At 29.1% G+C, this 60,948-nt stretch overlaps 3 protein-coding genes across 3 annotated transcripts; all 3 read left to right on the top strand.

Moving 5' to 3' along the window:
* The first annotated feature begins 464 nt into the window (after positions 1 to 464).
* LOC107164148 (UDP-xylose synthase) lies at positions 465 to 5,762 on the top strand. Its single transcript, XM_089219380.1, has 8 exons — positions 465 to 892; positions 1,586 to 1,845; positions 1,943 to 2,228; positions 3,120 to 3,233; positions 3,558 to 3,745; positions 3,822 to 3,954; positions 4,361 to 4,494; positions 5,395 to 5,762. The coding sequence occupies exons 1-8, from the start codon at positions 796 to 798 to the stop codon at positions 5,470 to 5,472; spliced, it is 1,290 nt and encodes a 429-aa protein (XP_089075506.1). The 5' UTR covers positions 465 to 795; the 3' UTR covers positions 5,473 to 5,762.
* Positions 5,763 to 6,426: 664 nt separating this feature from the next.
* Positions 6,427 to 7,668, top strand: LOC107164342 (carbonyl reductase [NADPH] 1-like). Its single transcript, XM_015512143.2, has one exon. The coding sequence runs from the start codon at positions 6,637 to 6,639 to the stop codon at positions 7,477 to 7,479; it is 843 nt and encodes a 280-aa protein (XP_015367629.2). The 5' UTR covers positions 6,427 to 6,636; the 3' UTR covers positions 7,480 to 7,668.
* Positions 7,669 to 13,714: 6,046 nt separating this feature from the next.
* LOC107171902 (uncharacterized) lies at positions 13,715 to 40,557 on the top strand. Its single transcript, XM_089219379.1, has 7 exons — positions 13,715 to 13,767; positions 17,531 to 17,786; positions 30,701 to 30,927; positions 31,564 to 31,736; positions 32,925 to 33,108; positions 36,350 to 36,535; positions 40,125 to 40,557. The coding sequence occupies exons 1-7, from the start codon at positions 13,749 to 13,751 to the stop codon at positions 40,328 to 40,330; spliced, it is 1,251 nt and encodes a 416-aa protein (XP_089075505.1). The 5' UTR covers positions 13,715 to 13,748; the 3' UTR covers positions 40,331 to 40,557.
* Positions 40,558 to 60,948: the final 20,391 nt, after the last annotated feature.

Here is a 60,948-nt window from a genome sequence, read left to right as displayed (position 1 = left end):
TGGAAACTATAGAAGAATAAAACTTATGAGTCATACTATATAATATGAAGATTTGGGAAAAAGTAATTGATTTAAGAATAAGAGATGAGGCATCTGTTTCAAAACATCAGTTTGGTTTTATGCCCGGCAAGTCGACAATGGAGCCGATATTTTCTGTAAAACAAGTGAGGAAAAGTATAGAGAGAAAAAAAAGGAAATTACGTATGATTTTTATTGATCTAGAGAAGGTCTACGACAGAGTTCCAAGAGAGGTTTTTAAACGGGCATTGATGAAGAAAAGGTTGTGAAGGGCGTATGTAGTTCGTGGTAGAATCAAATTAAATTCTGTGGTAGAATACTAGATAAGAGATATCATCAGGGCTATCTCCGACCGGTTATCAGTTATCATTTCACCCGCTAGACATATGTTTTGCATGTTGTCGGTTTGACTGTGATAATGATAATAAAATTAATAAATTAATAATTAATAATAAAAAATTAAATCGGTCTCAACATAATTATTATTAATATTAATTATATAGCACATTACCTCAAAACTATTTTATCAAACAAGTGTGAACGCATTAAAGTATATCTAATAACCGTTGGTGGCTTAAAATTTATGATGGCTTGACAGTTGACGGATAACAAATGAAAAATGTAAATGATAATTAATTATTATAATAAATAATTTATCGTCGGCCGTCGACGTTCATTCTGACACACCGTCCCCCCTCGCCATTTATTTGCGTATGGTAACGATAACGAATTTTAGCAGTAAAAATTTTGACTACCAATAATGATTGTTATATCATTATGTTCCTATCGGACCCGTCCAAGTACAGACATCAAATGTTGATCCGCATAAATGTTTTCCTGGCATTGGTAATAGGCAGTAGCCTGCTTTTGTTGGGTAAGTCTATGATTCATAATATTATGAATCTGTATCGAATTTTTGAGTGACAATAATAATTAAAATTATGAAAAATGTTCTGTGGTCGTTTCTGCTTTTTTACTGTTCCGCTATCGTAATCAAAGACTTGGATCCACTCTTTTGTTCTTTGGAAAGCAAACTAGCTTTTGAAGTGAAAATTATAATTTTGTTTTTTTGTTAGATTTAGGTACTTATCAGCTTATTTTATATCTATTGTGTCATTGTTGTAAAACTTTTGTATATTAGTCCTATTTCTTAGGTATTGAATGCAGATGAAATTAGTTTTATCTATTTAAACTAATATAAACAGTTAATATTTACTTATACAAATGTAATATTAAACTTATCATAAAATGTTCAATTATTTTTTGTTTTTTAGCTTAAAGTTTTTTAAGACTAAAATAATATATTTTTATTCTGTTAATTGCAGTTTTTATCTTTTATTATGATACATTTATCAACATATAAATCAAAATTTATATAGAAAAATGTAACAAAATATAATTTTTCCATTTTCTTATTTGTGGATTAATTATACAGCATAGGTATGGTGAGGTACTGGTTTTTATAAAAAACACATTATTAAATATTTAGTTTAAATGAAAGTTAAAATATTTGAATTCAAACCATACTTATTATTAATTATTATTTATATTTTAATTATTATTTCAGGAATTATCTATTGTTTTATATCAAATAATAATATATCCAAACATGAATTTCAAGTATCAAACAAAAAGGAGTTTCAGATTTTTGGAACTGCTGAATCTGAAGACAATATAGATCTTATTAATAAGCTAAAAAGGGACCTCGCTACCGCAAATGAAAAAATAGAACAACTTGAAAACAAGATGCAAGGGTTTGAAGAACGTATCAAAAAGCCTTATCCAAATGTCAAATATTTAAACTACCGTTCAAAAAAACGTATTCTAGTAAGATAAAAATATTATTATGATTGATACATAAATATTATCGTGATTTTTAAAAGAATTTACCATTTTTAAATTGTATTATTTTATTATTTTCCAGGTTACTGGTGGTGCTGGTTTTGTTGGATCCCATTTGGTTGATAAATTGATGAAAGCGGGTCATGACATTACTGTTGTAGACAATTTTTTCACGGGGGTTAAAGCAAATGTTGAACAGTGGATTGGTCATGCTAACTTTGAGTTAATTCATCAAGACATAGTCAATCCCCTTTTTGTTGAAGTAGATGAGATTTATCATTTAGCTTCACCTGCATCACCTCCACATTACATGTTCAACCCAGTAAAAACAATTAAGACTAATACAATAGGAACAATTAATATGTTAGGTTTGTAAAAAAAAAATCCATTGTTTAAAAGTATCTAGAATAAAAAGAGAAACAAATGTTAAATAATTTATAAATTCTAATACAATTAAAAAAAATACAACATAATTAGATATTTCTTGGTTATATTGTGCATTAATTAAAAATAATCAAAGTTTTAAAATGTAGACTTAAGTTTTAGTGATTATATAGAAAATGTTAATGGAATATTAGTATACTACATCCGCAAGTGTAATCTCTGTTTTACAAATTTACAACATACAAATTTGTGTTCAGTCATTACAATTTTGTATTTTTGGCTTTAATATTTTAGTGAACTATTCTACTATCAATTTTAAGGTAAGAACATTTGTTCTCGCGTTAATTTTGTTCAACATTTTAATTTTTAAGCTTAAGGTTATTATATTTCAAAATTTCAATATTTTAAATACTAATGACTCACTTAGAAATTAAAATATTATAATAGCCAAAATGTTCCTTCCTTTAAACTTTATAATTGATTAATTTAATCAAATTTAAAGCCGTTTACACAAAATTAAAACTTCTGAACTCAAATTTTCTGGGTTGTTAGTTTGTAAGATAAGAGAACACATGTATATTTTCACAAATGGTCCAAATATAACTGCTACTAATAATTGTAGCACAATCAATAATTATTTTTAATAATACTGTTTCTCTTAGAATATACTCTTATATTCATCATGCATAATATATTAATCTAGGTCATCAAATATGTATGTGAGATATTTTATTTTTTTAAATCCTAAAGATTTTTTTTTTGTAGCTTACTATTTATACATCTTAGCGATTTTAATTTTTTATGAACTAGTATAAATAAGATAATACTAAAAAAATATACTGTTCTGAATTATCCAAAGTCTAATTATTTTCCAGGACTGGCAAAACGAGTAGGTGCTAAAGTCTTGATTGCAAGCACTTCTGAAGTCTATGGTGATCCTGAAGTACACCCACAACCTGAAACATATTGGGGGCATGTCAATCCAATTGGTTTGTATTCAATATTGTTTAGTAATTTTTATTATATGATTGTTACTTGATGATAGCAGTTAGCATATTTATTTGAAAGAATCTTATGGCAAATTAGATTTGATAAATATTAGTATTTTTAAATATATAAGCGTAATCCAAAAATATTAAATGCATATTTCTATTTTCCCATATTGTGTAGCTTTTCACACAATTGTGTATATTTTTAAAATATAGATCTCATTATTTGTTTAATTTTTTAACTGACTAATAATTTCAAATATTGTTTTTAACGCATTACATTCTAAGCTTAAGTATAACTATAATTATTTTTGTGTGATTTAGGTCCACGTGCTTGTTATGATGAAGGTAAAAGAGTTTCAGAAACATTGAGTTATGCATATGCAAAACATGAAAAAGTATCTGTTCGTGTTGCCAGAATATTTAATACACATGGGCCTCGAATGCATATGAATGACGGACGGGTAGTTTCCAACTTTATATTACAAGCACTTCGAGATGAGCCGATTACGGTTAGAAATACATTATAATATAATATGCTCTAATTAATTGTAAATTATTTTTCCAATTTTTTAAACTTTTGTTTAGGTATATGGTACAGGTAATCAAACACGTTCATTTCAGTATGTGTCTGATCTAGTGAATGGATTGATTGCCTTAATGGATTCCAATTATACCCAACCAGTCAATCTCGGAAACCCAACTGAACATACCATTAACGGTAAGTTTTACTATTGATTCAATATCATTGTAGATTACCATTTAGTATTATTATTTTTAATGTTAAGTAAAAAAATATAAAATTAATACAGTTTTACAATACCTAATTGTATTACATATCTAAATTATGTTTTAATAGACTCATCAATTAAGCTTCAATATTAATGATTTTTAATCTTTGCAATATACAATTAAGTATAAGTATAAATAATTTAATGCATGTTTCCATTTTATATTAATTTAAGTCTATTTAAAAAAAAAAATGGAAACTATGTATATTGAGTCTTAATATTAACAATTGATTCTTAATTGTAACTTAAAAACAATTTTTTTTTTATCAAATAGTACAATTTTCCTATTGATTGTTGTTAGTTAATAAATAATATTATATTGTTTATGTATTACAGAATTTGCAGTAATAATTAAAGGGTTGGTTGGTGGAAAAAGTAAAGTAATCACAACACCTGCTGTAGAAGATGACCCACAAAGAAGAAAACCAGATATTACAAGAGCAATGACTTACCTAAATTGGAAGCCTAAAGTATTTAATATAGTTTTGTAGTTAATTCTAAAAAATATATATTAAATATGCAGGATGTAACAGAAAGACCTGACCAAAAAAAAAAATCATGTTAATTCAGTGTATGACAAATTTTTTTTATATTATTTGATAAGTAAATAATTTAAGAAATATACTCATATCAGCAAATTCTCAAAAACTATATTTAAAAAAAGTTATTACATTCCAAATTAATTTAGCCAAAAAAAATATTGAATTTAAAAATATTCTAAAAAATTTAATGCTTGACTTAGCTAAATCTTTTTACCATCAAAATTTTTCTTATAATCAGATTCCCAAATAGGCTATTTTGAATTTATCCAATATTTTTTTTATTAAATTTAGATTTTTTATTTTTAATACTAAAAAACAAAAAAAAAATTTATTATACATGTAGCGCTAGGGTCACTTGATGAACAAAAAAAAAGAAAGAAATAAATAAAAAATATTAATTTGAACAAAAGTTATTCCAAAAGTTAGTTCTATCTGTTACACCTTACACCTTGTATACAAAATTCTATACATTCATATTATAGTGAATTATATTGTACATTAATCTTAATGCATAATATAACTGTTACTTTTGTATATGATATAAACTAAAATCTGGTTTGTCTTAATAACTATTCCAATGAACTAACTATTTTTCTGTAATTTATATTAATAAATTAAGTAATTACTAATTTGAATTTTATAATGGTAAAAGGTAATCCTCAATCTTGAATTTATGATCTTTACATTAATTATGAATGTCAAATGAGCATTGTGTACCTATTATAGTATGTATTTTAATCTTTTGATCTGATTTATGGCCTTTATCTAAATTATTTTCAAAAAATTAATTTTATCCGTTATAATTTACATTATTTTTATTTTTTACAGGTGGGCTTAAAAGAAGGTTTAAAAATGACTATTAATTACTTTAAACAAGAAATAAAGAAATCACAAAAAAATGTTTGATGTATAATATTATTATATTATTTATGAGTTATTAAATTTTATTTCAACTTATGTGAAAAATAATATTTTTACTATTTATATTATGATCAATTTATTTTAAATTTGTTAACTATTGAATCTAAATTGATTCTATAAAAATGTACTACACTTTTTATGTAAATGTGACTATTGTTTTTATTTATATTTATATTTATTATTTTTTTGTAAACTTCTGTGATCTCTATAATCTTATATATATATTGTCTTATTGTGTTATATAGTTATTTTCCTTTGTTGCGTTTGTTAATTAAACCTGTTAAATAAAATGGATATATATTTTTTTAAATTAAAAAATTATTAATATATTGTCAACTAAATTACCTATATAACACCATATTAATTTAGGTTGTCTATAATTTTAATCTCTTAAATGTATATGATGTATACTTTAAGGTTAGTGTTGGTATTAGTAGAGTCCACTCTGACTAACCTAACCTAACCACCCTGACAATATTTTTTTCATTTTTGTCTGAATGTGAAAATGGTTCCAATAACATATTAAAATATTATAGTGTCGTACCTATTTTGGTTTTTGATAAAAAAAAATACGAGAATATTAACGACTATATAACAATATAACATATTATATAATAGATATACAGAATATTATACAGACACTATAATACTATACTTTTTGCCTTTTGATTATTATATAACATACATTTATACTTATACAGTTGGTCATAAAAAATATTATATAATATCGAATATTAACTATTTGATGATGATAGCCATTGACCCGCATAAATAATAAAATATTAAAATAATTAATTTTATGGTACGCTCCTGGCAGGTACAATAAGTACATTATTTTTTATCTTATTCGTATAGGTAGATTGCTGTTTTATAAATACGACTGACGTCATGAGTTAACCAGTAATCACACTATCATATATCAGTAATCACACTTTCACAGTATATTTAAACGTTATATTATGTTATTTAAGATAAACGTTTAATGATTCAAATTTCAAAACGAAAACATCGAGAACGTCATTCATAATATTATTACATTGGTATTCGACTGTTGTATTGACTATTGGTCGTGCGAGTGATTATTACGCCGATCACCGACAGATTCGCACTCGCGGAAGCCGGCCGACAGAAAGACCAATCTACGCAGACATGGCGTCGGCGACTAGAAAATTGGCAATAGTGACGGGCGCCAACAAGGGCATCGGGTACGCCATCGTGAAGGCCCTGTGTGAGCGGTTCGACGGCGATGTTTACCTGACAGCCCGTGACGTCGGTAGGGGCCAGGCCGCGGTCGAGGAGCTGAATAAGCTGGGCCTGAAGCCCAAGTTCCATCAGCTAGACGTGGCCGACACCGGTAGCGTGGCCGCGTTCGCCGCGTTCGTGGCCGAGAATTACGCGGGCATCGACGTGCTGGTCAACAACGCTGCGATTGCCTTCAAGGAGTCCGCGACCGAGCCGTTCAGCGTACAGGCCGAAGAAACGATTCGGATCAATTACTTTGCACTGCGGAGCGTATGCGACGCGCTGTTCCCTTTGCTAGTTGCCGGTGCTCGTGTGGTAAATTTGTCCAGCTCTGCCGGCCGACTGTCAATAATTCCGAGCGAAGAGCTCAGACGAACACTGTCCTCGCCTCAGTTGACCACTGACGAGCTGGACTCTCTGATGCGCCAATTCGTGGAGAAAGCCAAGAGCGGCAATCACGAACAGTTCGGTTGGCCATCGTCAGCGTACGCCGTGTCCAAGGTCGGTGTTAGCGCACTGTCATTTATACAACAGAGGGAATTCGATGTAGACCCCAGGACAGACATCGTGATCAACAGCGTCCACCCTGGCTACGTGGACACGGACATGACCAGTCACAAAGGGCCGTTAACCATCGAAGAGGGGGCTGATGCTCCGGTCTACTTGTCTCTGTTGCCTGCAGGTGAACAAAATTTTAAAGGCCGCTACGTCTGGAATGACAGATCCATTAAGGACTGGAACAATTCTTAAATCACATGTAAACATCTAAACATGAGAGGAGGTATACTTTTTGATTGCATTATCCATTGATGTTTTGTTAATATTCCAAAAGTAACTATTTTCTACACATATTTACAATCCATACATATATTTTGTAAACTTATTTTTTTTTAATTATGTTCTCAAGATAAAATATTTTTTGATTGCTACTACCATGAATTGTATTTTAGTATTTTTATATTTTAGTGTTCTATAAACTTCAGTTTTAAGTAACATGCATCATACTTGATATTATTGATATTATATACTTATATATATATAATAAATATAATAATATATATATATATATAAAATATATATTATATACTAGTTACTTATTTAATTGAATTGAATTTATAGGGTTGCATGAACTTTTTTGTTGGTATAAACTTTTGTCTGAATTTTTACTAATTTGATGAATAGTTTGTGTTTTAGGATTTTAGGAATTATGAGGTTAGATCTCTGAAATTTGATTTATGTTCAAATAAAGTAAATTGGTATCTTAGTAGTTCAACTACCTATTTACTTTATATGAAACCCTGAGTAGTGAGTTTGTATCCTTAGATTTTGTAGTAGTATCACTAGAAGCAACCACTGGTTATTTCTTTTGAAACAACTGTTTATCCAATGGTAACCACTGTCAACTTTCAACCCAATGAATAAACGAATAAAATACTCTTTTTTTGGGTGGTTAGAAAACTGTCATGCATGAGCTGCTGCTACATATAGGGCACATAACTTTTATTGATAATAGACCAGTTTTTTAGTCTCGAGCTAACAGACACAACATCCATTTAACTTATATATACTATATAAAGATATATAATTATATAATAGATAAATAAATATATATGCTTGTAGCTCATTTTATATTTAAAATGTCAGACGATGGAATAGATTAATTTTAATCACATTTAGAAATATATCAAATACCTTCTTAATTCAATCTACCAAAGATGGATTGTCTATTTCAGCCGAATAAGTTCGAAGCACTTACACTGATACCAGATTGCAATGAACTAAAGTACACCTAGCATTATAGCACCATATTTGTTTATTTGTTTGGTTGGTGTAAATTCTAGTAGTAAAGCTAGTTGATATACAAAAAAAAAAAAATGATTAATTTTATTATAAAATCTATATTGTTAATATACTCTATTTTCAATAAAACAAACTAATAATCTCTCAATGGCAGTGTTATAAAATTAAGTTTCATAAAAATCATTTTCTATAGTCTTTTCACTTTTGTTTGAAAAGTTATAAATTGTATGTAATGTATTATTAAAAGTGATATTCCACACTTCAAAGCTATCACATATTCACAAACCATTCTTAATATATCAAATATAATAAAATATAAAAATATTAATTACGTAATTCTTTCTACTACCACACCAACAAAAAGATAACAAAATAATAGTTAATTTAGAAGGTAGATGGTTAAACTAAAACACTAATAATATGGTATTAGGAAATTGAAAAAATGTTAAAAGATAAAATATGAGTAGTTAGTGGGGAAAGTAGGTTTCTGATATAGTGATATGTTATTCAGTAGGTGTTGAGTATACTTAATTGAATAGTCAATATATCATTCTATAATTATTGATAGTTTAATGTAGCCTTCCCAATTATAATTTTGAAATGGCCAAATATTATTTTTTTCAAATTATTTGGATAACTATAGTTATAAAAGTTAAAAAGTGTTATTTTTTATATAAATATTTTGTTTACTTGAGTGTAGAATGTTGGATTTTAAAATATGAAGTTTTAGTGTGGGCCGCACAAAATTTGTTAAAGTGCCACTTGCGGCTGATGGCATATATACTAAATTTGAATTAAATTATAATAAATCGTTGTATACAAAAAACTATTCGTCTTTTCTTATATATCTATATAAGACTAAGACAATAAGCATATAGTTTTAGATATTTTTATGTGGGTAAAAAATGAATAATGTCGGGATTGTGGATTCTAAACTTTGGTTGGTCAATGCTGTGGAGTGCGCAGGGAGGGGATTATGGACTTTTTTTGGCGTCTTCAAACGTGACTGAAATTTGGATCTCTAGTTCATCAAAATAATGTGTGGTTAATGAACATACATCGAGACATTCCATTATCTACTGAACAAATAATTAACGAATTTACTGTAAAATCCAGAAGGGTGAATTTCCGCCTTGACTAAATTTTGTTTTTTTTTTGTATAATACCAAATTCCTGGGCACGCCACTGGCTGTATTGTTCCTGGTACGTACTACCTATGACATATTTAAGGCGGCTTATGTTTCCCACCATTCACCTATTTTATATTTTTTTTATTACTGAGGTTATTATAATTATACTAACCTATTAACTTGTCTTAATAATCAAATGTTATGTTTCTATCAAACACATGTATTTTGGTCATCTGAAAATAAACTATGACATTATCCCCCCCCCCCCCCCCATTAGACATTTCTAAATAAGTCCGTTGGTCAGTCAATACGTAATATGCTCCAGGTACCTTTAGTTATAGTATTTATAGTACTACAACATTGGGCATTTAGCTTCGCATTTTTTTTTACGAAAAGTACCTATGCATCTTTTATTTTTATTTTTTTAACCGATGAGCTGCTTTTGCATTGCTTCCGCGACACCTATACGTCTAAAAGTACCTGAACCTACCTACAAATCAAAAAGGTGAGAAACACAAGTTTTTTTTATGAAGATTATAAGATATAAGATGTTCCTAGCCTTGGCTATGAATTTATAATTTATATAGAAATTTAAATAGTAAGATGAATTTGGCATCTAGTATACGTACATTAGCGATCATTAATATTAGTGATAGTTACGCTGAGACGTAACTGATTATAATTTAAGTAACAGTGAACTGATATAATAATAATTAACAATAAAAGTATAAACATATATATGTATATATATATAACAAGTTATAAAGCTACGAGTAACAAACAGCTGCTGTATATTGTGTGGAGTTGTTAAACCAGAAGGTCATGCGGACGTCCACGTTTTAATCTACGTTGAGGCGGATGTACTTGGGGTTTATAGTGAAGTGAGCCAGAAGAGTTGAGCAGTGAGGTATGAAAGTTTGTTGATGAGGTTTTTATGTGGTCTATGATTTCCTGGATCTGAAGGTCTTTGTGTAGATTTACATTCCTTATAAACCAAGGTACGTTTACAGAAAAACACTAGTAGGTATAAGGGTAACCTGGTAACGGCTGTACGTTGAGTGTTCCTCACATTGAGAGTAAGTCACTATTAAATTTGAAATCGATAAAATATATCATACTTTATGTATTATGCATACGAAAAACGATTTTGCGTGAAGACGATCTGTTATTATTTTATTTTATTAAATACAAAATGGGCTTGCGCCCAATTAAATGGGTAAATTACAGTTACGTATACAATATCGGGCAATATAATAATATTATTTAACAACAAAATATGTATAGGTACCTACTATTTACTAATACTATTATTATACACATATAAATATGTTGCTATTAATTTTCATGGTAAGTACCTAATTTATTTAAGTATATTTAATCTAAAATCTAAATGTTTCGAAAATCTCATCGTGTGGTATGTAAGTAGTAGGTACTTCATAAAGTAATAATATAGGTACCTATACATAAATAATTATATAAAATATAATAATAGGTGGATATACCATATACTAAAAGATTTAAATCCCCGAGAAAAGGATTTTTGAATTAGGTAGGTTAACAAAATAACTGAAATCGTTATTCATCGTTCAAATTTTAAATTTCGTCAAAATTTGAACATGTGATATTAAAAAAAGCGAGATTATATATATTATGATTTATGTTTTTATATATTGTTTAGATTTTGCGATTCATCTATAAAAAAAATTCATTAGAAACCTTATGTTTATTATCATTGATTATTTGAGTATCTAAGTATTGTATTATATATGCCGTATCCATTTAGTGAAAATGACTTTTTACTACACTATATGGATAATTTTTTAACCTTTTCATGAAGTGGATGAAATTAATTTTATCCACATTGTGTATCAGTGGCGTATTTTGGGGGGTGTCCACGGTGTCTGGACACCCCCTAAACCAAAAAAAAAAAATTAATCTTTAATTTTGATAAATTTTAAAGGGAATTTGACAAACAAATATATGTGGTTCGTTTTGAACTATTTTAATATTATATAAAGTCCTAAACTAATTAGGAAAGAAAATAAATTTAGTTTTAAATAATGTACCTATTATCCTATTATATTTTTAATTATTTATAAAACTGTTATTCTTATAGCACCACTGGTATCGAATGTAACAAACAAAATATATAGTAATAATTATTAAATTATTGTGACCGATGATGATAACTATATAGGTACTAATGTATATTAATATGTTTAAATAATATTATGTTATTATTATCCTATTACAGTATACATGCAATTTATATTTTTATCTTGCGGCTCCGTGCCTTCATGTGTCTGTGTTACTTATTATAGAAGAGATTAAATGGTTTGGCTATGTTATCGATTCACAGAAATGAACAAATTACTACTGATGATGTTTTGAAGGAATTGAGCTTTAAAAAAAAGCGTCTTGAATTTATTATTTAAATTACTTTGTATGATAATTTTTAGTGTATTTATTATTTTCTATTTTCTATTTTAAAAGTTATTATTATTTGCTTTTATTTTTATTTTTAAATTTTAAAACTATGTTTACAGTAGGTATTTTATACATGTATGATTTAAATTACATAAAAATTACTACTTTTAATTAAATAAATAAAAAATGTTTCATTACAATATTTGATGAGTATATTATAAACTTGGTGGTAGTAAATGTAAAACAGAGAAATATTGCAACCAATTAACAAATAAGTAGGTATATACCGATATTATCTGGACACCCCCCCAAAAAACATACAAAATACGCCACTGTTGTGTATAATTACTATTAATATGTATGATAATATGGTATAATATAATATATTAATATAGCATTTAAATATAAAGAAATATGAAAATTATAATTAAAATTATATTATATATTTTCTTAAACTTTATTCTATATTTTATTATTTATTTTTACAAGGTTGAGAGTTATGACAACGACTATTATACAACATTTTTTTTTTAAAACAGGCACATCTTGATGTTTGACATGGGCTTTTCGATTTACATGAACAAGAAGAAAAACCTTGTCCCCCTGTTATGACTGTCACAGTTTCTCGAACAGTTAGCTCTTTGTCTAACACAATCTCGCCACTCTTTAAAAATGCTGGATGTGCACTTCATGAAATGAATGATTTCACTAAATTGATGCGACATATTATATAGGTACTCAATAGTCAAGGATATTAAATTGTGAAAAAAAAATTTATAAATTATAAAATGTAGGTAATTATACTTTTTTAAACAACTATAGCGTTCACTCATCTTTTCCATTTACAAATATTAAAATATATTATTTGATAAAATTGGCAATTTTAACTTCTGATTCATGGTTTAAAACGGAATCAAGTTTGTAGTGAAATGTAATTTTTCATGTTGCTTATGATTCTTTTCTCTGTTCCTATATAATAATATTGTTTTTATAAATTAATACATTTTCTAAATTCATAATTATGTATAAATCTAAGGACCTAAATATGATGATGTCGTAGGTATTATTAAGAGACAAATATTTGAGACTCCGATGAGGTTTGAGCAAATTATTATTAATACCTATTTAATATACAGGAGAGTTCGGTTTGCTAGGCTGCAGCAGTATCGTCTATACAGTATATATTCCGTCATCCGTATACTTTGATATTTTCTTTGCTTCATGTTCAAGCCTTATGAGGGTCCCTTGTCACGATGGTCGTCAGATGGTGTGGTAGGGTTGATGACGGGGTGGGGGGCAGGCAGGGAAGGAGTGAGTCGGAGCAGCGAAGGTGAAGGCGTACGAGGAGGTGGCGTGCTGCAGAGTATCTGCAATATAGTCCTTCTTTCCAGCGGCTGCGTTCCAAAATAATTTGGCTCCTCCCCGTCACTCAGATCGGACACGCCCCACACACCGAAGTCACGCACCGAAATCCCTTTGCACCCCGCGTGTGCATCGGCCGCGTCAAGTCGTTCTCCGCTATACCGCGGTACATTTTACAATCGCGTACAGCGTACGTCTGCTCTCTATCCCCGCTAACATGTCATAATGCCCACTATTTGATACTGGCTTTCGTTTGTTTACATCGTCGCGCCACCTCCGCCGCCGACGTCTGCACAGCGGATGACGCGCCGAACAAAAGGTAAGCGCATAATCAAAACGCTATGAATATTATGATAATAATATATTAATATGTCTATTCCTAATATATATATAAGTATATAACACAAACCACATATTATTATATTTGTATACCAATGTGCGCGTGTGTGTAGTGTCAGTGTGGTTAAAGGCATAGAATATAATGTAGAAAATGAGACAAAATGCTTAGGTTTATGTGTAGAGATGTAGGCTATAGTATATAGGTTAGGCCAGACTTAACTCAACCTGGGGGTCGCGATCCCCTTTTCGAACAAAATGTACCCTTCTCTTTTCGGCCAATAATATCGGTCCCTTTTTGGCCAGTAGTTTTTTTTATTAACATTATTATCTATAACTATGTAAAAAATAATAAAATAAAACGATTGGCAATAAACTGTTATAAAATATTAAATTAATCGAATAAAAATTAATTTAGTCTTACAATACCAATAAACTATGCATTTATGAATATGTTGAGAGTTATGGTTTCCTAATACAATAGTTGAATAAAAATTAATGTAATCTTATAATACCTACATAATAATAATTTTGATAAAAAAATATGCGTTCATTAAAAGTTAAGTAATTACAGCATTTTTTAAATTTTTTGTCATAAGAATAGTCCGATATAAAATCATTGCAAAACATTTTGATACTACACTATAACTGATTGGGTCGTGTTTTATATTATATCAAACAACTTACAAGGAATAATAGGTACTGGTTAGGTAACCTATCGTTATTTCCAAAAAATCAACTATGAACAAAATTAAATTACATTGAAGAGTGCAAACTATAAAAAAAGTAAAATTTTTCAAACAAAAATTAATCGTTAATATATGCAACTATAAGCTAATAATATGTAAAACTATAGGTACTGGCCGAAAAGGGTAGGGTACGTTTTGGCCAAAAACAGTGACGCCCAAAATATAAGACCCCGTTTTAAAAAATTAACATTTTAGTTACCAATAGGTTCTAAGGATTTATTAAGTGTGGTAATGGGGGGGGGGGGGTGTCCATTAATCATATTAAGCACGTGTAAGTGTAAGGGAAATAAAAAAATAATATAATATACCTACGTTAGGACCTAGATTATTAATTGAAAAATTTTGGACTAAGGTTCTTATTTTATATTGTTAATAATTAAAATAAAATAAAAATAATATGAAGGTAATAATAATAAATAGTTACATATACACATAAGTCATGTTCTTAATAGTTGTTGATGTTGGAGGGTGTGGGTTTTTGAATTTTTGAACCCCAAATTCTGTAAATTGCTTTTTAAATGTTTATGAAAATATTATTTTTTTAGTTTATTTATTTTAATCATGACTTGTTGTATTAATCTGCATAATTGGTATGATATTAGCAGTGGCTTATAGTGTTTTCCACCACACCGCACTATTGCACCAAGGTAGAACTGGTACAGTTTACTGATAATCGTCCCAACACGGACTGGTGCAAATGTAGATGAAACATAAAATCTATACTTATTACTGATATATAAAGATAATAAAATATTTAATGGGTATTGCAGTACTTATCATGATAATGATAATGCGCACGAGCTCCAAGAGCTAGGTGAAACATAAAAAAGTCCACTCGGTGCACATTAATCTTGCAGATGGAACATAAATATATGTACTGGTGCAGTCAGTGCAGTGTGGTGAAAAACGCTATTAGTTATGAGAGGAATGATGGGGATAGATCTGCCAAAGCCATTATTTAAAAATGTTAAATGCATTGAGTTATACTTGATATATGATTATAAGATTATAAAATTACCTAAATTATTTATAAATTATAATCATGGATATAATCCACCACATCCTTATCTATATAGGCTCTCAAATTATATCTATCTCCGATCATAGTATCATACATATCAAATAAATGATATATCCTCCTCTCCCCAGAACAAAATCATGACTATACCACTGTTTTAGTGCTTACTGCTTAGTCTGTTGATATAAAATATAAAATCTATTTAACGATATTACAATAGTAATGAACGATTTAGTCAAATCAGCCTAACCTAATAAATACTTCCTATATTATAATAAAGTATTACATAATTTTATGTATTACGTAAGATAATTCATTCTACATACATTTTAAGGTATATTAGGATAATATAGATATAGGTACAATAAATTTGAATATTGTAATAATTGTCTATCCAACCTGGAAACCTATATAATTTACAGTTTTAAAGAATGCATTAAAATGTGTTAAATAAAATTAGATACCTAATAGCTGTAACTGAAGTGTAATAAATAGGGATGGAATATTAACACCAAAAAATCACTAAAAATGTTCTGAAAAAAAAAATGCGAAAATGCGTTGATAAAATTATTTATTGCATTGTAAACATTATATTATCGTTTTATTTATTTAACATAATAATAAAATAGATACCTATTCATTCAGTTTCATTAAAATTTAATTTATAACTATATCTGTTATGATTCTCGTTAGTAGGATAATGGACTTCTTTAAACAAAAAACTTATGACCTATAGTCAAATAGGCACATGACGACTGATCGTACTTAGGTAATAAAGAAAAAATTTCTGTATTCACACGATAAAAATGCACATTTGATCTATAATTGGTAAATATTTAAGAGTTACAATAAATAAATTATGGAAAATTTTCTACAAATTTAAAAATGCCCTAAAAATTAATTTAAATTAAGTATAGAAAAACTTATTTGTGAATGTGACAAATCGACATTAAGAATGTTTGGGCGTTTGTCAACATTTCTACCGCATATATACGTAATAAATAAATATAATAAATAGTAAATTATATATTTATATATAATATATAATTTATAATGTGTGGACATTGGAAATATATACTGAACGTGGGCAAGCTCAAATAAAAAGACATGCAAATATACCATATGCCAATTCTATTGAGTATTAATATATTTTGTTAATGAGCAAGTCATGCTGGAAAGTGGGCTTGAATTTATGAATTTACTTGTTTACCTAGAATATGACATAAACACTAATCAGTAATATTGTAGTAACGGTCAATGTTTAATATTTAGATTTTACATGACTGTACTACAATTATTACATTGAAAAGTGAGACAATATATCATCAAAATAATACTGAACCCAACAATTTATTTTGAAATTAATTATTGAGTGCAACTTGAATTTTAAAAATTTTTATTTACAAACTTTTCAAAGACTTAATAAAATATGTCAATCATAGTAAGAAGGGTAACTCATCATCTATATATGGACTATATAGTCTATCGTGGAATTAATCAAGTCACATATGAAATGCACAAAGGGTAGACATCTGAATTAAAGGATTACATGGGGAGATCGCTGCACGTGTATATCGTATGCTGCACGTGTGTTCAAACATAGTTGAATACATTTTCTATTACGATGACGATGATCATTAATATAATAAAATATTTTATCAATATTGTCAGCTCGAACCAAAAGCATCACATACAAATTCTAAACTATGATGTATCAAATGTTCAATTGGGGCCTCACTTTATAGAATTTTTTATTTTTCTAACAATAGTCTTATTCAAGTGAAGGTGCCCACTGTGATATTATGCTCTTCATACCAAGGACATACCTAAAATATTTATTATGATTAAAAAAATGTAAGTAACTAGACTTACTTACTCGTCTTTACTAAGTTTTTGGAAATTTACTTAACTGAAGATATTATTTATTAGTTATTACTGTTGTATATTTATATATCAGTATTTTTGTACGTTTTTCAAAGGAATCGAGATGAAGACAGCTTTAGACGTAGTCAAAATGAAAATGGAACCAATTTACGGAGACGATCCGTTAGAACCGCCGGGAGTGTCTACCGTGTGTGCTAAATGTGAGTGCACAATTGCAGATAGGTATATTATGCGTGTATCCGGTCGATCTTATCACGAACGGTGCCTTAAATGCACCACATGTGGGTTGAAGCTAGATCGGTCCTGTTTTGTGTGGAACGCAAAATTATACTGCCGTCAGGATTACGACAAGTGAGTAGAAAATAAAAAAAGACTTCGGTGCTTTAAAAAAAAAAATAAAAAAATCGATTTTCGGAGTAAATAGTGTTGTTAATCATAAATATTGATTTTTAAAAACTATAACACATTCAGAACTGTATTTATCGATACTAGGTCCTAGGTATCCTTACTAAAAAAATATTGAGATATGTAATTAAACATAATTATAAAGATTTAAAATGTAAATAATAATAATAATTCGAAAATAATAATTTAATAATAAAATCTCTGAAAATAAAACCCTAGTCCTGCAAATAAAATAAAATTTCAAATGTCAAGAGCACAGGATAATTTTAAATGTAGTGTCTATAATTCCAACTTATTTTTTAATCTCTTAAATAAAACAAGTAATAGTACTTAACTAATTTGAAAAAAAAAATGATTGATTTAATATTTGCTTAGGTATATAGCTAGGCTGAAGAAAATATTATCAAACTAAATATTTATAGAAAATTATTTTCTGAAATTATTTTCGCTTTAAGTTTTAAAAAGACAAATACCAAAGTATCAAACAACATCAGGTATAAATCAAAACAGTGGATTTAAAAATGTTAATTTTATAATTATTATTTACTACTGTATAATATACCTATGTGCTATGTGTTAAAATGTTAATCTAAATTTTATGTTTATTATTTTAAATGCGTTAGAAACTAATGAACAAATCTCTATATTTTATTCAAAGTCCAACCTAGTTGTTGGCACTCCTATTTTACGAACAGTCCCGAAAACTTAGTAAACTAGGTCACTGGTCCGTTCTGAACCTTATTGTAGTTCATTCTTGATCAGACCATATATCTGGATTACTATATTTTATCATAATGATGATAATATAATAATATACATGTATATGCGTATATTACATGATGTGTATTGCGCTGTATAACCTAACCTTACGTCCGATAGTATAGGGCAAACACTTGCGACAGTTTGGCACAAATCGATGGACTTCAACCAGCGTGCGTACTATCACCAGAGGGCAGGAGCTGGTGAATACACTCCCTCGCCCGCTAACCATCGCACACCAACTGCATTTTGCCTAAATTATTGTTTTGTTATTTTTTTTCATTTGAAAAATACGTTTGTATAATATTATCTACATATATTATATACGTCATATTAAAAAAAAAATCGCTTTAGTTCTGCCCGCTTTGTGCGGCCCGCTCAAATATGATACTAGGTAGTATATATAATAATTATATATAACATCCGGCTCACCGGCTCGATCATATATATATTACAAATACAACACGTAAATAATAATATCCATCACGGCTTTTCACTGCACTAGTGCACTGTAAAATTCATCTTATATAGATACTATTATACTCTGGGATTTTAAATTTCAAACATAAATCTAACCTAACCTATTTATATACAACTCTTAAATGTTGATTACGATTGCGATGATATAATTCTGTATTGTGCCGGTATTATAGCTTTTGTTCATGCAGAACATTGCTACGTCAAAAACTTTACAGATATAAAAATTACTGGGGCCTATAATATATGGCATTGAAGGAATAACTTAAGAACGAATAGGAAAACATTAACGCATTGGAAATTCAATGTCGTGTTTAATAAGATTATTAAAAAAAAATATCTATTGCTGAATTCAAGCGACAGCTTCTTATAATTTTGCATCCAGTGATAATATATAGCCTATAAGCGTCGAAAATCAAATTATTTTTAAATTCGCATTCCTAATGATTTTAAAATATTATGTTTTTCAGTTGACAATAGTATAGTACTGTTTTTGGTTGTCGTTAGTCGTTTGGTATAATATAATAATAATTTGTGTTATCTGTTAAGGATAGTTTAACAAAAATACCTGGAAAATTCAATGGATAAAAAATTTGGGCTAATTTAACATGTTGGAAGTGATGTTGAGTAATTGTACTCGTTGAATGTTTTAAAAAATAAAATTTAAACGACAAAATGTCAGAAATCCTGTTTCGATGTGGTCGTAATAACAACATTTAGAAAAATAATAAAGAGCAGAAAGTATAATAGAAAAGTACAAGAATTACAAAATTAGGTCAACCAAAAAATAAATGATCTGTGCTTTAATACTTTTCCTCTTTCGATATATAAAATATATTATCGTTGGAAATAAAACTATCTATCGACCTTTTCAAAAGTAAACGACAATATATAGACATAATATGTCCCATGGTAACCCTGAGTGATGCGATCCAGTGGGAGTTACCCGTTTCCGCCAAAATAATATTGGCCGTTTCCGCCATAGCCCGTTTCCGCCAAAAACGAAAAAGGTACGATTCCCGTTTCCGCCAAAAGTAATTTTTAAGCAATATATATGTTGTGGTATATATAAAATAAAATGGTAATGTAAAATGTAGGTATAATACCTAGCAATGACATTTGTAAATAATTGCGAAATTGCAAGTAAGTTAACCTACCCGAAAATAACAAGAATCAAATTGAATTTGGCTTGGCCAGACGAGTTGGGGGTGGCTCGACGTGCATCATATATCCGCGACCGCCTGCACTAAACCGCCGCCGGATATATAATGTGCGCGTAATATTAGCCGGTAATAATTATATATTATCATATAATTATCGATTACGCGGTGGCATAATATTATAATATTATTAATGTATTTTGCATTTAACACACACGAATTATAAAGAATAATCGTAATAACCGTGACGGGGATCCGGCAGAAACGGTTCCTCCTGTTCGCCACTATAATTTTATTACTATTATATATATACGTCGTATATAAACCCATCATAAAACGACGACTACGACGCGTCACCGTGTCATGTGCCGGTGGTTTAATATTATGTGCGATTGATTCGCAGGCGCGAAGGACCCGAAATCGCGCACGCACACGCCGCCGATGATGTCGTTAAGGGCGTTAGGTCGGCACGACGTTTATGGCTAGCGCGTGGCGTCGGCGTGGTCGGCTTCCGGGTGGGCCTCGTGGCGCTACTAATACCTCGTCGCCGCATCGTCGTCGCCACCGCCGCCGTCCCAGATCGCGTTTATTAAATTTACGACCGCGCTGACTTCATTTACGTCGTCGTCGTCGTTGCAACTATATACGCCACCGCAGATGACGGCGACGGCGACGACGACGGGGTGACGATGTGTATTAATTATATATACGGTTTTATTTTGTATATATATAAATAAAACAGCGCAGCGCGGATGTGGTCGCCGGGTCACAAAATAATACGACTAAATTTATATTATACATTACCCCCACACGCACACCCCTCGCGATAATAGACTGTCACGCCCACGGATTTGGATGTAGCCGCGGTCGAAAATAATATCACCTCATGTTTCGCGATAAAATATTATGTTATATCATTATGTTAACCGTCTCGTCTGTAGGACTGGATGACAAAACGTGAGAGATGAGACACGAATAATTGCCGCAGCCCGAGAAAAATTTGCCCCGAAAATTAAAAAAAATTTTATAATCTGTGTTGTAAAACCATTACTAAAGAGTAATCGAATAATCGGTTATAATACACAGCCCTCCCCCCCCCCCCCCCCCCATATCATATTTTTGGCCCTGGTACAAAACTAAATTTGGGCTCTGGACATTTTTCTAATATATGTATATAATTGAAGTGATATTTGAAACTCTGGGTCTCAGTACCACGGTTCCTTCTGACCCTCTCCCCTTGTGGGCCCCTGATAATACATGTTAAGTTGTAGGTATTTCTATATCTTAGAAAATATTAAAATCAATTTCGTTTAAAACTTATATATATATATATATATATATATATACATTCTACATGAACCCGTACTAAAAAATATCATCTACTTATGGATAACGGGCAGATGGGCGACGTATATTAAGTACAAAAGCTTGCTTCACAGGAAGAGCTATCAACTCTCACAGACGCCTCATAGTAATATTCCGATAATTGTGTTTTTTTTTAAATTTTTGTGGAAGATGAATATATTATGCAGGTCAGATTGGATTCTGAATGAAAAAAAAAACCTATTTTATGTTTTATATTATTTACTCTATCTTCGGACGATGCAATAAATATCTATGTATCAAGATGTTTAGAGTATTTTGAATTTTATTTTGCTGGCGATATTTAAAGTTAATTAAAAACTTAGAATCCAATAATGCCTGATAAATTTTACTTCTTCCCCCAAAAAATAAGGCAAGATCAAACTGTCTTACCTACGAGTAAGGTATGATTGTATTTTTTTTATAGTTAAAATAAATTTATTTTATTTTTCAGCACAGCTATTATTTCCACAATGCAACGTAATTAGAAATTGACAGAATTTTCGCCCCTTAAAAAAAAGAAGACTCTGTTAGCCTTAATAATTTCAATTTTGAAGTAGATACAAAAGGTTGGTTTTTATTTGAAAAAGAATTTAAAAATCTGAAGTTTAAAAATGTTAAAAATCAAAAACATAACTGTAACTTATAATAGTTATAACTTTATCGTTATCTAATATCTATAACGAAAAATACATAAATAATTTTTGCATCATTATTATATATATGTATAATGTATATAAGATATAACATAATAGTATTATGTATTATTATTTACTATAATAGCAGCAGGTATAATAAATACGTATTCAATCCATGAGTATATTTTTTATTTGAAATTGTTCTGAAGCGTATGGAATGTATTGGTTTTACAATTATGCGTTTTATTTTTAGTTAGTTTCATTTGTTTGGAAATCAGCCAAACACTCGAAACATTTAACTGTATTCAAACAGGAATCTAAATTCTACTGCAAAATTAGTAATTACTGAAGCATCATTCTATATGTTTCAAATCATACACTCCACGTATCCACAAAGGCTTGTATGTGATGCTATTAGTTCAAAATGCCATCAAAACCTAGACCCACTCACATTAATACAACTACCGTATAACTCTCTTATTACTGAAAATTGTAGGCTAACTATCCAAGCTGAAACCGATGAATATTAAAATGTAATAATGTCTTTACCTATTAGTTAAATGAATCAAACTATAACTACTCCATTATAAAGTTTCATCGTCATCGAAGTATTGCGACCATTAATATAATATGTTGTTAATAATTAATGTACTTTTATGAGTGTTCAAAGTCGTAATTACTAATAAAACTTAGATTTATATATTAATAGAAAATCTTAAAATATGGATGTTAAGTTAATATTTAATATTACTATTTTCTTCTCATTTAATATCTGATATATCAGAACAATTTTGGCACACAACTTATTATCCTTTTCTGTTAACACCTTTTTGTAAGGAACACTCAAAAAGTTCCACGTATGTGCATTGTGCACATTATGTTTGAAGTAAGGACTACAAAAATAAATGTTTCACATATCCTTTGGGGGAGAATCCTGGTAGAGGAGGGGGCTTAATACTACATTTTCATTTAATTAAGTAAACGACCTCACAAACATATTTTATTGATTAACATTTAAAAAAACATATATTATATTATTATTGTGTTTTCTTATATATTATTATAATTGCCATAAAAATTTACTATTGTAACTATTAATATCTATATATAAGTCTTAATAATATATATGAATATAATTACTTATATATATATATAATTGCATTTCATAATGGAAATTTATTATTTACTCATATATTTTTTTGTAGATAATTATTAAAACAATTTTTTATAAACAAATTCAAAATCCAAATCACGTGTGGGCTTTTAAACCTGGTACTAATAATTCCTAGTGTCCCCTTGTGCACCTGCCATAATTTTAGTCATTAAAATTATCATTTATTATTTAAAAAATATTTTTTCGCTATTAAAACAATGAATTTGTTTGACTTAATAGTTGCACTTACAAAAAACTAACAGCTCCGCTACATTTATTGTAATATTCTGGCATTCAGAGAAACAAAAATAAATCATTGCATTTTTTAACGGAAAACATCATCATTCTTGAATGTCTACGCGTCATGAAATATGACTTAAAACTTTTTACATGTTTGTTCAATTCGCTTGCTCATTTTGGTAATGTTTCGAACGTTTTCATAGGTTGTTGTAATACTCTATGTCATTAAATGGATGGTGTTTATATTTTCGGTCATTAATCATATTTTGAATATACTCTAAAACGTATCTACCTGTAATACATACTTTAGATATGTATTCTATACACAATATAATAACGGAAGTATATTAAAATAATTGAAATGAATATTTTTGAAAATATTTTATTATTCTTTCGACATATTATGTATACATTTTATGATTTTAATTTATGGAAGAATGAGTTGAAAATTTGCAATACCTATCTATACGTAGAAATCTTATAGTGGTTGCATACTCGCATGCATGCGCCTTAATTTATAATTGATGATGAATGATGATAATATTATGTACTAATTAACTGATTTTTATACGAATAGAAATGGATCTTATTATACACACTATTACACACATCTTAAATTTTATAAATTTAGTTAACTATAGTTACGTATTTTAAATCAAAATTGTGCCTATACATTTTTTTATAATATACATTATTATGCTATGTGTATAGATAATTACATAATTAATTCTGATTACGTGCACTTGAATTATTGTTGAATTAGTGGTTTCTGGTTTCACCTACTAATTTTTAGGCTGAGAGTAAAAATTTAAAAACAATACAATTTACTGTAACTTTATTTTATTTGGTATGAAGATTAATTAAAAAATATATTGTTTATGTTAAACACAAAACTCTTCCATTTATAGTGGCTGACTTTCTTGTGTACAATTCCATAACGTTAATTTGTATCTTTTTTTAATATAGGTGTTTGGTGTTTAGGGTTTAGGTATAATTGTATACTTACGTAAAATTATTGTTTCAACGTAAGATATGATTTATGATCTATATTTCAAACAATGTATTGTAAAATATTTGTTTAAAACTTAGATTTAGGAATTTTAGTTAACAGATCAATGGGTCGAATATTTAGATCCCTAACCAATCGGCCAGTTTGTCTGCCGTCTCGTTAACGTCAATCCAAAAACGATCAATTACGCAATTACACGCTGTAATTCCATGAATTGCGTTTCGATGACGTAGCACTACCATAATATATATATATATATATATATACCTACATACAGTGTCCGCGAACGCCCCCGTCAACCCTCCTTGCGGGAAACACGTGTTTTTTCAATCCCTATAAATAGTTAGGGAGCGATAAAAATGTATATATAAATATATGAATGGATTCCCGCAATCGAAGTCACGTTCTCCTCCCTCTCTGTCGTCACAATACATTCGGCTACCGCAGAACTCATTGTTTTTCATTTTTTTTTTTTTTTTTTTTTTTATTATTTTACTATCGAACGATATATGCGTAGGGGGAATAAAGTAAGGAAAAAATGTATACACACATATACGGTGGTGATATATATATTTTATGCTAATAAACGGCTGACAGGGAATAGCTAGCGAGCATTTATAATCATTGAATTGCCATTAGAGGAAGACAGAGAGGTACAGTCGCGCGCGTATTACGTAGAACCATACGCGGAGGGTATATGTGCGCATAAATAATATACTGTATTGAGATTCGTATGAATTTCACCCCTTTTTTGACGTAACGCGAATTAATAAATACGACCTTTCGACGTCTAGGGTGCTGTATGAATTTCATTAAACACGTTTACATTGGCCACTGTTTGTACTATATACTATACTATGTATACATATAGGTGTATCTATACATGATAATATATTATAACTGCAGCAAATATTTTTTTTTCAAAATTAATTTTACACGGAAAACAGAAAAATGTGCCGTAATATACAATGATGTATAATAGAGTTAAATAATAATATTGATAATTACTAACATTCAATAATATATATAAAATATTATATAAAATGGTGGAAGTAGGCACCTATATGAAGTTTGTTTGAAAATCATATTTTGTTTATTATTCACGTAATGTATGTTTTTGTTTAATACCCATAAATTGTAATATGTATAGCTAGAAAAATATATTTTGTTGTTATTTAGTTTGTCTATAGGTATTAAAAAACAATATACATATATGTATATTTTAAAATATAATCTACAATATACATATATAATAATATATTTATTTTTGATTCATCGTAAAATCAGTATTTTTTTGACATACATAAATTGCTACATTTATTAGTTTACATGTTTATTAGGTAGTTGTAAATTTGTAAAATATTATACATATACATTTTAATTGATCAGAATATTGGACCTAAACTATTCAGGATTCATGGTTAGAAATATAATGTAACAACGGATCATCCTTTCAAAAATGAGAATGAAATCTTAAAAATGTATTTATAGGTCGCGATATAATTAAATTAAGCAGATCACGTTAGTTATAAATTCATAAGTCATTTCCAGTTTCCTATTGATTTGGTTTTGAACAATTTTGCAGGAAGTTGACAATATTTATCATATAGGTAAATATTTGCTTGATTTAACTTTAGAAGCTTTTATATTTTTGTGCTCCCTATCCAAATATTAAATTACAGTATAAATTCGGTTATCTAAATTAATTGGATCGCACTTAGTTTTGAAATGTAAAAATTTAGATAAAGGAAAAAAGGTCTTTTAACATACAATTATATAAAATATTATATATTATTATGTATTAGGTATTTATTATTATATCAGAATTACCTACATTTTATATTTATTAATATATAACCTTAAATGTTAAAATTCGGATAACAGGTGTTCTGTACGCTAATATCGTAGTTCGGTAATCGAGGTCCTATTTTTATTATAGTCATGAATTTCCTAGGAAATTACAAAATTAAAAAATTTATAATATATATAAATAAATATAATAATTTATCTGTGAGTGTGGGGTGGTTTAACCTAACTGTCAATATAAAAAAAACATGCTGCGTTGATAGTTTTTCTTTTCTTTTATTTTTATTTTATTGGCGGGCACAGTTTGTGGCTAAAAGTTTTCGGTCTCTTTTCTTTACGGTCTTAAAAAGGGAGGAGCCGTTTGTTTCGGTGATAAAATCATAAAGAAAAAATAGAAATATAACACACACACTCACACACACCCACGTATAGGTTTGAGTGTGCAAATAAATCGTTTTTATTTTATTCTTGAATTTTGCGGTAACACGTGCACGCATACGTCTTACGTCACCGAAAAAAAGAAGTAGGGGGTGAGCAGGTGCAGATATTAGACGGTCACAGCGATTTGTGCCCTCAGATCGGAGGGGAAAAAAGAGGGATGACAGTATAGAACTTGTTTGTAACATATTGTCCTTCTCTCTCCATGGGTCGCCCCCACCGTTACCGTAACAACCGTGAAAACGTCACGTCGTATAAATATAATGCAAGTGTCGTCGAGCGGATGAAGGGGGAGGGATCCGTGATGATGCGATGTATAAAAACAATATGTTGCACCGACTATACTTTTGACTGCTTTTTGGGACCCCTTCCACCGATATATGTACACACATATATATAAATACGTCTATTAGGCGGTTTGTTTTTATAGCTCTACAGCCCCGCTAGTCCTATGTATTCGTTCGCGCGTGTATATGTGTATAGGTACATATTTGTATTTATATGCAATATGTAGTATGTATATTTTATACTTGGTATATGTTTGTAGCTCTCTGCAAAGCCTATCAAACGACATAACTTTTATGTATACATACACACATGCGGTACACATGCTTTTATATATATATATATATGTTTGTGTGCGTGTGTGTGTGTGTGTGTGTGTGTGTGTGCAGTATACGTACACACACACATATAATTATGATAAGCCTAAAGCAGCTTGAGGTTAAACAAATAGGAAATGTGTGTGCAGTAAAAAATAATAGTTTGGGAAATGAAATTTCGGTATATTATATATATATGCTACATTACTGGAAAATATACATATATTGCTATATGTATTTTGTAGATGAAATATAGAACAATGTTTGGCAAACATAGGTACCTACCCATTGTTGATATACCTATTGATAAATTGTGTTATTAAAACTTTAGAAAAAATATCTCAAGTATCAGTGCCTTTTTTCGATACAAATTTCTTGAATTCAACCAAATTTATTTTATGCCTGCATGTATTTATGCATTATTCTGCAATCGTTTATTTATTAATTATTTCTATCATTAGTTATCAATGTTATCATTATCTATTTATATGTAATAATTAAATGTTACGGGCAAAGTATACAATTTGGACATCTTATAAAATACAATGCCCGGGCATTTTATACATTGTCTGGACATTTTATATAATTCCCTTCGTATATTGGGCAAGATAGATAACGGATGAGATGATTTAATAAATAATGACATGTATTTATATTATTAGAAAATATAATAAGTTTTTTAGATTTTATTATCACTTATTACCGCATGTACTGCTTCCGTGACATTTTGATATAAATTTACATATAATATAATTTATAAATCAGTAAATATAGTTATTATTTTTTTTTCCGGCGCTATGTCCGGGAGTAGTCATGAAGGCCTAGTTCGGACGCCTATTTGGCAAAATTTCTATTGGGGCACCCGTAGGTTTCTGCCATGCCCCGGAGTGGGGGATGGCGGCACTTGTTCTCCGGACACCGTGACTTGCCCGGAGAAAAATGTCACCCGATGGCGAGGATCGAACCCGGTCCGACTGAGCCACAGCCGACGCGGTGTTGCATTATTATAATGTGTATAAACACTGTTATTAGTTTATTACGTTTGTAATAATTTTATAAGCAAAGTTTTAAATGTTTTAATTTACATTGGACTATTCTGTTATTCTTTCAAAATATAATTATTAATTATTAATTTTGTTACGTAAATACAGATAGATTCTTTACATAATATGTATAAAGTAATTTCTTCAGCTCATTATACCATAATTTATGAAAACATGAAATTAGAATCAAACGTATTTATTATTTTTATACCCATTTAAAAAATAGATAAACAAAAAAGATATTCACGATTCTACCTAACTCGGCCACCTCGTCCCCCAAATATCCGGTTCCATTTCAAATCGAAATATAGTTATAATAGGTATATTATATCACGCATAGGTATAATATAGATAATATACGGACAATAGCGGACATCCCCATTGTAAAAATACCATAAGAACAGACAAACCAGTGACATATAATAATTTGACTTTATCTTAACTATGTTTTACGAATTTATCATATTTCATTAAATCATCTCATCCGTTATCTATATTACCCAATATACGAAGGGCATTGTATAAAATGTCCGGACAATGTATAAAACGCCCGGGCATTGCATAAAATGCCCAAATTGTATATATTGGCGGTAACATATACATATACGTATGTAAGAATTTACCCCGACTGATTCATTATCACCTATAAGGCTATAACCGTAATCATGAAGTTGTGAATATTATGTTCTTTGGTCAGTAGTTTTGTTTTATCATGTATAAAGACCTAATAAGAAAGATTTTTTCAAAATTCGCATTTTAACGAGATCCTCAAACAGAGATTTCGAGATTCACGGTGGAAATTTATTTTTTTAAACATTTATTAGACTAGTAATTAAATTTTTTGTGTATACCTACTATATTGGTTGCCGTTGGTTGAAAATTATAATATTGTCATAGTTGAAATCAGTATAGTACTTGTACAGAAACTATTGCCATCGGTCAATCTAGTAGATTAGGTACAAGCATGCATCAATCTTTGATTAAAGAAATTATATTTTTTTTTTTTTTTTTTTTATTTAAAATTAAGCCGCAACAACAAAGATTATTGGCTGAAGTTAAATTTAACATATGGTAATAAAAGGAGGGATATTTAATATTTATACAATTCAAGCTTGGGGTGTGAAGGTGTGTTTAGATTAGGTTATATAATTTAGATAATTTTAAAAAGGTAAATATCTTCTGAGTGTTGTCGGGGTCAGGACCAAGAGCTTCGTAGAGATTGTCAGCTAGTTTGAGGTTGACTCTAGCATCGTTGTGTTCACGGCAGAAGCATATGATGTGTTTGACTGAAGGTGTTTCGCCGCAAATTATATTTTAAAACCAAATGTATAGCTTTTATACTCAAAAACTACTCGATTGAATTTGACGAAAATCTCAGATACCTATTATTTTCAAATAAATCATAAAACAATCGCTCTCAATGCCCACTCATACCCGACATCTCACATAATAACTTATTCTATATGCAATATTTAATTTATTTAGTGTCATGCATTGAACTGATACCAAGAAATTCAAAAGTTTAACGGAAAATGATAATGTAAAAAAATAATCAACCATTTTGAGTATGTTCAGTATAAGTATGCTTGTTCAAAGATACGCAATATTATATTCTTTGTTTGAGAAGAACCCAGTTGTTTGTATTCTCGAACGCAAAATATTAAAATCATTTTAAAATAAATATAGCCATGAAGATATTATTAACTGTATAAAATCAAATGTTTTACTCGTTATTAAAAATATTGTACTTACTATCTTAAGGGGCTTATTGAATTTCGAAAACTTTATAACAAAAAAGGATCTATGTATTCATTTTCAAATAATATTAAACAAATCATAAATCAAACATCCAAAAATTTTTTTTTTATATACCAATGAGCTACCTATCTAAGTTCTAAATTAATTTAAACTACAATATTTTCTCCTTTAAAGGTTTATTAAAACCATATAATAAATGACCTTTTAAGGCTCTATACGTTAGCTAATAAAGATTTATTTTGGTTTTATTTATTGCGAAGTGATTTTTTTTTTTTTAAATTATGGACCAATAAAACAAACCGATGTTCATAGACATAGCCAAAACTTCTCAGTAGACAAACGTCAACAAAAGTCGAATAACTATATTCATTGTTATTATAAAATATAAATCATATTAATTTAATTTTCGTTCTAGGTGTGTATATCGTAGTTGTGGTAGTTGTGGTGATCATATTGCTGCTGGTGAATTGGTAATGCGAGCAGGCGAGTGCGTTTTTCATGAACAGTGTTTTGTCTGTGTAGTGTGCGGTATACGTCTATGCACTGGTGATCAGTACGTAATCAAGCATTCTCAGTTATTTTGTCGTCCAGATTATGAGAAAGAGGTGAACATGATGCGAGACGAAATCAATCGAAACACAGGTTTGTTAATTTTTTTTATTTCCCATTAAGTAGGAGTGCCGTATATAGGGGGGCTTGGAGGCTCCAGCCCCCTTCCCACGAGAATGATAATTTAGAGCCCCCCACGGTTCTCAAATTGTAAAACGCCCTAAAAATACTAATTTTATTCATAACAATTTAATTGACAAATGAGATAAAGTTTATTTCGAAATTAATAACAGAGAAAAAGTGTAGATTTTTGTAGAGAGCCCCCCTCCATAATATTTTCAAAACCTAGCACCTCTGTTATTATGAAAGACATTAGTTGAATGATTTGAAATTAAAAATTTTAATTATACCATAATCTTTGATAATCTATTCACGTTGTTTTTATTATACTATCAAAATAATGCTCTAAATAAAAACCTGTTCTTTGAATTACATAATTTTGACTTAATATTATTAACAAATAAAATTAGAATTAATTTTTTTATTTGGAATATTAAAATAGATAAAATACTAGGTCCTTATAGTCGAACACTATACTTTATGTAATGAATAAGGATCTTTCTGTACAAGAAATCACAATTTTTTGAAATTTATAGTTATAGGGTCTCTATAATGGCTTAAATGTTTCAAACCTCTTACTACATTTGTTTATATGAAATATGATTACAGGAGATTGGAGTTATAACCACGATGGTCGCCGTGGACCTAAGCGTCCCAGAACGATACTTACTACCCAACAACGACGGGCGTTCAAAACATCATTTGAACTAAGCCCAAAACCGTGTAGAAAAGTTAGAGAAAGTCTTGCGCACGATACAGGCTTAAGTGTTCGCATTGTCCAGGTTTGTCTTTACATGTGATAAAGTATCTACGTCAAATATAAAAATAAGAAACTGGGATAAATGTGATGTATGTATTAGACACTCGAATTTTTTACTCCCTCGTTCGCTGTGATTAATCGTTTGGAAACGGTGTTTGTATTTTGAATTAGTCATCATTAGGTCAAACAATCATAATATAATATATCTTATTTTCTTGATTTTTGATGAATTCGTACGTCTATCTATTATTAAGGTTAGCAAAACTTTAATTATGTGTAAATAAAGTGTAGAGGACAGAAAACCAAATACATTTAGAACTAATTTTGCGAAAAGAATCATTCACCTATCGTAATATAATATTACACTTGACTATTATTCATACATACATACATACATACATAGGCACATACCTAATATTAGAGTTTGTATAGGTTAGGTTATATTGAGTAGTTATTGGAAAATCGATTTGAATATATTTCAGTTATTTTTTTGTATTTTTGTTTCTATAAATGTTAGTTGTTTTGAAATATATAAGTACCATTTTTGTTATCAATAATATGTATTAAAATAGCATTACAAAATTCTACAAAATATATCACTATAGTTTTCTAAATTATACACACAGTGAAAATTTAAATTTCAAGATTAATGCAAGTATTTTATATGTTGTCAATTGTTCTTAAGAAATTACCCAAATTGTTCAGTTTTGAGTGCTAACTATCGTAAATAGAAAATATGAATTTAAATCTAACTTTTTAATCAAATAAATATAAGACAGTTTAAAAATAGTTATAAGTCATATAGGTACGTATTGTGTTTTACATTTTAATATTAATTATTTTTTTATTATTATTAATCCATATAATATTAATTTATCATTCGATTACCTATTGAATATTAGCAATTTATTTAACTAAATCTGTACCAACTAATTTTTTAGGTAGGTACCTACCTGCACAGTGCCTAAATTTCACAAACTTTGTTACTGCACACCTAATTCCAATTGTTAAATATTTTAAAATATAATAGACTTAATAGTTTTTAATTTGTTACTTCATGTTTCATATTTGTTACCTCGCAAAATTTTAGGCCCTGATACACCAGATGGAAAAATTAAATTGTGTTTCATGATGTGTCAAGAAAACTAAATTGATTTAGTTTAGTTTTGAATACGTTCAAGTATTTCAAAATCAATTATTTGTTTTTTAGGTTTGGTTTCAAAATCAAAGAGCAAAAATGAAAAAGATCCAAAAAAAAGCAAAACTTAATAGTAACAGTTTAGTCACCACATCAAATAATACTAATGGAAATAATAATTGTAGTGGAGCTGAAAGTGGTAATTCTTGTAGTTCGAGTGGACTACTTCAATCAGCTATAAAAGACGAGCAATATAGTAAGTTTCGTAATATTATATATTATTAACCTTTACACTAGTACCTGTTATGTTTATATATTTATAAGTACCTACCTATCTATAAATATTATAATAGTTAATTTATTAGACATCGACCTTATGGTCGAAATGTTGATTAAATACTGTGATAGTGACGCGTATACATGAACACATAATAATATCATGTGTGTTGTGTATTCTATGAGTTTTTCAAACACTTGAAATTTTAAATTTTCAAAATATCCCAAATGAAAATTCTAGGTATGTATGTGGAATTTAGTGCTGATGTTATTCCACTTTCCACTACTACCGTGAACTATAAGACAAGGGTCGTACGTGTTACCAAGGAAACCAAGATGCTCCACCCTCTGTCGATTTGCAGGCCGAAGAAACCTCCTACCCCAATCCCGTATTTATTTTCAACTATCAATTTATTGGTTTCCTTCATTTACTAACATATAAAAAATAAACCAAATTTTATCGTTCCAAGTTAGGTCACCACATGAATATTATCTACGAATATTATAATATATAATATTATTAATATTATCTCGTATATTATACTTGATAATTTTTCCCAAAATAAAATAATTGAAAACAATTATAAATTCGTCAAATATATATTTATAAAATAATACATCAATAATATCGATTAAAAGCAAATAACAAGTGTAAAAATTTTCAGTCATAAAGATTTATAATTTTTAGTTACCTAGATAATTTTAAAATGCTGCAGATGGTTTTTAAATTTAATTGCTCGGTTTATAGTTATAAATTTGAATGCATTTATAATGACGATAATTGTTTGTGTAACTAAATTGTATAAGGTTTCAATAATCTAAAACATTTATATTTTGAAAGTTGTAGGTAAACAGAGTGATATTAAATAAAATATTACGTATTATTAATAATATAATATAATATAATATAAGAACCATAGGCGTGCGCAGGGGGTATGCAGGGTATGCAGCTGCATACCCTGAAGCTCTTTGAAAATCGACACAAGAAAAAAACCTTTTATGCACAAGAAAAATAATTAGTACGTACCTATATTAAAATATTTATAATGATAAAAAATTATTTAAAAAAATGATAGAAATGATATCAGACTAACGGCAGTGACAACGTTTGATTCACGTATTAAAATCATAATAGGGCGATTGTTATGCTAACTTCCGTCTGACGTATACCTATGGCCGGGTGCTATTAGTAAATTGAAATATCTAGTTATTAATTATTATTTTATTAACTATCAAGTATTTGTGTAATACATACTTTTTATATTTTGTCATAGTATATGACGTTACAATATTTTTTTAATTAAACAGTAAGACTTTTCAACATTTGTGTATTGTGTAAGTGTTTTACATTCTTAAAATAACTTTTAGGGCACGCCAGTGGCAGTCTTTTGCATACCCTGAAAAAGAGGCCTGAGCACGCCTATGATTATTATTCTAACGTATAGATACATAATATGATGTATGATCATGAAAATGTATGTATCTAATCCTGTTGATTTATGCTCGCAGGTTCTTCAAATATAATTTGATCAGTAATTAAATGTACTGACATACAAACATCTTATCATGTAATTGACTGAAGCAAAACATGTTGTCGTTAGATTTTAATTCATGTTGCTTACGAGGCTTATATAAACATATTATGGCACGATGTATTTAATAGTTATCTAGGTCGTATAGTATAATAATCTTATCGAAAATATTAATGTGTACGCATATTTAAAAGTTAAAACTAAAATTAAATTAGGAAAATAGTACATGGCAAAAGACATAACAACGATAGATAAATTTGAAGTTACGAATTTGAAATTCCCATAAGAGTATAAAAATAGGATATCTAAAATTCGTAGTATGTATGTTTCTCATAGATTTAAAATAAAAATTACTTTTAAGTTTTAATAAATTTATGAATTTCGATCAAACTGCCTTGGTGTATTTTAGTAATTAAATGAATTTAAAAAATGATATAATTCTAAAAAAATAACTTACGGAACAATCGCATAAAATATATTTTTTAAAGTAAATTGTATTATTTTTGTTTAAGTGACTTTTTTCAATGTTTTTTACGCGTGTGACCACATTTAAATGGCCAATGCACTGGTCATAAATCATAATGAAGTATATATGATATATCTATATATTATCCACCCTTTCTTATTAAAGTTTCTACCCTATGTCCATGCGTGCGATATAGGTTAACCAAAAATGTGTAACAATAACCAAACCTGACCTATTTAATACATGTTGTTTAAATCACAGAATACCACTGTCCCTATGTTAGCCATCACGTCGGATTATCTGACAACATGAATGAGTACAAATGAAAAACTTGCTTACATAGGTAGATCGTGTTGTGCGAACCATGAAGACCGGAATCTAACTACCACGGGTCTACATCACTTCTTAACCTTAACCTTAATAAATTAGCACAATAATTTTGTTAAAAGGATCAGCCATCAGTATATTGTTTGTTTTCTCTCTCTAGCATGTACAACATAAACAAAACGCATTTTTTAAAAATATTTTAAGGTGTCTTGAAGTAAAATCACCTGTAACAAACATTATAGAGAATAATATTTATATTTTTGAGTTAATGATATTACCAATATCGACTAGTCTAATTGTATCAAAGCAATTAAATATCCATTTTAACAAACAAAATTTATTTTTAATTTTTAAAGTCAAATAACATTGATATTTAAAACCAATATGTCAAACGCTCAGTTTTGTAATAAGTGACTTTCCTCTAAAATTACTCAAAAATCACAAAAAAACAATTTTATGTGGATGTGTTTGATCTGTGTTGCACTTGAGTCTGAAAGAGAAAACAAATACTGCGCTGACAATATCCTTTTTAGCATTACTATCAGTCTGCAAAGCATGTATCACGTATTCACGTATCATGTATCACATCGTCAAATTCCATATTTTTGTTTTTGTTTATCGTGTATACATTTATAATAAATAGCTAGTTTTCATTTTTAATATTTACTACTTTGGTGACAAAATAAAAATCCATCCGTGGAATTAAAAAATATATATAATTATTAATTGCACAGAATGAATAATCCTCTTATTTAAATTCTACAAAATAATATATTTCCTAGGTATACTATGTTTACTATGTTTTATTATTTAAAATTGGAATTCATTTTTGGTACTTTTAAAAGACATATATATGCGATGTATGCACTTTTTTCATAAAATACTTAATTGTTTAGGTTCTGATGGTTGCGAGGACGGTGTATCAGGAAGGTTCGAAACGGCTCAACAACAAGAATCTCACCGGCAAACTCAGCTACAAATGCATAAGCCTTTTCACATACGACACCAATCACCTGCAATTGTAAAACAAGATTCCATGCCATCGTTTTTACAACAACAGCCTTTTGGTTTATTTGGTCAAGGTAAGTTTAATTATTTATGATATTGACAAATGCATTTTAAAATCAATTTGTAATTAGGGAATGTTGGCTTAAACTTTAAGTTTGTCATATTTGTTTAATTGAAATCAATTGAAATTATTTTGTCGATTACAAATTATTATTATAGTTAAAGGTACCTACTTAATCAATTTTATAACATACACTTCACCTTATAATTTACCAAACTAACTTAGTCTATAAATTTAAATAACATTTAAAACTCTTAAGAAAGTACATAATAACATAATATAATATGTTCTATATAAATAATTAATATTAATATTGGAGTTGTTGTACCACATAATTTACTTTCATTCTACATGCATTGATTCTAAAATATAAAATCAAACAATTACTAATAATGACTGATGAGTCATACGAATTTCAGATTAAAATAAATTGGGATTTATGGTTGTAAATGTTGAATGAACAAAAATAACATATAGGTAGTTAGTATATATTAATAATATTATATACGTTATATCCTTGTATATATTTATAACTATAATATAATTAATATAAATAAATGGTAGGTATTCTTCGACGAAAGTCATATCGACAATTCGGTCTTGGGGGTATATATTCGTTGCCCTGATGCTATATATATACAGTATACAGTATACACTTACTGAATTTCCCCTTCGGCTCTTTCAGTTTCAAATATAAAAGCCAAGACCAAGAAAGCATTTAGCTGAAGGGGAGTACGCGTATAGAGTAAAGGGAGAAAAAAAGAGAAAAGAAAAAGGGGGAAAAAAGGAAGAAACGACTTTCCCCTGAAGATTCTCCTCTCCCCAACATGCACTGGCGTCTTAAAGCTCCCGCGTTATTTGTAATGGTTCCCATACAAAACCCTTAACCCCACCCCACACTTCCCTATATAATGCCCGTCCTAGTCTGAAGAATTTAATATTAAACCCGCGCCCGCTGTGATCGAAGGCTATATACGAACAGGGGGGATAATCCCTCGTCCCCGCGCCACCGGTTTTATAGCTGTCAAAGGGATTTGTAGAGGGGGAAACGTAGCCCGTAGAAGGAGACGAGGGGTGATAGGGACCAATAAAGACGCGGGTGGGTGACACGCGTACACTCCCCGATGCTACCACACCCTCTCCATCCGACGTAGTCTCCGATCATTTTGCCAAGAGAAGAAAATAATAAACGCGCGTATTAACGCCCGCGGGGACTTCCTGCGGTGTGACCTCCACTCACACACACACACACACACACACACAGGCGTGCGCGCGCGTCACCTCGTTTCCTCGAAGTCTGCACGCCAATGATGAGTTCTAGCTTATACAAATAATATAGACGTAACAATGACGTTTGTTTATTTTCCTCAGCTGCAAGCCAGTGGCGTGGAATACGGGTTTTGTCATATTTTTTCCTAAATTATTATTGCCTTTAAACCGTTTTTATAGATAGGAATAAACTATAGGTATGATTTATGTTTCCAAATGTATATACGATGGGACATATAGTTAGTCTTTTAAAAGATAAATTTACACTATTTTACAGTATTAAATAATTTAAATATTTATAAATTGTGTCATTTATTGCATGAATTATATGAATTGAATAACTTAAATCCACAATTTTTACTCAAAAAATGCAAACATATTTATTTATTTTACCATTTTTCCAACAACCTTCCATGGTTTTATGAACTATTTAAAGATTGTAAAGACAACAAAGAAAATCATAAAGTTAAAGGTTAATTACTAAAATAGGATTATTCGTAACAAAATAGATACTTTAGAGTTCTTAATATTAGCTGATTTAATATATAGACTTTATTCTACTTCAAAATTATAGACGTTAATACGTTACACTCATAAATATATAAAACAAAATTTAACTATTATCTAATCTGCTTATTTTTATTTAATAATTTTGATAAACCAAAGTCTGTCTATTAAGCGTAGACTTGCAAATAGAATTTGAGTACGAAGATTTTTTTTTAAATACTTAAAACATCTTTAATCTTGTTAAATTAATTTAATTATTATTCAAAATTAAAGTATATGTATTATAAATTATTTATAATACTATTTGAGAAATATTTTCAAATTATTTTTTAGTACAATATTACGTATTTGAGTATATTCTGAAGCATTTTTTTTAATTACCTACACGTTCAAACAACGCGAATTAATAACAAATGTTTATAAACATTTAATGTTAGATAATAATAATAATGTAACCAAAATTAAATTCAAATTATTAAATTATTGACGTACCTAACTCTACACTGTCATAGATAAGTCATAACTAGTAAGTAATTAGTCGGTACTAATGTTGTATTATTAAACTATCCGAGTTGTATATAAACTAAATGTGATGTATCTATGTTGTGTAATATTGTTTGCCATTTGAGCACCTAGGTAGCTGTTATAAGTTTATAACATTTTATTAAATCCCCATTTATCGGACAACGTTCGCGTTGTTAGTGTTTTATTATATAAGACATTGGTGTTGAAAGGATATATATTTGTATTAGGTAGTATGTAAAACTTTAACTTTTAGTAATTAAAATTTAAAACTCAGATTTTGTTTTTGATAGGTACTAAGTTTTTGTTTTTAAAATAACTTAACTTTTTTTATGTTATACTGTATCAGACAATTATACCTGTAACCTTACAGTACCTTCCCCTATAGTTCCCCAGGCTAATGACCTCAGTTGTCGAAGCCCTAACCATAAAAAAAAAATTATACCTGTCTTGAATAACTTTTCATCAAGTTCTCCAATAATATTTGTGATGATCGATCAAATTTCATTGGCTGTTTGAAATGAAATATATTTGTTAGGTACCTATAGTGTTTGATTTCCTTGTGCTTTTAAATATTTGAGTACAGATCTTATTTCACTTTTTATATTTTCGGAAGAATTTTCATTTGCTGATTGATAATTACCTATATCTTTGGAAATAAATAATATCAAAATTAAACTTACCAATATTCTATTTAGACGTATAAAGCGTGCCGTATACTAAAAAGTTTCACCTTTCAAATATTTATTCTTATTAAATATTTGAATTTTATTATTATTTTTTACAGTAAAATGTTTATTATTATTTTTCACGGTTATTAAACGACAATAATTTATGAAAGACATAAATAATTATCAATAATTATACTGATAAATCGATAATTAAATCATTTCTCCAGTGTTTTGATTTTTTATGATATGAACCAAAAAAGGTTTGATACCAATCATGTTTTGCTATAATATTTTTTTTTCAGTATCTGTTACACAAACCACAATAATTTTACTTAGATACTTATTTTATTAAGTTGTATAAATATTTTTCAGTTTTACTTATTTATGTCGATAACCCCGACTCCTTAAACCTTAGCTAATCCTTCATCTGACTGACAGTATTGTTATTATAACTAACCAATAACCATCATGCATTTTATAGATAAAATTAAATGGGAAAAAAGTTAACCTTACTACTATTAACGATTGAGTTGATTACCTAACTCCCATAGTTGCATAGTCTTACAACTTTGCTAGTACCTGTCTATATTGTTATATTATTATACTTTAACTTCATAAATCATTTTTTTTTAGACTTGAACAACCGCCAAGAACCAAATTACATAACACCAGACATTATGTTACCTAAACACATTTATGGTGGTTTCGTATCACAGGAGACTGTTATCCGATGTGGTTCAAATCCTATTGATCGGTTGTACTCAATGCAAGCATCATATTTTTGTAACAATATATCTGATGACACTAGCTCATTACAGCTAGAAGAACACCAATCATAAACATTTATTGATAAATTATTACCTATTATTATTATTATTATTATTGATTATTATCATTGTTTTGTTCATAAAATTTGTTTTTTTATTTATTTTGAATGTGCTTAAGATTATGTTGACTTGTAACCGTGTTAATATGGCAAAATGATTTATTGTTATTTTATAGATTAAATAAAAAAAAATTATTACAATATCGAAACAATACAAAATTTATTATTCATCGTGTAAAAAAATAAATTTTATATAAATAAAACTGTAATAATATTTATTTATTATTATGTTTTTAGGTTGATCTATTCTCATTAAAACCAATTGTATAGCTTTTATGTTTTTTTTAGATATTTTACAAGCAATCGATTGAGTTTGGCATGAAAGCTTATAAAATTTAAACTATTGCTGATGTTCCAAAAGGTACGTAGCTAACCAACCTATCATCAAGCAACAAATCATTGTATAGCTGATTATGCCAACTACCAAGTCGTTATATATATAAATTAAAATCCTTTAGGTGTCTCGTTGAATTTACTAATGCGCCTTGATCATTTGTCTGAATTGAATAAATAATAACGAGTCAAAATGAATCTATATACATATACGACGTTCACACTCAAACAAGGATATGTCCAAATATTATCCTAAATAATGTACCAATTCCTACATTCAACACAGTAAGATAATCGAGTTAAATACCCGACAAAAGATGACTTGGAATAAACACCTTCGAACCAAAAGACTTAACTTAAATAATCGTAAATGCATATTATGCTATCAGAACTCTCTTATAATCAAAAATAAATGCTCCACTCTATGAAAACCAAGTTATTGATGTATCAAGCTCTAATCGAATCGATCTATGATGCATATGGATTTCAACTATGAAGCATAGCGAAAAAAATCTAACACTTATAGAATTCAAATATTCCAAAATATAACACTCCGACGACTATCCAATTCTCTGTCCACCCGATATCTATAATTTAACTCTTCATAATGAATCTTCATATGCGATCAGTCGAATAGGAAGTGCATATCTTTTACACACGCTTCAAATAAACTTCTCCAAATTCATCCTAACCCTCTCATAAAATATGTTCCCATTCTTACACTCGAGGGAAATCCTAATCGTATTCTTAAAAGAAAATGGGGCGTGACCTTTTTAAAAACTTTATATCTTACGTCTAATAAATTAAAAATTAATCACTAGCCTCTTATAGTACAAACTTAATGTGTTAATATTAGTATAAATTTTTTATGTCAAATAAAAATATAAAAGAAAAAAAAGGTTGATTTTTTATAAGTATGTGGATAATACATGTACTTTCACGTAATAATAATATGTTGACTGTGCAGTAGTATAGGTGCAGTCGCGCAACGTGTCCAGTCAATGTCTGAAGCTATTATACATGAAACCATCGAATTCGAGTTGGTCAGCACCACCGGAAACTGATAATCTAGGAGTGTAAATATAAAAAAGGATAAAAGGATGGACATAAAAACAAAATTAAACCTTTGCGTCATGCTTTTGTCCGACTGCAGTAATATTATATTTTACGTACACTTGCCTGCGTGCATTACATACACGGACGTAAAAAGTAATATAAAATAATAAACCAGCTGATTGCATCTAGTGACGATCGTATATATACGATTATTATAGATATGAATTTTAAATCATTTTAAATTTGTTAAATATCTTCTCCGCGTACGTGCCGGAGATCGGAGTTCCGGGCTAATCGCTGGTAGCGGATGGTGCACTACGAGGAGTCGAAAACACTGCTGCTGTCCTAGCTATATCATATACGCTATTGTATAATGATCATCCGGTTGGGGGAGGGTTGAAAAAACGAAAAAACAAAATTCGTATTCGTATTCACGATTCGGGTTGTACTCGACGACATGCGTATAATATGATATTGTAAGCAGTCGGAAAACAGGTGCGCCCCGCCGCGGCCGATCGCTTATTAGAGACATCGACGCCGGTCGCAGGTGGTGGCGACTGGCAGTCTCCCCCTCCCCCCTCCGCGTTATGCACATGACGTAGACGGACAACGAGCGCGGACGACATCGCATCAGCAGAGAAGCGTATTTTGCAGTCGTCCTCGGCGCAACGGTCATTGTTTTTTTCCCGGACGGTCGGGTGGTATATAATCGCATTATACACACCAATAGCAGCTGCCCGTAAAACGCGACAAAAGATAATGCATTATTATTATTATTGTTATGTTCTACGCGATATTATATTGTTATGCGTCGAGTGGGATGAGCTGCATGATATTATACTGCTTATATTATATATATATATATATATATATATATATATATATATGGATGTCACGCAGATTTTCGCAGTGACAAAAACCGTGACATAGTCAACGCTGTATGCACGCAAAGTTTTATGCGATCGGGATAAATAATAATACTAAAAATCAACCCTTGTTGTGACACTGGGACACGCATTTTAATGCGTAATAACTAATCATATTATTTACGAAAAATCCGAAATTTTTATCAATTTACTAATAAAGCGTCTCTGGTTATGAGTGCAGGCAAACTCATCGCATGTTTGAATAATCCGATAAAAGTTTGCGTGCAGTCATATTTCGGTGAGTATACTAATATCCTCTTCTATACAATGTATTATACAATGTGCATATTATGCAATGTTTATGTTTTTTTTTTTAACTTAAAAAATCAGGAGATGCACTTTTTGTACGTATAAAATTTAGAATATTATTATTAATATTTATTTAGAATTTAATATTTTAATATTTATTCTATTTATTTAGGAATACTCAACTACCAACAATGCTTAGTTTTTATGTTTCTATATTCATCCGTCATGAACATTTTATGTTCGTACTTTTATTCTACGTATTATAAAAATGTCAAACACTTTTGCTATATTTTCTTAATACAATATTTGTTTACAGCTATTCGTTGCACTACGGTGTACTATACCATACTTCTACACTTCAGTTAGGTATTCATCAACCACATGTTCCAGATTGTATATAAATTATAATTTATCAAGCTATTACTTGGGCGTGAGACGTCTGGAGTTCGAACACTGCAACGCTTCCGTATAATTGCAGGTTATATTTCTTCTATAAATTGCCATTAACTATGTATATTTGTACATCTATTGATGTCATATTGTTTTACTCCTTCTCATTTTTATGCAAAAAAAAAAAATACAAATACAAATTTATTGAAACTCTCATATCTGTACCTGTATCTGTACCTGATATATTAATCAAGAATCATGGTTTTTTTCATTATTGTTTTCGCATCGACGTGACGAGTTATCGTTGTCTGTTGATTTCTAAAAAATGTTCGACAATTATTTCGATACCATCAAAGTACCCACTACCTAATATTATACTACCCTTACTTTTAAAACTATCTATATAAATATAGGTACTCTGGGTGAAATCTTAGGCCAGAGCTAGTGCATTGATACGTATAATATTAACAATAATAAGTATTCGCAAACTGTTGAATTCCGAATAAATATCGCACGGCCAACTATACTACACACACGTGTAATATAAATATAAAAATGTTGCCCACGCGTCGTGTACAAATCCCGTGAACGGTGAGAACGTTTTCGCCGAATGCAATAACTAATGCGCCCGAAATCCGGCGGCGGCGATAAGGGTAGGTGAGTGGGTCGTCGTCGTCGTCGGCCAAAGGTCCGCGGTCGTACAACATTATAATAATATAACGCACATACAGCATACCTAACGACATAATGGACCGCCGTATTATCGTTTTCGGGAGAAATATAAACACGGTCGGGGCTAATTTCACCGGGTTTTTGTTTACGGGTGCAAATAACGTTCATTGTGCCAGCCTACACACACACACCACGCGCGTCGTATAATAGTAATAATAATGATGATAATACGGCCGGGTCGCACATTCGGGTGGGCACAATATTATATTAAGCGCCGCCGCGGGGATGGGACGATGGTGTGTCGCGGCGGTGGTGTCCACGTGCAACAAAAGATTACAAAACGTCGGGGCACGTGTACCGACGTTGGGGGTATATAATAATATAATACGAAGTTGTGTATGTATACATATATTTATTTATACGTCACCGGTGTTTGTACAAGCCGCGAAAAACAGCGTCAGTGGCGATTTCCAATTCACACGACTCGCACGTCGAACAAATAATATATATATATATATATATATACAACTAAAATCTAAAATAGATATATATAGCTGCGTCAATATTATATTTTATACGCACACGTGCACCTACGTATATGCTCTTTATATATATATATGTATATAGGTAGCTATAGGCTATAATATACATGTGTGTGTGTGTGTGTGTGTGTGTGTGTGTGTGTGTGTGTGTGTGCATATTGTTCACGGTGGCCATCGTCTGCGGAGGATTTTCGATGTGAACTATATTATATTATATAATGGCGAAGGGCAAGTTTGACTGGATCGCAAAACAAGCCATTAAAGGTCAAAACTGATTTCGGCATTTCGCTTCACCGTATATCGTTAAGTTTAATGGTCTGTATAGATAGAGGTAATGCAAACTACTGATGAGGTGTGATGTGTATAATATATATAGTTACTTACAAACAATTGGGTGGGTTCCATATCAACGCAGACGCACACGATATAATAAACGCCGTACCCATGTAGAAATATGTAGTAAATGGACAGTTTTCGGTACGCAAAATAATAATTATGATTGTTTTTTTATAAACGCGCTTATCACTAAAATCCCGAAAATTATCTCAATGTTACTTTTCTTTTATCGAACATTTACGATTTTTTCGCGTGGTTGTATAGTTATAAGGAATAATATTGCATGTTTAAGTTCCAATAATATGATAAAAAATAATAACTGATGATTTTTGCAATTAGTAATAAACAGCTGATTCACATCACAATTACAACACCCAAATATAATCACTCTATAGTCCCTAACAATACTTATACCAAGAAATTTAAAATACTGTCGAAAAATAATGTGCATGTTATATGAGTTACGCGAGGATGGAGTGAAACTTATTTACAAGAGAGTACGAGAAAAATAGAATAACATAACTCTTCACAGTCGAATATTAGGTAATAAAAATAAATAAATAATATAAAATAAAATAATACAATTTTCAGTTGAAATTAATTCATTATTATTATAATACAAACATATATGACCGTAATGGGAAATAATATTTTTTTTCGTACCCTCTGTAAATAAGTTTCACTTTAATAAAATATTCTGAAATGTATTACTAATAATTCTTATAATCGAATATTCGGTGTACATTGGCAATCTTAATTTTGTAACATCTTTTACCGATATCGTGATACAATTGATACTAAAAATGTATCATCAATATTATAGTATTTTTAAAAATATATGCGTAAGTTCATGAAAATACGAAATACGAGTTCTAGAGATCTATTTAAGTTCATTTAAATAATTAAATGTATTTATTGTAATGTATTACCCAGTATAATATAAGTGTATATTATTTATATATTATGGACGATATAATCGAGATCACCAACGTAGTTTGAAATCAGTTTTAGATTTTAATCGAAAATTCAATAACCCGTTTGAACATTAAACAAATACTACGAGATAAAAAGTTTTTCTCCGATGAAATATGTGTTTATAGAAAACTGATGCAAATTAAATGATATAAATCAACATTTATAATTATTGTGACTACACATAGTATTTACAATTGTATGGGGCAGTGTATGGCTAGATACAGGGAGACTGTGCTTTTGTTTGTGCAAAAAAAAAATAACGAACATTTTGCGTTGACGTTTTTATCTCTTTAGATTTTTTTCACCCAAATGACAATATCCAAATTAAACCGATATGTTTTAATCTAAAGTCACCCGTTGACACCAGGTTTTTTTTATTTCCAAACCTTAATCCACATGTTTATTTTTTTATTACAATCTACTTTACCCTGCACAACATAATATATATATATATTATATATTTTCATCTACAAAGCTTTGTTTGATGTTTAATTAAATTTTTTTTGGCTTTTTAAATGAATTAAATATTTCGTCATAGTGTATGGAATCGGTTAAAATGGCATAAAAAAAATAAGCTATTGATAAAAAAATGAGCATAAAAGACTAAAAGATATAATATATAAGTGTCACTACTATAGTCAAATAGATTATACCTCTGTCTTCTAGTTGCCTAGTAAACAATTAAAATATTTGATTATTTATCAAATACATACCAACAGTTTATTCATTACATTTTTATTTAATATTGAAAACACGATAAGTACAGTAAATACGAAGCCTGTGGAGAATGTATCAATGTTATTTATTGAAAATGAATTATATTTATTTACCTGTAAAGACCCATGATTAATAATTACAATTTACAGGGAATTATTAATATTGTAATTTGTAATGGATATTGATTACATATTGATATACCTATTCTCTATTTATGAAATTCTAAAATTAATTTTCTCACGACTATAATAAAACCTATACAAGTCATCATAAATTGTAATCGACCAAACCTAAATTTGTTTTAAATTAATCTTTTTCCAAACAAATATCAATTTTCGTTCTAAAGTCTTTTATAGTTTTTTTTTTTTTTTTTTTAATTATAGACCTTAACATATCCTTCTCCTGGCACTGATAGGTACATCTCTGATTAAAGTATTAACCATATATTTTTGGAAAGTAAAATTATCAAACGGAATTTTAGCTGAAATTTAATTTTAAACAAAATATTTTTCCAAAAGTAATTTTGAAGTATTTTTGGCTTTTGATAAATACCAAAAATTGACATGATTATTTAATTAAGCTATGCATTTTACAATATAGATATAAAGATTCAAAGCATTGAGTTTGACATATTTTTTGTACATTAACGATTAAAATATATAATAAACATTATTTTAAAATACAAAATTATATTTTGTTCCTAATTAGGTACTTCCTATAATACCGGGCTATACCTAATAAAGGTATGCACTTTAGCTGTAATATTAATTATTATTTATTATTATATTTGCAAATAAATATGAAATATGTACAATATTCACCTGTATATTGTACATTGTACATCATAAAACAATTGTTAAAAGGAATATGTATAGATCTATAGAATTTATAGGTACTTACCTATACCATAAGTATAACTATATTATTTATAGTCTTTTAAAGTTATATTCGTAAATAGGTAAATGTACATGATTTTGAATTTTGTGCGTTTATTTTGCTAAAATTAATATCATAATACATCGATCATTTATTGTTGTTTATGGTAATTGGTCATGCAAAATAAACCTGTATGTACCTAAACATATTATATAATATTAAGATCGCGTTATGTTTGAAAATTAAATAAGTGGATCAATGGAGGTAAGTAATTTTATAAAAATACAAGATATCAATCCTGTTAAGAGTTGTCGCTCTAATATTGCTTTTATTTTTTAACAATTTGGTATTGGATAAAAATGAATTCACAAAAATCCAAGTATCTATCTTGGCAACTATTTTTTCAACATAATCAAGAAAATAAAATAAATCAGTTTTTGGCAAAATAAAATTTTTCGCAATTAAATCGAATTTTTTTAAATGTAATGTAGACACCTCAACATATAAATAAAACAAACAATTTAAAAACCAATAATACTCATCTAACCACGAACACATTTCGATTTTAAAAGCAACGTCTGTAATCTCTTAGCCGTCCTTTTATTTTATTTTATTTTGGAAATGTCAATTACAAGTTCAATAGAATAAAATAAAAAAAAAAAGAATTTTTAACTCGGAAAGAATAACTGACATGGGACTCTAAACTTATCCAGTCTACAGGACGTCCGCGACAAACTATTCACAGCTAACTCAACTATTGTGTTACGAATTATTTGTCACGTTAATGTAATTTGTTTATATTGTACAGCCATATAGGTTCCATTGACAACTTCGACTGTCAGTACGAATTTCTAAATAATAGAATACGTCGAACAGTTTACTATTTGTGTATTTGTGGATAGAACGACGAGATGAACAAAATGAAATGAGACGATTACCTATAATGAGGGAAACTTAAATGATCACTTATTTGAAATTCTACCAGCATTGATCGTTCGACCGTTTCCGTTTCACTGTAGTCATGAAATGATCGTGAATATTGAATAGAAGAGCCAGTACAACCATTACTACAGAAATAATAATAATAAAACAGTTCTATTATAAGATACTTATTGTAATGATATAAAAAATGAGGATAATAAATTGTTATTTTATATACCTCTACAATGCTTAAATTGACTTCCCAATTGAAAATGTGGTTAGCGTCTGAGGTGTGAGGTGAGGTAACCGATTGGTATTTTAAAATAATAAAACCTTTTTCTTTGGTCTATTAATATTACTTTAATTTAATTTATTTCTAATCCACATCAACACACACTTTTAACTAATTTATTAATTTATTTTTAATACACATATATACAATATGCATAAATATTTTTTTAACAGTATTACGTATTTCTGTATAGACGATTTACGTAGTCTTTCTCACTCGCTTAGATCGTCTATACCAAAAGAATGATGACAACACGTCTGGCCCAGTGACTAAAACGGAGCTTCGGGTCTATTGTTATATGTGTGTATGTGTGTATGTGTGTATGTATGTGTCCTATCTTATCCTTAATGGCTAACAATTATTATAATTATTTTATTATATATATTAAATTTAAAAAGATATGATGGCTTAAGAGCACATCATTAAATTATTAAGTCGTATTTATTATGATGCACATAATACTGCAGATATATTTATTTTGATATATTTTATTGCGAAAAATCACAAGCAAACGACGCGTAACTAAGCAAACAATGAACAATGTATAGTAGCAGATGATACCAAACGATTTATTGGTTGTTAAAAACCAAAAAACATTACTAGTTGACTTTTGAATAAAGTACTTAATAAATATTTTTTTAGAATAGTTACAGTCACTTTAGAAATTAATAAAGTTTTTATTTAAAAGTCTACTGGTAATGTTGTTTAGTTTTTATCAACCTAAAATATGTATACATTTTATATATAATGAATGCATTATTTATTTAAATTTTAATTCGTATTCTTCTCAAAATAATAAATTTTACACATAGGTTTGATATGATGAATGTTGATATGGTCCAAACTTAACTAAAAAAAACACTACAAATGCAAGTAAAAATATTAATGTTTAAAAATGTATACATATTTAGGTATTACATAATGGTATGCAAATAATATAAATAATACATTTATTAGGGGGAATGACAATGGGAGGGGGATTCGAATACCCAAAACCCCAGGCTACACTTTATATTTAAATTGGAAAAAAACTTTCAATTTTCTGAATCACAAAAAGTTAACTGAAATGCATTCATTTAAAAATTTAAATAAGACAATTTATATGTAAGACTATAGATAAAATAAATTTAATATTGGTACTATAGGTAAATTGTTTTAAATTTATTATCCATGGAATACTGAAGATAAACAAAACATCTTGTATCAATATTTAAAAAAAAGGTTTTACAACCTTTTCTATAAATATTTTCTCTTCTTCATTAATTTCCAAATAAATTACCGTATTCATGACTCAAACTATTAACGTCTAAAGACGACCAGACATCAGAATATTTTTATTGCTCTCTCGGACATAATATATTATTAGCACACAAAAACAAATCTATATGTTTATTCGTTGACATTCTTATCTATTATCTTATCTTACCTATATATCCAAATTTAATGTTTAACCAAATTCTTAAATTTTTTATTGTAAGAACTAAGAATACAGTACACATATCAGAGGTTGTCTAATATTTTGCTCTTACAAAGGCTGGTACACTCGATGATAATAATTATGACCTGTTATATTTTCTTGCAAATTACCCCATAGCCAATTAATATTTTAATAAGGGCATCAAGAGTGGTGAAATTGAGGTTTCATCGATTCCGCCAGCATCGATTCTGCCAGTTCAGGTAGTCTAAAAACAACCTACTGATTTTATTTATTTAACTATGTATATTGTATTATTTTATATATATTATATAAATTCACATTGCATTAGTTTTGCATCATCATATTATAACAATACCATTATATAACTTAAAACTACATTTGACTAAGTTAATTTATATTTAAATTAATTTTTGAATTATTTTGTAGATAGCTATATTATTATTGTAACATTTTATTTATTTAACTATATTGTATTAATATATATATTTATATATATACATTAATTCACATTGCATTAGTTTTTCATCACCATATTATAAAAAATATATTTGACTAAATTAATTTATATTAAAATTAATTATTTGATTATTTTTTTAAGCATTTTCTAGGCTGAGGTAAAACTTGGAAGGTGGCGGAATCGATAGGTTGTTTTTAGACTACCTGAACTGGCGGAGTCGATACTGGCGGAATCAATGCTACATTGGTGGAATCGATAAGTGCCCGTGAAATTCTTGTACAAATTCTGATCGAGTTCAGAGTTGTTCTCGCTCGGATTCTACGTAAATTTTTCCAGATTCAAAATAACAGCCGTTGCACAGACCTAAAACCGACTTGAGTCTTGAAGTACCATCGTCTGGTCCTGTACCATGCAGTGCGCAGCGGGAAGAAAGTTTAAACAGTAGATTACATGTATTTTGAACGTTTTTACGTGCTCTCCCTTCTCACGTGGTTTTTATATTCTTTTTATTTTGTTTGTATTTGAATTTGAGTGTATACTCAGAAAGCTCCACGGGTGGTTGACAACAAATCCGAAAATAATAAGCCACTTTTGCGGTTGTTGTCATGCCTTACTCATTGTTGCAGCTTTTGAATAATTGTAAAAAATCAATTTTAACTGTTTTTTATCGACAAAATATTATAAAAAATACTATATATTATATAACACACGTGCTGTACATTTTATATTTTATAATTTATAACTTATAACTTAATTAAAAATATTTTTATATAGTGTCATTCAGTAATTAAAAGTTATTTATTGAATATAATGTAGTATTTTATACAAAAATAAAACATTTTTCTACGGTACCTATGTAAATAAATTACATAATATTTAAATAAGTACCTGTATGAATGTATAATAAATAAATTTTAAATATACAAAAAGTTCACTTGGTATTTTATAAATGACAACTTATTATAACTTATTATAACTTATTTATGTTCTAAAATTCTAAATAAGAAATATAGATACTATAAATATGCACTAAGGTAAATTATTACTTACTAATAATCTATAATCGCATTCTAAAAATAACTTTTAGTAGTGATCGGTTAGAATTATCACATTTGCTGATATCCGGTTTGTGCATCATGTTTGGTTTGGTAAAAAACAAACTCGGCTTCAGTCGTAGTCATAATTCGTAATAATGTGAAATGCGGTATTATTCATTTGAATATAGCCATTCAATGAAATCGGATGCCCTAGAGCGAATCGGTTTTCAAGTGTACTCGTCACCCTTCTAAATGAGCCGTATGACAGTTATGAGCATTGAGCACCCTAGAATTCGCAATTCAAATTTTTTCCTACCGATGAAAGCCGTATAATATTTACTGTTTGAAAGTTATTGGCCATTCAACAGCCACTTCTTGTGCGCATGCCTGTTTATTGTTTTTTGTACGTCCACACAAACAATACATAACATTTAGTATATTTTTATACATACACTCACACACCGGATATACAACATGCATAATATATATAATAATATGTATATGTAAATGATGTCGAGTATATAGTTTAGATTATGGACAATATTGTGTATTGTTTTTACATGCATTTTAATGAAAACGATTTAAATGTTTTTATAAATAAATTATACATAAAACCATAAGTAATACGGTAGGAGATGATGCTGTATTTTTTTACGACTTAATAATAGTTATTAGACGAGAAGGAATTCCAAGTGCTAAGACTTTAGACTGTGGTGGCGTGGTGTTGCGTACTTTTGATACTTATTGAGAATTTTATATTGAAATTTTAATAAATTATATCAATGCTTATCAAACATGTATATTTTTGTGAAAAAATAAATATCTACCTTATGAATAGGTAAATAGATATCAGTATATAAACTATAATAGCTGTACTAAACATATTATTTTCTAATCACCAAATTTATTAATTTGTTACAACCTATTCGTGATCGTAATAACTAACTACGAATATGAAAGCTATTTAGTGACTTAAGTAATTAAGTCGTTTGGTCACCTAAAATTTACCTATCCCCACATGGAATTAAAGTTCTCGTAAAAATCAGAATTATATATTTAATCACGAGTTATGATTATTAAGATTAGTATTTCAGAGAGTGATATAATATTTATAATTTGCATACATATAATTATAATAAGTACTAAGTATTATAAGTACTAAGTACGTACATAACTTGTGAGTTGTGTTGCTAATTTATATTTTTATAATCATAGATACTCAGATTTGGGTAACAATGATATAATAATATAGGTACTTATTATAAATAGGTGATTGTATATATTATCAATAGGCTTAGATATCTATTCTAGCTAGGAATGCCTTAAATAAAAAAATTTAAATAAATAGGTAATTTCAAGTTTTAACTCATTTAGATTACTTTTATGTAGAATAGTATTATATGCATCATAATTATTTCATATTTCGCATTGCAAATTATAGTGAAAAGTCGCGATGCACTCGGCCACTAACTAACATTTGTATTATTATCTTTATAAATACTTGTACCATTGTAATTTTTAGTTGTTAGTAAGTCTACTGTGATACCAAAAATATTATTTTAGTTGCAACCCAACACGTATACTTAATATTTTATTATATTTATTGCGTATAAGATTATTATGGAAGAGTTTTATTTTTTAATGTTTGGTTGGGAATGGTGAGAACTTTGCCACACGGCTTATTATGAACATTGATTTTACAGTACCTTAGCTCCTGATAAAACAAAGTTCTAGTTACGTCCATTTGATTATCTACTTATCTGACTCTAACCTCGCGACCTCTATGAATATAAATAAAATAATTAACTAAAATAAACAGTCATACGTACTTCAATTATGGAATCATGACGGAAATGAAGCTTATAAATAGGTACAATGTATTTAATAAGTTTTAACTTAGCAATTCAGAAAATACTAAAATATTAATGGAAATCGGTTTAAGAACACAGGATATAATGACGAAAATAGAGTTCGTTTTGGTTGTGTCAAAAGCCAAACGGTGTATTATAATATTACAAGACGGCGCGACATATCAATAGCCTCGACGACAGTATTATTGGTTCGAGGGTTAGAGATAGTATCTCTCAAGGGGATTACACGTCATCAGATATAGTCATACAGTATTCGACAGTGTAAGTATCTCCATTCGATTATTTTCACTTAAATATTTACAAATGTCTGTTATATATAGTGTTTTTTTTTAAATATAAATTCCCCTAAAATATATTTTAAACATCAGTTAAAAATAAGCCATGAGTAGTAACACGTGAACCAGAATTTCATTATTGAAAAGAATAATTTCACATATTCTTATTAGTACTTACATCATTATGGAGTTATTTATTAATGACAGTTGAATTACGAATATAATTAAATATTTAAGGAAATACAGGTACCTGTTTTATTAAGTTGTTTAATACTTGTTTATTTTGAGGACGAAAGTTTTATTACCTTTATAGTTTTATAAAATATAAAATATATATGATATCAAAATATTGAATAAGTTGATCAAAAATATTCATAGTCAGTGGCGTAACTATGGGGTAGCGAGGGGTAGCGGTCGTGACCCCAAACATTTTTATGGGGTGGCAAGAGTATCATTTTGTTACCCCAAAATTATTTATATAATTTAGTAAAAAAAATCCGCGTCAGTGTGTATTTACTATTTATTTATCTTTAAATAGTTATCAAGAAAAAAATACGTTATTTGTGCATTTTCGGGGTACCACACGATTGCGTACGATGTTTCTTTTTGAAAACACGATTGCGTACGTTACACGATTGCTACGATTTACTGTGCATCGTTGCTAAATTAATGTTTTTATTTTTGATCAGTAAAATTTAAATTTTGGAAAAATGACTTAAGTTATGGTACCACTTAAAATCTCAATTTTCGATAAATACCTATGTTATAATAATATAGTACACAAAATAAAATAATTAAATGTTAAAATAATATAATAAAAAATAGTTATTCAATAATAATAAAAAAAAAAATTATGGAAGTAACCCCTGTTCTATAAGTTCAAAGCAAATGGCAACAGTGCTTCATAGCTGCAGACAAAAATCGTACGCAATCGTGTTTTACCGGAATTTTCGTGTTATAAAACTGTATAATAATAGTATAATGATAAGTATAATATAATAATAATATATAAGTATAATGATTATTTTAAAATAATTTAGGAGGAAATTATGCTTATAAGTGGTACTCATCACTCATTATGCTTATTGGAGAAGGTGAAGTATTTAAAAGTGTTCGTTACCCCAAATATTTGATGTTAGTTACGCCACTGTTCATAGTTACACTGACACATAACTTACACTTTGAGTTATAAAGGCGATATCACTACATGCAAGTTATACTAATTATTATAAATAAGGGCCGTCACTTATAATCAATGAACACGAATGTTCTTACCACGAGTCCTTGGCGTAAAAGAAGTAACAGAGTGAAATGTTTGAAAAATTTTACTTTATATAGTGTATCCATTATATCCTTCAATTAGTATTATACTATTAAATATGTAATATATACCTAACAGTTAGTATGTAACAATCCCGAAAAAAATTTTTTTTTTTTTTAAACTTTGTAGGACTTTTATGATTTGAAATTTATAGATTAGAATATTATAATCATAATAATATTAATAGTATTTTTAGACTGAACTCAAAATAATAATCTGTATTTTGATTTTTAAAATGCATTAACACAGTATTTATTGTCTAAGTATAGCTAGGTACTGCATAACTTGTGACAGTGCAGCATTTAGTTGTTTCTTTAGATTTTATCTGCATTTTTCGAGTAGATATTATAATATTTTGTATTTAACCCATCCCTTGATAAGACCATTGATTTTTTCCACTCATATCTTAGACGCAGTAACTGAGTTGATTACCGATACCTACTTTATGTATTAGTTCATTCCCGGTTATAATTAAGTATGTAGTAGTAGTATATGTATAAGTACGAGTTGATTCCCGGGTCAGTGTTGTTGTATTGTTGTATATCCATAGACTGCATGCACGATCAAGCAATGGGACTAAAAATTCTAAGAAAAAACAATTTTTTGGAGAGAGGTGATGTCATGGAATACTGCATATAATCGCATTGCCAGATATCAATTTTTAAAATCAATGTGATATAAATTTTTCCCAAATTACTAAATTGTTTAATAATAATTTTTTACCTAATTACAAGAAAAAACTCGTAGGTACTCAGCCGTCTTGGATGACTGCCGGTGGACTCATTTCATTATCCAAATTCTCCCTAACAAGGATAGACGTAACAGCGTGCTTTTTTATAAACTCAAGTCCATTAACATTACTGCGAGTCGCCACTTTGAAAACTTAAGCAAAATCTATAGTTTTGATCCTTTTCGAGTGCGAGCGGCATTCGACTGCTGCACGGAACAAATAAAATCAAGATAGGTCTAAGTGGTATATATATATACCTATTATGTATGATGATGCCGCGCGGGACCTGTTTTTATAAGTTGGCAAAGAAAATCGGACGTTATTAATTTGTTTCGTTTGTTTTTGACGTGTAGCAATCCGTAGGTAGGTACTGCACGGAGCCCCACAAAAATATCGTCCTCGGCATCAGGTAATATACAATATTACGTCGTAACATAAAATATTATATCGATATCCTCTAAGCGTCGGCACCGTTTGAACTGACGCGTGTCCCCCATCCCCCTGCTCCTGACTAGGTCACCGCCGCCGAATGACCGGCGGAGTAAATCGTTTTCGAGCGTATCCCACACGCGCGCACCGCCGCCGCCGCACACACGGCACGCATAAGGCTGGTAAACATTTTCCGGCCAACTAAACCGTCGTATTATTGTCAAACGTCAGTCGCGTGCCGCGGCTTATCTGCCGGTGCCCGGGCGACCGGTCAGACACGTGCGCGGCCGCGTCAATTTGCAGCCCGCCCGCCCCGAGACCGCCCGCCGACGAAATCGTTTTCATCGTCGTCGTCGTCGTCGTCGCACACACTTCGGCGGCGCGAGAGCGATTTAATATAATACGCTGCTGTTATATATTATTATTATTATTATGCTGTTGCGGATTTGATACGGCGGCGCTTCTTCGCAGCGGCAAAATTCCAAATCTATACGAACCGACTACACTACGACACGATAAAGCGATCAGAAAGACCCGCGGCGCCTGGGAATGCACACGAAAAGTGTGAGTATATACGCGAAACGAAATCGATTTTATACTTAATTTGTTTTTCAAATATATGAAAATCTTCTTCGCTGGAAAAATGACTACTATGGTATTATAGCGAAATTCCTAGGATTTCATACCATTATTATTATAATATATATATACAGGGTGTCCCGCGAGGATTTACCCATTGTGATATCTCACGAAATAATGGAGATATTAAAATTCTGGTTTTATAATAAGATTCAGATGGATAAGAACTACAATTATTTCAGTTTTTAATTTATTTTAATGTTTTTGTAAAAAATGTAAAAAATATATATTTTTATTTAATTATTTCCAAAAATATTAAAGATAGCCATTTTGTAGAGTTTATTTTTATGAAGATATTGACGTTTTAAAATGTTATTTTCATTAATTTCCTGATTTTTAATATTTTTTCTAGTTTTGAAGAAATAAAATATGAATATAATTTATAACTATTAGGAACATGGAAGGTATTCGGCCGACCGTATGGGAATGCGCGCGGCCGCGGCGGGTCACATGTTTGATAACTTTACGGTGTTAAATAATTCGCAATTTTTCTCGAAACTAAAAAAAATATTAAAAACCGGGAAATTAATGAAAATAAAATTTTGAAACGTCAATATCTTCATAAAAATAAACTCTACAAAATGGCTATATTTAATTTTTTTGGAAATAATTAAATAAAAAAATATATTTTTTAATTTTTTTACCAAAACATTAAAATCAATTAAAATATGATATAATTGTAGTTCTTATCCCTGTGAGTCTTATTACAAGACCAGAATTTCGATATCACCATTATTTCGGGAGATATTGCAATGGGTAAATCCTCACGAGACACCCTGTATATATATATATATAGATTAACCTAAATAAGCAAAGGAAAACATCGTTTATGAATATTATTATGATTAAATGCTTCAAAAATGAATATTTTTGAAATTATGTTGTGATAAATACAAAATAATTTTTTTAAAAGGATACGAAAGTAAAAATTTCCACAAAAAAATAATTGGATATTAGTGCAATAAATTATTATGCATTGAAGTATTTCAATTTAAAATAAACTATAACGTTAACTGTTATACTAATATTTAATAATGTTTTTAAAACATAAAAAAAATGTATCAATATTATAATAATTATAGGTAAGTTTAATTATATTATAATATGTAAATGTGTACGATATAAATCCAGTATAGTTATAACTAATTAAAATTATAATATAATTATAACTAGATAAAAATTATACATTTATTATCAAACATTTTTATTGTTGTCTGATAAAAAAGAAAGGTAAAATAAACTAATTTAATATTTACTTGATTTTATTACTGCAAAAATAAAACTTTGTCGAAGATGCACCGAAGTGTAAATAATGACATCCTGCAGGGGCGTTAATATATATATAGCACCAGATATGCACAATAATAAATGTTTTCTAAATAGTAAGGACACTATGGACCGTGTAAATGAAACGCTTGCGACATCATATAGGTGAAACGCGTGTCACGCACGTGACAAAAAATTGTGCCCCAATAGATTTAGAAATTGATATAGCTCAATATCCGGTGTAGAAAGGGCCAATAGAAGATAATCATATGTCGCGTACCATACCGTGTACATGATCTGAATGCGATCAATAGCGCGTGAAAATATACTTTTACTATACACATAATATTACACTTATTGATATTTATATGTATAACGCACAGTGATATTTTGAACATAAAAAATCAGTTAAGTACCTTCTTATTTTAATTTTGCACAACGGGAGTCGATGAGAATATAAATTATAAAATGATAGGGACAATACACCTAATACATTTTTACAAAACGAAAAAAATATTTTATGAGATCTATGACCATTATTTCCAAGTTAGCTTATTCTTTTTGGAATTCTTTAAGAACCAAACAAAGCAGAGATCTGAATGATGTTTGGTGTTTGCCTATATAACAAGTTAAATATCCACTGGGCCGTATTAGCCAAATGGCACAATAATAGGTACTGTGCGTAGAGCCTACAGACATTTTGAGGCCTACGAAAATATGTGGCTATAATTTTTGTGATATTTTTTTATTTTAAAAATATTTATAATTTATACAATTTGTATACGTTAACACAAGTTAAATAATCGTTGCATATCATAGCTATCGTAATTATTAACTACCAATAGAAATAGAAATTACCCTTATAAATTTATCAGCACAACTACGTATAATAGATACACATGAAACATATCCAACAAATTTGTTGAACATTGTTGGATTAATCTCAGAATTTGTTTTGTTGAACTTTATTTTCGCCAATATAACTTTCGACAATTTTGTACTGCCAAATATTCTCACAACTTTATAGGATTAATATAGTATAAAATATTCTAGACTGACAAACCATCACCGCTCATCAGAATCGTTTTTGAATTTTTCTTATACGACAAATTATCGGATTGGTTCAACAATGTCCAACAAATCATGATTGACATTTTTTTATAAGATTGCAATTTTGCTTACATAAGGCTGTGTAATTAATCCAGCAATGTCCAACAAGTTTCATGTGCGTCTGTCATAGTTGTGCTGTTAACTTTAGAAGGGTATGGAAATCAAATTGGATAAACAATGAAAATATTCTTTACTCTATGATAAAAACCGATAAAATGGCGCTCATATACGGCATAAAAGCACGGCGATTCACAATTTTTCATTCGCACGATTCCGTACAAAACTAATTTTCGACGTTGCCGATTGTATTTAAAAAATTATTTTAGACATAAAAATGGTGGATAGTAATGTTACATATCATACCTAAGTCATATTATAACTTTTAGTTTTTACCAAAAAAAATTTTAGCGTATCTGAATATTGTACAGTGTATTACATATTATGTTTTATCTAGGCTCATCAGCAATCTGTTCGATCCCGTTTGTATACGTATATCGAGATCGCATAATATTGTGTTTAACTGTTCACAAATAAACTTTCAGGCAGAAACCGAAACTAAATTCAGATCGGTTACTTTGTAGTTTGTATAATGATTAGAAAATGTTGAACGCGAAAGAAAAAGAATGTAACATTATATATTTTTTGATTGATTTAAATATTAAATATTAATATATTTACATATTTTATATTTATGCGTAAGAATCGAACTACTAATTATTCGCGTTTATCATAAATAATTATTCATAAAAAACTCAAATACATTTTTCTATATACTTTATTAAATTATTTGTTCTATTTAATATTTTTTTGTCATAAGTGGCAACGTCAGAATAATTTTTATGTGGAATCGTGTTACATTCCGGTTGAATAAATAAAAATCTTTTAAAATTACGAAAATGTGTGCTACCCTTTGAGTAGACATCAGTGTATGATGAATGAAACCACGATTCTTGTTCAGACATATATAACAATTATTGTTCTTTTAAACAATGATTTAAAGTATTTTAGGAAATGTTTCTGAACACATAGTATAAATTGTAGCCTACCAATTTGATTGAAATCATAAATTATAATATAAGGTCGTTATACAAGGGCGCCCATCAGAGGGTACAAGGGGGTGACATTTCACCCCCTAGAAAAAATATTGTAATTTTTTTAGTTTTGAATAATAAATTAATTTTATATAAGATACGTAATACTATGTCGATCAATCTGCAGCTTCAAATATATATTATATTTGAATGGTATGGAGTATAAAATGCATGCAAATGTATGCATTTTGTTTTATTATTTAATAAAATTAATTTGATTGATTCTTAGTTTTCAAATTATTTATTCTATAATTGTCTCCCCCCTAGGTTTGGTCAAATGGGTGACCTTGTCGTTATATGGGCAAAATTATTTCGTATATTATAATTATTATTATAAAATTGTATTATTCTTAATCCTTGTCCGTAGGTACTCCGTATAATATTGTCAATCCAGAATTATTGATTTTAATAGGAATAATTTCTAAATCGGTATTTAAAATTTTAAATCTATATTTTACGGTGAATTTATAAATTAATAACATAATTACATAAATGTAATAGTATAAGTAATATTATTAGTAAATTTGATCAATTATTTTTGTGAAATTTATCATCTCTAACTTTGAATTTAAATATAAAATTTTTAATGCAATTATATGAGTAAAAAAACAATATATAAGTT

This window comes from Diuraphis noxia, unplaced genomic scaffold (genome assembly GCF_037042655.1).
Source record: "Diuraphis noxia isolate RWA-SAM2 unplaced genomic scaffold, SU_Dnox_SAM2 contig0002, whole genome shotgun sequence".
In the NCBI taxonomy this organism is placed as follows: Eukaryota; Metazoa; Arthropoda; class Insecta; order Hemiptera; family Aphididae; genus Diuraphis; species Diuraphis noxia.
This window is presented reverse-complemented; position numbering and strand designations above follow the sequence as displayed.

Coding starts and splice junctions, on each gene's coding strand:
- LOC107171902 (XM_089219379.1), top strand. Junction 31,737..32,924: donor TAAGTGTTCGCATTGTCCAG/GTTTGTCTTTAC, acceptor TTTGTTTTTTAG/GTTTGGTTTCAAAATCAAAG. Junction 33,109..36,349: donor TATAAAAGACGAGCAATATA/GTAAGTTTCGTA, acceptor TTAATTGTTTAG/GTTCTGATGGTTGCGAGGAC.
- LOC107164148 (XM_089219380.1), top strand. CDS start 796: ATGTTCCTATCGGACCCGTCCAAGTACAGACATCAAATGTTGATCCGC. Junction 1,846..1,942: donor GTTCAAAAAAACGTATTCTA/GTAAGATAAAAA, acceptor ATTATTTTCCAG/GTTACTGGTGGTGCTGGTTT. Junction 4,495..5,394: donor ACCTAAATTGGAAGCCTAAA/GTATTTAATATA, acceptor TATTTTTTACAG/GTGGGCTTAAAAGAAGGTTT.
- LOC107164342 (XM_015512143.2), top strand. CDS start 6,637: ATGGCGTCGGCGACTAGAAAATTGGCAATAGTGACGGGCGCCAACAAG.